We start from the raw sequence: 65,227 nt of genomic DNA, 5'->3' as shown, positions 1-65,227 counted from the left end.
AGCAGATTCGACCATCACATAGATTTCTGTCAGATGCATAGGCATGATCAATGAGATGCAAATATTTACGAGGCCATGCAGATTTATGTTTTTATGCAGCTTGATAATAGACCATTTAAGTCCCACCCAGGTTTAAATTGATTGGTCCATTTTCAAGCTGCATATATTTACAGAAAAATGTACCTAAATCTGCATGAACTCAGAAATATTTGCTTCTCATTTAGAGGGGCTTGTTCACACTAAGGGCACTTTTGTTTTTTTTTTAAGCGCCAGCGATTTTCAAAATCGTCCTAAGGGTCTGTTCACATCTAAAATCGGAATCGCAAATGTTTTGCGATTTTGTACGTGATTTTTTTTTTTAGCAGCTTGCCTGCGCCGTGCTTTTTTTTTTAAAGCGCTTTTCTAAAGCGCTCATGCAGAGCGATTTTTTTAATTCACTCCGATGCAAATCAGGAAGTGAACTCTTTGACCCGGAAAATAAATACCATGTATTTATTCTTAAAATCGCAAATGCAATCACCACACAAATAGATTTTGTGAGCGTTTAGCACTCTTCCTATACCTTCTTCTGTTGCAAAATCGCCCCAAAAATGGTACAGGCAGTGCTTTGCGGAGCGCAAAGCGGATAAAACCGCTGATATGAATCTTCTCATAGAGATTCATTGCACAGGCATTTTGTGGGCAATTTTGAGAATCGCCTGCACTTGAAAAAAGGCCGAAAACACCCCTAGTGTGAACGAGCCCTAAAAGCGCTTGTGTAATGATTCCCTATGAGAGAGTTCACATCTGAGCGGTTCGTTTCCGATCCGCTCAGCAAAGCGCTGCCTGTACCATTTTTGGGGAGATTTGCCTCAATGGAAGGTTGTAAAGCGCTTGAAAAAGCGCTTTGTATAGCGATTTCCCCAGCACTTTTGAATAAATACATTGTATTTATTCATTACCGGGTGAAAGAATGGTGCCCATACACTATACAATAAAAATGTTAAATTTACCCGTTTATTCGATCTAAATGATCAAATCGAATGAAAAGGTGAAAAAAAAATTTTCGATCAAGAAATTCGAACAATTATCCCGTTTTTTTCTCGAGAAAAATCTGATTGGATATACTGGAAAAATCTTTATAATCAGAAAAAAATTAAAAATTGTATCATGTATGGCCACCATAATAGCTCTGGAAAACCGCTTAGAAAAGCACTTACAAAAAATAGGTAATGTGCAGGTAAGCGGCGGGAGGAGCTAAAAAATTGTGCACAAAAACGATGGCATTAGTACGATTTATGATGTGCACAAGGCCTTATTATAACACTGCATTGCTGTCTAGTGTGTCGCTGCCTTTGTTGCACTGAAACGTGTAGTGCTGAAAAGCGCACAGAAATGCATAATGTAGAACAATGGAAATCTTAAAGGGACACTTAAGTCAAACAAAAAAAAAAGTGAGTTTTACTCACCCAGGGCTTCCAATAGCCCCCTGCAGCTGTCCGGTGCCCTCGCTGTCTCCCTCCGATCCTCCTGGCCCCGCCAGCAGCCACTTCCTGTTTCGGTGACAGGAGCTGACAGGCTGGGGACGCGAGTGATTCTTCGCATTCCCAGACACATTAGCACCCTCTATGCTGCTATATTGTATATGATATATGCTATAGCAGCATAGATGGCGCTATTGTGGCCAGGAACACGAAGAATCACTCGCGTCCCCAGCCTGTCAGCTCCTGTCACCGAAACAGGAAGTGGCTGCCAGCAGGGCCCGGAGGATCGGAGGGAGATGGCGAGGGCACCGGACAGCTGCAGTGGGCTATTGGAAGCCCCAGGTGAGTTAAACTCATTTTTTTTTGTTTGACTTAAGTGTCCATTTAAGGTGCCCACTGACAGTACAATTTCCCAGTCCATCCATCTGAATGCTTATCATTTTGCCCTAAGTTGGCCCCTGATTATTATTATTGATTTATAAAGCACCCATATATTCCGTGGCGCTGATCAATAATACATGACTGTTTTTGGCCTCCTGCCTACTGTTTACAAACATCTCTCACCACAGCAGCTCAGAGTCAGACCTCACATGTGTGTATGAAAAAAGGGCGCCAGGAAAAAAGGGCCCGGCTGGATAACAAAATGGCACCAGTGCATAACGAAATCTCAGCAACGATACACATCGATAACAATAAATGCGGTTTCAAAACACACAGGAGTTGATAACGAAAGACTCCTATTAGACCTACCGGTAATGGAGTTTCTGATTGGCATCCGGGACAACACGAGATCCGGTCCCGCCCAGGATCTGGGGAAACATAACCCCAAGAAGATTAAAAGCCCCCGCCCTCCCTCCAACCTCAGTGCTTCTAAAGGAAACTAAGTCGAACACCAAGATGAAGGAAGTAAAAAAAAAAAATAGATCTCTCCCGTGACTATTATAAAAAAACCTCCTCGTGAACTAATTCAGAAAGGAAAGGTGCCAGATAGGAAAGGGAAGGGTTATAGCCGTTGTCCCGGATGCCAATCAGAAACTCCATTACCGGTAGGTCTAATAGGAGTCTTTCTCTAATTGGCATCCGGGACAACACGAGAGATAAACAAGTAAGTCTTTAATAAGGTTAAAGACTCACCTTTAGGGAGGGACCACTGTCTGTAGCACCTTTCTGCCAAACGATTGATCTTGTTGGGATAGTACATCCACCCTGTAATGTCTGATGAAGGTTGATGCACTCGACCATGTTGCAGCTCGGCATATTTGCTGTATGGTGGCTCCTGCCCTTTCTGCCCAGGATGTGGATAATGATCGGGTAGAATGTGCCTTAATATTATCTGGTACCTGACAGTCACTTTTCTCATATGTTAATGAAATAACCTGTTTAACCCACCTGGCTATGGTTTGCCTTGATGCCTGAAGACCCTTATTCTTCCCCGAAAATAGAACTAGAAGGCTGGTGGATTTTCGAAATTCCCTTGCTCTCTTTAAATAAACCAACAGGGATCTCCTGACGTCTAAACAATGAAATCTCTCCTCCCTCTCCCCCGAAGGATTAGAACAGAAGGAAGGTAGGATAATTTCTTGAGACCTATGAAACTCGGATGCCACTTTAGGTAGATAAGCCGGATCTAATCTAAGTCTGACACTATCTGGACATATGATTAGGAAGGGGTCTTTAACTGATAAGGCTTGCAAATCACTCAACCGCCTCGCAGATGTGACTGCGATCAGAAAAGCTAATTTGAGCGTCAGAAATTTAATGTCAATCCCTTCTATTGGCTCAAAGGGGGACTTCGTGAGGCCACAAGAGAGAGATCCCACTGTGGAAAAATCTTTTGCCTGACTGGTGTAGACCTTTTTAAAGCTTTAAAGAAACTTTTTACTAAATCCTCCTGAGCTAAGTGTCTGTCTAGAAGGATAGATAAAGCTGAACATTGCACCTTTAAAGTGCTGGGTGCTAGCTTCATATCAAACCCACTCTGTAAGAATTCTAATACCGAGCTAGTTAGGCCCTGATTCCTGGAGTGAGAAATACACCAGGCTATATACACTTTCCAAACTTTCCGATAGATCTTCTGAGTTACTGGTTTCCTACATTTAAGAAGAGTCTCAATAACACTGTCAGAAAGACCTTTATTCCTTAATATGACCCTTTCAGGATCCATGCGGCCAGTCTGAATAAGTGGGGTTTGGGATGGACCAGCGGCCCCTGAATCAGTAAGTCCGGCCGAACCGGTAGCAGAAATGGTGGACTTGTCGCCATTCTCAGCAAAGCCGCATACCATGGCCTCTTTGGCCAAAGCGGAGCTATGAGAATCAGATTCCCTGATTCTCTTTGAAGTTTCACTAGAACCTGTGGAAGAAGGGTTATTGGGGGGAACGCGTAACTCAACTTGAATCCCTATGGCAGACTTAGGGCGTCTAGCCCCAGGGAGCCCTGACACCTGTGTAGGGAAAAGAAGTGCTTCACCTTTGCATTTGTTGGTGAAGCAAACAGGTCCACCTCCGGGATTCCAAATTTCTCTGTTATTAAACTGAAAACCTCCGGATGTAGTTCCCATTCCGCCTGACTGATCTGCCGGCGGCTCAAAAAGTCTGCTTCCACATTGAGGGTCCCTTTTATGTGAATCGCCGTTATTGATAGAATACGCGGTTCTATCCAACCGAAAATTTCCGACGAGAGAAGCATTAGATCCTTGGATCTTGTGCCCCCCTGTTTCGACAGATATGCTACTGTGGTGATATTGTCCGAAAAAATTTGTACGTGTCTTCCTTCTATCAGGGACTGAAAAAATAGGAGCGCTCTTTGAACCGCCAGCAGCTCTCTGAAATTTGACGATTTCCTTCTTATTGAATCGGTCCAATCCCCCTGCGCATGCTGACCCTCTGTTGTTGCGCCCCAGGCACTTGCGTCCGTAAAAACCTTTATCGGATCGCATTGTCTCCAAATTCTCCCACTGCTTAGACTGTGTGGATTTAGCCACCAGGCCAAACTGTCTTTGATCTGATCTGGTATGCTGATCACGAGATCCAAAGATCCCTGCGATTTGTCCCAGTGGAGTAGGAGAAGGGATTGAAGATCCCTGCCATGGGATTGGGCCCAGGTGACTGCCGGAATTGAAGAGGAAAATAGACCTAGTACCCTCATTATTTGGCGAATCGAGCAAGTCTCTTGAAAAAGTAATCTGTTTACTTCGGAATGAATCTTTGTAATTTTTTCCGAGGGTAAATAGATTTTTCTGTCTAGGGAATTTATCCTGTATCCCAAAAATGTGATTTCCTGGGCAGGAGTTAGATTCGACTTCTCGTAGTTCATTAACCAACCTACCCTTGTCAAGGTGTTGATCACAATGTCCCTGTGCTGCAACACCAAATCCATTGTCTCTGCAAAAATCAAGAGGTCGTCCAGATACGGAATAATCGATATTCCCTGGATCCTCAGAGCTTTCATAACCTCGGCCAGAACTTTTGTAAAGATCCGCGGAGCGGATGCTATCCCAAAAGGTAGGGCCTGAAATTGGAAATGATGAATTTGAGACTGGATCCTGATTGCAAACCTCAAAAATCTTTGATGGTTGTGAAAAATCGGTATGTGCAGGTAGGCGTCGCGGAGATCTATTGAAACAAAATATTCCTTGCCCTGCAATAGGGCTTTTACCGAAAAAATACTTTCCATCCTGAACCTCTTGTAAATTAGAAATGGATTGAGGGATTTGAGGTTCAGGATAAAGCGGAATTCCCCGTTTGCTTTCTTCACCAGAAATACATGGGAATAATACCCCTGGAATACCTCTTCCGGGGGCACCGGCAAAATTACTCTTTTGGCTAAAAGTTTTTGGATCTCCACTTGTAGGCCCCTGGCACTTTCTGGGTCTTTTGGAAGGGGATTCACGAACCTTCTGGGAGGAGGCTGAACTGAAAATTGAAGCCGGTAACCGCGCTTTATAATTAATAACACAAAGGGGTCGGGATTTAACTTCTCCCATTCTGAAAGAAAAAATCTCAGCCTTCCTCCCACCGGTAAGTCATTAGTGGGCTTGGAGGGTTCAGTCCTACCGAGTGTGAACCCTCCCCTACCTCTTCCTTTAGGAAACGACCATTTTCTCTGCACGTTCTTTTTCTTAGATTGTTCGGGAGATTGTTTAATAGGGACAAAGGGTCTTTTGCCTCTAGAACTTCTCTTTTTGTTGGGGAACTGTTTGCCTTTCTCAGCAGAGCGAGATAAAACATCGTCAAGGCCTGAGCCAAACAAAAGATTACCTTCAAACGGAATTGAGCATAACCTATTCCTTGATGTTTGATCTCCCTCCCAGGTTTTCAGCCACACTGCTCTACGCGCTGAATTTACAAGGGCTGTAGTACGCGCAGAGATGCGAATAAGTTCTGTAACTGCATCCGCTAAAAAGGCGACTGCCCTCAGTACAACTGGCAGAGAGGCAGAATAGTCTTTGAGTGGAACCCCCTTAGAGATTTGTTCGAATAAATTATCCATCCAAATTCTAAGGTTACGTGCGATACATGTGGCTGAAACACCTGGGACGAATCCGAAGGCTGCTGATTCCCAAGCTTTTTTAAGGAGAGCATCAACCTTTTTGTCCATTACATCCTTTAGAACACCAGTGTCTTCAAAGGATAAATCTGAGTCTTTAGAGTATTTTGACAAAGATGCATCCAATTTAGGGCATTTTGTCCACTTATCAATCTCTGATTGGTCAAAGGGATACTTCCTTTTTGCTGACTTAGGTATGAATAGAGGTCTTTCAGGATTTTGCCATTGAGAAGTAATAATATCCTGAAGGGTTTTATGAAAAGGAAAAACTCTCCCCTTGGATTGACCTAAACCCGAATAGACCTGATCCTGAGGAGTTAATTCAGGTATGGGTTCCTTAATTTGTTCCGTAGTATACACTGCTTTGAGCAACTCAGAAGATTCATCTGGAGTAAAAAGGAATCTTGGTGTGTTAACTTTTTCCTCTCTATCCGAACCCTCTGAATGGGGCTGTTCACCCTCATCCTGAGAGACGGCAACCCCCTCCTCCTCCTCTTCTTCTTCCCCCTCCTCCTCTCCAATTCCAAAGATATCAGATAGGGCGGAAGATTGGCATAAAAGGCCTGAAGAAGGGCCTGGGAGGTGCTCAGAAGCTTGTGGGATAAAAGACTCTTTAAATTTATCCAAAGTTTCCTGCATGTTCTTATTAACAGCCTCCATTACCCCCTTCAATATATCAGATGAATGTGAGGCTACAATAGCATCGGTACACCCCTGACATAAATTCCTTGGGGCCTCCAAAGCTATCTTGCTATTACACAAGCCACATCGTTTATAATTTTTAACTTGACCAGCTGTCTTAGGATCAATCTTTGTCTAAAAAACAGAAGAAAAGACAACAGACTCCATAAACCATCGGTACACAGCATAGAAAAACCACAAAGTCCATCCTCCACTGGAGGGCTTACCAGACTTGTACCCGATGGCTGCGCTTGCCCAGAGGATTTGGAAGGTGTGCCTACAGCCTCTGCCTCCCGCTGCTGTGGCTGCTCACCCTTCGGCTGTGACATCCTCTCTCTCCCCCGCAATACCACTGTATAGTGCGGGAGGTTTGGTTAGCGCAATGGAGACGCCAGGAGCACGCTCTTTTCCTTCCTGGCTCTCCTAGGTCCGCCCCACTTCCGGCCGCCCTCCACTGACGTCACTTCCGGGCGCCGGCCAGAGCGCGGATGCCTCTTGCAGAGCCGGCGTCTGACGGGGGGACAAGCGTAATGCCGGCCAGAAACACCAGACACCTAGGCCGCATACACCGACACCGGAGGACAGTAGCCCGCGTCACCTCCTGCTCCGCAAAAGCCACGCTACCTCCTGAAGGACTCACTCACCGAATGGTGAGTGCAAAAATAACAAAACTCGGGAGCTTTCTTCTTAGGTGTTTCCGACGCGGAAACACAGATTAACTGAGGTTGGAGGGCGGGGGCTTTTAATCTTCTTGGGGTTATGTTTCCCCAGATCCTGGGCGGGACCGGATCTCGTGTTGTCCCGGATGCCAATTAGAGAAAATATATTAAAGTCAAAAAGCGTAACGCAATTCAACAATACAGAACCCCCTCCTGGTGGTGCCTAAAACTAACCACTCCCCTGGTTGGGACCATCCCCCCCCCCCAGTGCACTCCCCTGGTTGGGACCATTACCCCCCCCAGTAGGGCCTAACCCCAACCAGCCCCCTGCTGAAACACCATTTTACACATATAAACAATATATTTGATAATGTAAAATACATACAAACAAAATAATATAGCAGAAACAGGTCAGCTGCTTGGAGAATTCACCTGCTGATGGAAACAAGGATTCTGACAAGTTTATTTAAGCAATCAATGGCTATAGTTTTCCTTCTTCCGGTCTTGTCAGATCCCATATACCTCAATGCTAGAAGGCCTTAGGGCCCTTTTACATGAGCAGTTGATAGGCAGTGAAAAGCCTCTCAATTTCTTACAACTGCTTGCTGCTGCCTGGTAACTGCCCACTGTTGCCTGGCAACTGCTTGCTGAGCACACGGTTTAACTGCTTGTGAAAATGGGCCCTTACTAAGGCTCACTCCGGTTGAAAACTAATTTTGCTGTTGGGAAACCAGTGGGTGCTACCATTGGGAACCTTGAGTGCGGACCGCCTCCTTTTGTCTACTATACAGGTCTTGCTAACCTGTTTGAGCACTAACCAAAAGTTGCATGGGGAGAAGTGGTATTTTTTGCTCACTTTCATTGTAATCCTCATGTCTGAGGCTAGGAGCACAATAGGCAGTGCAAAAAAAAAAAAGGAAGCATTTTCTGCATAGTGCGGTTTTACATTTTTCAGTGCATTGGTGTACGAATTTGTGAATGCAATTCTGATGAGTTTTTGGTGTGTTAGCATTTTAATATTTTCCTTTTTGAACAGAGTAAAAGTTTTTTTTTTTATTTATTTAACAAAAAAAACACACATAAAACCACAGTCCACTGCATCTCTATCGAAATACATTATGTGCATTTTAGAGAAATACCCAGCAAGTTGTGCATTTTGAAAATGCACAAATACAGGGTTTGGGTTTTTTCATGCGGCCCATAGACTTACATTACAGCCAAAAACTTGTGGTTTCTGCAATGGTAGAGATTCTGCCTAGTGTGCCAATAGCCTGAAGGTGCAAACTAGTGGGCTGTTACCTTCCTCCTTGTTTCTTTATGTCCCTGAACAACAACAAGCATGAGCAGTCAGAATGGGTGACAAGAATGACTCTCCCATCAAGCAAGGAATAAAGCTAAGGTTGGGGGTGGGGGGGGGGGGGATCAAAATCTAAATCATCTGATAAGAGTAAATTACACTTAAACAATGTTGGTGACAGCAGATTCTGTATGTATTTCCTGGCAGCTGCTTTTTAATCTGATACAGGTTTTGACAAAAAAATTTTTTTTTTCAAACTTAGAAATTGTGAAATTGTATATTAAGCCTGGGTCGCACTAGCGGCACTCTTCTAAAAGCTTTTGATTTTTAAAGCTCTTACTAATGTAATGCTAAAGGTCAGGGTTCCCCAAACTTTTTCGAACAAGGGCTGGGGCAAAATACTTCAGACTGCTGGGGCCGGAGTATGCATAAAACGATGTAGAAAAACATTACATTGAACCTAGGCATTGCAGACAGCACCTACTAACAAGTGCAGCCTCATGTCTCAGCATGTTCAGGTAGCATGTCCCCCAAACTCAGCAAGTGCAGTTATTATGCCACCAACACAGCAAGTGCAGATATTGTGACCCTAGCAAGTCATATGTGAGCCCTAATGTTCTCACCCCTCCCCCCAAAACTACTCCCTGGCTCCAGTAATTGCATGAACTGCAAATTATCCACCCCTACAGATGGGCACACACATTCATGCGGTTCCCAAATAAGTTTTTGTGCGCCAGACACAGTGAAGCATACCTAGGATTGGAAGCCAGCAGATGACTGCTTTCTGGCTTTCATGTGGAAGGGTAGTGCCTGCACTGCTATTCTATATGCAGTCACCAATATTTAACCACTTGAGGACCTAGGGCTTTCTACCCCTTAAGGACCGGCCACTTTTTTTCCATTCAGACCACTGCAGCTTTCACGGTTTATTGCTCGCTCATACAACCTACCACCTAAATGAATTTTGGCTCCTTTTCTTGTCACTAATAAAGCTTTCTTTTAGTGCTATTTGATTGCTCCTGCGATTTTTACTTTTTATTATATTCAGCAAAAAAGACATGAATTTTGGCAAAAAAATGATTTTTTTAACTTTCTGTGCTGACAGTTTTCAAATAAAGTAAAATTTCTGTATACATGCAGCGCGAAAAATGTGGACAAACATGTTTTTGATAAAAAAAAACCCCATTCAGTGTATATTTATTGGTTTGGGTAAAAGTTATAGCGTTTACAAACTATGGTGCAAAAAGTGAATTTTCCCATTTTCAAGCATCTCTGACTTTTCTGACCCTCTGTCATGTTTCATGAGGGGCTAGAATTCCAGGATAGTATAAATACCCCCCAAATGACCCCATTTTGGAAAGAAGACATCCCAAAGTATTCACTGAGAGGCATAGTGAGTTCATAGAAGATATTATTTTTTATCACAAGTAAGCGGAAAATGACACTTTGTGAAAAAAAAAAAAAAAAAAAAGTTTCCATTTCTTCTAACTTGCGACAAAAAAAAATGAAATCTGCCACGGACTCACCATGCTCCTCTCTGAATACCTTGAAGTGTCTACTTTCCAAAATGGGGTCATTTGTGGGGTGTGTTTACTGTCCTGACATTTTGGGGGGTGCTAAATTGTAAGCACCCCTGTAAAGCCTGAAGGTGCTCATTGGACTTTGGACCCCTTAGCGCAGTTAGGGTGCAAAAAAGTGCCACACATGTGGTATTGCCGTACTCAGGAGAAGTAGTATAATGTGTTTTGGGGTGTATTTTTACACATACCCATGCTGGGTGGGAGAAATATCTCTGTAAATGACAATTTGTTAATTTTTTTTACACACAATTGTCCATTTACAGAGATCTTTCTCCCACTCAGCATGGGTATGTGTAAAAATACACCACAAAACACATTATACTACTTCTCCTGAGTACGGCGATACCACATGTGTGGCACTTTTTTGCACCCTAACTGCGCTAAAGGGCCCAAAGTCCAATGAGTACCTTTAGAATTTCACAGGTCATTTTGAGAAATTTCGTTTCAAGACTACTCCTCACGGTTTAGGGCCCCTAAAATGCCAGGGCAGTATAGGAACCCCACAAATGACCCCATTTTAGAAAGAAGACACCCCAAGGTATTCCGTTAGGAGTATAGTGAGTTCATAGAAGATTTTATTTTTTTGTCAAAAGTTAGCGGAAATTGATTTTAATTGTGTTTTTTCACAAAGTGTCATTTTCCGCTAACTTTTGACAAAAAATAAAATCTTCTATGAACTCACCATACTCCTAACGGAATACCTTGGGGTGTCTTCTTTCTAAAATGGGGTCATTTGTGGGGTTCCTATACTGCCCTGGCATTTTAGGGGCCCTAAACCGTGAGGAGTAGTCTTGAAACGAAATTTCTCAAAATGACCTGTGAAATTCTAAAGGTACTCATTGGACTTTGGGCCCTTTAGCGCAGTTAGGGTGCAAAAAAGTGCCACACATGTGGTATCGCCGTACTCAGGAGAAGTAGTACAATGTGTTTTGGGGTGTATTTTTACACATACCCATGCTGGGTGGGAGAAATACCTCTGTAAATGGACAATTGTGTGTAAAAAAATCAAAAGATTGTCATTTACAGAGGTATTTCTCCCACCCAGCATGGGTATGTGTAAAAATACACCCCAAAACACATTATACTACTTCTCCCGAGTACGGCGATACCACATGTGTGGCACTTTTTTGCACCCTAACTGCACTAAGGGGCCCAAAGTGCAATGAGTACCTTTAGGATTTCACAGGTCATTTTTGTTTCAAGACTACTCCTCACGGTTTAGGGCCCCTAAAATGCCAGGGCAGTATAGGAACCCCACTAATGACCCCATTTTAGAAAGAAGACACCCCAAGGTATTCCGTTAGGAGTATGGTGAGTTCATAGAAGTTTTTATTTTTTTGTCACAAGTTAGCGGAAATTGATTTTAATAGTTTTTTTTCACAAAGTGTCATTTTCCGCTAACTTGTGACAAAAAATAAAATCTTCTATGAACTCACCATACTCCGTACGGAATACCTTTGGGTGTCTTCTTTCTAGAATGGGGTCATTTGTGGGGTTCCTATACTGCCCTGGCATTTTAGGGGCCCTAAACCGTGAGGAGTAGTCTTGAAACCAAATGTCGCAAAATGACCTGTGAAATCCTAAAGGTACTCATTGGACTTTGGGCCCCTTAGCGTACTTAGGGTGTAAAAAAGTGTCACACATGTGGTACCGCCGTACTCAGGAGAAGTAGTATAATGCGTTTTGGGGTGTATTTTTACACATACCCATGCTAAGTGGGAGAAATATCTCTGTAAATGACAATTGTTTGATTTTTTTACACACAATTGTCCATTTACATAGAAATTTCTCCCATCCAGCATGGGTATGTGTAAAAATACACCCCAAAACACATTATACTACTTTTCCTGAGTACAGCGGTACCACATGTGTGACAATTTTTTGCAGCCTAGGTGCGCTAAGGGGCCCAACGTCCTATTCACAGGTCATTTTGAAGCATTTGTTTTCTAGACTACTCCTCGCGGTTTAGGGCCCCTAAAATGCCAGGGCAGTATAGGAACCCCACAAGTGACCCCATTTTAGAAAGAAGACACCCCAAGGTATTCCGTTAGGTGTATGGCGAGTTCATAGAAGATTTTATTTTTTGTCACAAGTTAGTGAAAAATGACACTTTGTGAAAAAAAAAACAATAAAAATTAATTTCCGCTAACTTTTGACAAAAAATAAAATCTTCTATGAACTCGTCATACACCTAACAGAATACCTTGGGGTGTCTTTTTTTCTAAAATAGGGTCACTTGTGGGGTTCCTATACCGCCCTGGCATTTTACAGGCCCAAAACCGTGAGTAGTCTGGAAACCAAATGTCTCAAAATGACTGTTCAGGGGTATAAGCATCTGCAAATTTTGATGACAGGTGGTCTATGAGGGGGCGAATTTTGTGGAACCGGTCATAAGCAGGGTGGCCTTTTAGATGACAGGTTGTATTGGGCCTGATCTGATGGATAGGAGTGCTAGGGGGGTGACAGGAGGTGATTGATGGGTGTCTCAGGGGGTGGTTAGAGGGGAAAATAGATGCAATCAATGCACTGGGGAGGTGATCGGAAGGGGGTCTGAGGGGGATCTGAGGGATTTGGCGAGTGATCAGGAGCCCACACGGGGCAAATTGGGGCCTGATCTGATGGGTAGGTGTGCTAGGGGGTGACAGGAGGTGATTGATGGGTGTCTCAAGGTGTGATTAGAGGGGGGAATAGATGCAAGCAATGCACTGGCGAGGTGATCAGGGCTGGGGTCTGAGGGCATTCTGAGGGTGTGGGCGGGTGATTGAGTGCCCTAGGGGCAGATAGGGGTCTAATCTGATAGGTAGCAGTGACAGGGGGTGATTGATGGGTAATTAGTGGGTGTTTAGGGTAGAGAATAGATGGAAACACTGCGCTTGGGTGGTGATCTGATGTCGGATCTGCGGGCGATCTATTGGTGTGGGTGGGTGATCAGTTTGCCCGCAAGGGGCAGGTTAGGGGCTGATTGATGGGTGGCAGTGACAGCGGGTGATTGATGGGTGGAAGTGACAGGGGGTGATTGATGGGTGGCAGTGACAGGGGGTGATTGATGGGTGATTGATAGGTGATTGACAGGTAATCAGTGGGTTATTACAGGGGAGAACAGATGTAAATATTGCACTGGCGAATTGATAAGGGGGGGTCTGAGGGCAATCTGAGCGTGTAGGCGGGCGATTGGGTGCCCGCAAGGGGCAGATTAGGGTCTGATCTGATGGGTAACAGTGACAGGTGGTGATAGGGGGTGATTGATGGGTAATTAGTGGGTGTTTAGAGGAGAGAATAGATGTAAACGCTGCGCTTGGGTGGTGATCTGATGTCGGATCTGCAGGCGATCTATTGGTGTGGGTGGGTGATCAGATTGCCCGCAAGGGGCAGGTTAGGGGCTGATTGTTGGGTGGCAGTGACGGGGTGATTGATGGGTGGCAGGTGATTGACAGGTGGTCAGTGGGTTATTACAGGGAAGGACAGATGTAATTAATGCACTGGCGAATTGATAAGGGGGGGGTCTGAGGGCAATCTGAGCGTGTGGGCGGGTGATTGGGTGCCCGCAAGGGGCAGATTAGGGTCTGATCTGATAGGTAACAGTGACAGGTGGTGATAGGGGGTGATTGATGGGTGATTGATGGGTAATTAGTGGGTGTTTAGAGAAGATAACAGATGTAAACAATACATTTGGGAGGTAATCTGACGGCGGGTTTGCGGGCGATCTAATGGTGTGGGTGGGTGATCAGATTGCCCGCAAGGGGCAGGTTAGGGGCTGATTGATGGGTGGCAGTGACAGGGGGTGATTGATGGGTGATAGGTGATTGGCAGGTGATTGACAGGTGATCAGTGGGTTATTACAGGGAAGAACAGATGTAATTAATGCACTGGTGAATTGATAAGGGGGGGTCAGAGGGCAATCTGAGCGTGTGGGCGGGTGATTGGGTGCCTGCAAGGGGCAGATTAGGGTCTGATCTGATAGGTAAAAGTGACAGGTGGTGATAGGGGGTGATTGATGGGTGATTGATGGGTAATTAGTGTGTGTTTAGAGGAGAGAATAGATGTAAACAATGGATTTGGGAGGTGATCTGATGTCGGATCTGCGGGCGATCTATTGGTGTGGGGGGGTGATCAGATTGCCCGCAAGGGGCAGGTTAGGGGCTGGCTGATGGGTGGCAGTGACAGGGGGTGATTGACGGGTGATTGACGGGTGATTGACGGGTGATTGACAGGTGATTGACAGGTGATCAGGGGGATAGATGCATACAGTAAACAGGGGGGGTGGTCTGGGGGGGGGGTCTGGGGAGAATCTGAGGGGTGGGGGGTGATCAGGAGGGGGCAGGGAGCAGGGTGGGGGATAAAAAAAAAAATAGCGTTGACAGATAGTGACAGGGAGTGATTGATGGGTGATTAGGGGGGTGATTGGGTGCAAACAGGGGTCTGGGGGGTGGGCAGGGGGGGGTCTGATGGGTGCTGTGGGCGATCTGGGGCAGGGGGGGGGGAAAAATCAGTGTGCTTGGTGCAGACTAGGGTGGCTGCAGCCTGCCCTGGTGGTCCCTCGGACACTGGGACCACCAGGGCAGGAGGCAGCCTGTATAATACACTTTGTAAACATTACAAAGTGTATTATACACTTTGTATGCGGCGATCGCGGGGTTAACATCCCGCCGGCGCTTCCGTATGGCCGGCGGGATGTTGCGGCGGGTGAGCGGCGCCAGGCGGAGGCGGAGGATCGCGTCACTGATGACGCGATCGCTCCGCCCATGCCCCTACAAGGACCGCCGCCAATTGTCAATACGGCGGTCCTTGCGGGGTGCACTTCCCGGCCGCCAATTGTACATACGGCGGTCGGGAAGTGGTTAAAGATGCAGAAGGCAACATATATACTGTATGAAATACATTTTGTGTGTTGAGGCCAGTAAAAAAAAAAAAAGCCTCAGGGGGGCCGCAATCAGCCCGCGGGCCTTAGTTTGAGGACCACTGAATATAGGTGAATAAAAAAGAAAAAAAAAAAGTCACATCCGTCAAGTTAGATCACACACACATTACATTACATTAGCAAGGGCTTGTCAAATCACAAGTGCTCAGAAAAGTGCTGCTAGTGGGAGTTCAGGCATGACATAGCAAAAGCCTTGGGGAAAGTTCATGACTGTTAAAAAAAAACAAGCTATCGATTTTATAAAGGTCCTTCTTGTCTTACATGCCATTACCTCCCTGCTGAAATGTGAAAATGGTGCTGGAAGTCCCAGCTTGCTGTGAATAAACTTCAACAATTACTATTTGTGTTTTCCAAAGCCACTTCATATTTCCCATTGCTAGTCTATGTTTTAGTGAATGTAATATTGGTGACCCCACTGTTGACAGGAACAAATAAAAATTCCAATGGTAATATAAAACAGAGTAATTCTATCTACCGTATCTACCTATCTACCGTATCCATCTACCTACCTACCTTAATATTTATTAAAGGAAAGATGCAAGCTGTAAAAAAAAAAAAATCTACTTACCTGGAGCTTCCTCCAGCTCCTGGCAGCCGTCATGTGCCCCCACCGCAGCTCTGCATCCAGCCGGTGGCCCGGGGTACCCTTCAGTACAGATGCCGACCTCGCCAGGTCCCTGGGCCATCGGCTGCATGTGGAGCTGCGGCGAGGGCACATGATGGCTTCCAGGTAAGTAGATTTTTTTTTTTTTTTTTTTAGACAGCTCGGATCTTTTCAAGTTATAACTCCTATAAAGGTTTTTATTGCCCATGTTACAAATGGAGACATTCATTCGTTTCATGTTCTAAATAACAGCAGTCAGTGGGATGGGAATGAGGAAAATCTGGTCAGACTAGGCGCAGACATAAATTAACCACTTAATGACCGACTAATGCAGATAGGCGGCGGCTGGTCGTAAGTGGATTTCCATGGAAACGGCAGTTTGTTCGAGTGGCCGCTCCATTTCAGTTCACGGAGGGTGTCACCGTGAACAGCCTGCGAGCCTCCGATCGCGGCTCGCAGGCTAAATGTAAACACGCGGGGAAGAAATCCCCGGTGTTTACAGCGTATGGCACTGCTGTCGCAGCAGCGCCGTAAAAGGTGATCCGCGATTCCCGGCCTCTGAATGGCCGGGGATCGCCGGCATCTGATAGGCTGAAGCCTATCAGTGGCGGTACAGGACGGATCGCTGTCCTGTACCGCTCATGGGAAGGGAGGGCGGAATAGCACTGCAGAGGGGGGCTTTGAGGAGGCCCCCCCGCAAGGCACAACAGATCGGCGGCGATCAGACCCCCCCCCCCAGCAAGACATCCCCTAGTGATGGCACTGATATCCATTCGTGACCATTCCCAAATCTAAAATAAAGCTTTGGGTGGAGTTCCACTTTAAATAAGCTTCTGTACAATATTGCATCCTGAAAAAATGCCATAATAGATCAAACCAATTCCACATATATTTGCATTATACAAATAAAAAATATATACTTGTACATACAATTTAAATCCCCTGCCTTGTGTAACTTTTCATTAGTCAACTACCTCCCCCTCTAGTCATGTAAGTGGTTCATCCCAGGCCAGTGAACTCCCCATTTGAGTGCAGTTGAGCAGCAGTTTGCTTATACTCCTCCCACATCTTGAATAAGAGGGTTAGTAAGCAGCAGCTTAGGGTGCGTACACAAAGTCAATTTTGACTGGCCAATAATAAGCCAATTATAGCACTCCCATGTAGCATCATAGTATTCAAAATCTGATGGCCCTCATGATACATCACAGTGGTAACATCTAACGTGTGTGCGCCCTAATGGTGCCTACTAATGATGAATTCTTACCAAATCAATGTGATAGAAGTGAGCAAAAACACAAGTGATTTTACGTAGTCTCTCATATTACACAGAAATGGTTAAAAAAAAAATGGTATCTGGGCGCCTTAAGCCACACCCCCACCCAGAAGGCAGCACAGACTACTACTGTACAGTATTGGTCTCATTAGTGAAACCAAACCAGTGTAATAAAAACATACTACCTGATCTGGAGGACATGACAGATTAGGTAGCGCCCGCACTGGTGCTCCCCGACCCCTCTGAAGCCTGTAATGGGCTTACTTTCACTTTCAGGGGTCACAACACTGCATGCAGAGCTTTGTGCTCTTGTCCGAGAAGCACAGAGCTCAGACAAGTGAAGAACGAGTGGGGGCATAGCAGGGAAGGGCCAGAGAGAGGAGGGTGTTCCTGATCCAGAGTGCCTCTCCTGCAAAGGACGCCCCTCCCCTCGAGAATGCTGACAAGCTGCATGACTGCAATCTTGGGGGGTTGCAGCGCAGAGCAGGCGGTCTGAAAGCAGCACGGAGGGGAGACAGGCATGGCACAGAGCAGGGAACATATCCTTGTGTCTCATAGTCATTTCTGTTTCACTTGTATGAGCAGAGATAGTGACAGACTCAGTGATGCATGTGAATACGATCGCACAGCTCCTCATTCACTGATACAGCAACCAATGCAATAGCCTGATCTGACCCAGGTGAATTTTTTTTAGTGCAACCTTAGTAAAATACAACAAACTCCATATTCTTCAGTTACTGATTTATACAGTATAGGGTGGAGTATATTAAAAAAAAAAAAAAAATATAAAAAGTAAGACGTAGAATATGATCTACAGTAGAATTTCCGCTGTAGTTTTGTACAGCTCTTCCCAGCGCACATTTATGACATCACTGAGATCCTTGAACATCACAAGATAAACATCTTAGATGAAGGTGAGTCCGTTTTTAGTCCCAACAGCTCAACTGTCCTCTGGAAGAAAGGAGGGGGCGGGGCTTCCAGGAGTGCAGGGTACTTCCCTGGTGGGTCATGTGGCATCAGCAGCCGCTGCAGGTGAAGGTGGAGAGGCATCAGATGCACCAGCTGACTTGAAAAATTCATCTTCTGAAGAATCTTTTTATCCACCACCTGGGGGCAGCAAAGAGATGCATTTGTCAGTCACAAAGCCCATCTAAAGTCATGAATAAAATAAATTGATGATTTGCATAAACAGAGTTTTAAAATCCCTATAATATAAAGCTGTTAAATATTGTAGCAGACCTTGCTAAATGTAATTTTTCCTCCTTAAATCAGAAGGTAATTTAGCTGTAAACACCTTGCATCACTCCCAAATATGCAAATGATCTCTGTGCCCCTGAAAGCGAGGCTGCACATCCAGATCCGCTGGTGTATAGTGGGCCTGTAGCTAATACATTAGAGCCAAACCAATACAACATACAAACAGCTTGCTTTGGTCCTCAGCTGTGCAGGGTATATGGCTCTATGGGATAGGGCTTGGACCAGTACTAATGAATACCAAGACAGCTCATAGTGACCCAGAACCACCTGAAAGGTATAAAGGGCTGAGGCCAAAAAAAGTCCTCTATTGTAAAATTAAAAGTAATGCTAAATGTAATGTATTATTTAATTAAAGTCACCATAGCACACAGGGCTCCAGCACTTCTCTCCCCCCCCCCCCTCCTTCGGCTCACCTGCGCTGGGCCCCCGGGAAAGGTATCCCTGAGCCTGGGTACGCAGGGCTCCGGATCATGGTGCGCAGTTTCGGGTGCCTAAATAGCTGGGCCGCTTAGGCAGCCATCTGATGTGTGACCAGACCTAAGATCATACCGCCGCTGCTGTGGCCCGAGGGGATGGGACACCACTTGGCTGGGTCGTCGATTCTGGGGGGGGGGGGCAGCACAGAACAAGAACAGTGTCTGCCCGGCTCCTGCATACACGCAGCTGAACCACTTGGCTGCTACATGGCTACACTGCCAAGGAAACCAGGACGCCTATTGAAAAAGCTAGAGGGGCAGCTTCCCCGCTGCGGAATGCCAGACACCGATGCTGCCACAGCTGCCTGCACACACAGCAGCCTCCAAAGACCAGGCCACCTCGCTCTGCTAGCACACATTCTAGGAGCCTTCTGCCGGTAGCCATCATCTGCCTCTGCCAGGCCGCCTGGGACCCAGCCGTGTTCACTCAGACCATCCAACAGCTCTTTGTTTGCACCAGTCAGTGCAGCTCTCCCATCAGGGACAGGATTACTGTAGCCACTAGCCGTAGTCTTTCAGGTCGCAGCTGCCCTAGCACCCTGCCTCAGTTGGCCGTTGCCACCACCACAAGCAGAGTTCAACTGCAGCTCTTCGCTCGTCAGTGTTGCACCACAACACTCGAGGTGGGACCACGTTAACCACCAGCAGCAACATTGCAGGCCGCCACATGGATCGCAGCCTGAAGCTCCTGGGACCCTGCCGGTGTTAATGACCTGGTCAGGACTCTGGCCAGGACTGCCGCTGCACAAATAGGACTCACCTTTTCTCTGTCTCTCTCTCTCTGCCCCCCCCCCCCCCCCCCAGGACAGACTGCAGGGCATCTGATTCAGTTATCACTGCAAAGCGCTTGCGTGCCATAACGGCAGTGGATTGGCCCCTGGTCTGCTCCTTGGCCATCTTTGTACGGATCTCTCTTCTATGCCTAAGCATGTATAATTTTCTGTTTATTGCCTGCTTAATGCAGCATATTGCTTGTACTGTACCACCACGACCCTGCAGTGTCACAACTAATTCCGGGTACAACCACTATTGTACATGGCAAAATAAATTATTCTAATTCAACTTTAAAGTGAACCAGAGACAAAGCATCCTTGTGTATTTTACCATATATATCAGTAAGAACATTAGAGAAAACACTTACCATGCTCTCTGTTTCATCCGCAATGCTAAAAGTGTCTATTTTTAGCTGTTAAGAATCCCGGACTAAGCATTCAGTCTGGCTTTGCAGGGAATAATTATAGCTGAGTCATTATAGCAGAGCCACAAGGGGGCAGGCTTGGGCTTGAAAAGACACCAGAGAAGACAGACTCAGCTATAATCTTTCCGTAGCAAAGCTAGACTGAGTGCTCAGTAGGGGATTCTTATCAGAGGTGATAACAGTCAGATTAAACAGAAAAAAATGAAACAAAGAGCAGATTAGGCGTTTACTGTCATGTTCCCACTGATTTATAAGGTAAAATACAAGAGGGAGATTCATCTCTGGTTCTCTTTAACCACTTCAGGACCCAGCCTTTACCCCCCCTTAAAGACCAGCGCTGATTTAGAAGATCTGTGCTGGGTGGGCTCTACAGCCCCCAGCACAGATCAAACAACAGGCAGAGCGACCAGATCGCCCCCCTTTTTTCCCCACTAGGGGGATGATGTGCTGGGGGGGTCTGATCGCTCCTGCATGCGTGTGGGTGGCGGGGGCACCTCAAAGCCCCCCTCCACCGCAGGATTCCCCCTCTTCCTCCCTGCCCCGGAGGCTGCACAGGAACGGATCTGTCCTGTGCAGCCTCTAACAGGCTCCTGCCTGTCATGTGACAGCGATCCCCGGCCGCTGATTGGCCGGGGATCGCTGATCTAGTACAACACTGCTACTGTTAGCAGCATTGTAAAAATGTAAACATAGCGGATTATTTCCGCTTGTGTTTACATTTAGCCTGCAAGCCGCGATCGGCGGCCCGCAGGCTATTCACGGAGCCCCCTGCCGTGAATTGACAGGAAGCAGCCGCTCGCGCGAGCGGCTGTTTCCTGATTAATTAGCCTGCAGATGTGCGTCGCTGGTTTGCGCGGTCGTCAAGTGGTTAAATGAGCAACTTTGATTAATACGTTCTGGTTTAAGAATTCAAAATTACATTAAGCATTGCTTTTTTAATAGAGGTCTTTTTGGTCTCTTTAACCCTCCTGGCGGTACGAAACATTCCGCCAGGAGGCAGCACAGCAGTTTTTTTTTTAATCATGTAGCGAGCCCAGGGCTCGCTACATGATAGCCGCTGCTCAGCGGCATCCCCCCCGCTTCGATCGCCTTCGGCGATCTCCGATCAGAAAATCCCGTTCGAAGAACGGGATTTCCTGGAGGGCTTCCCCTTCACCATGGCGACGGGGCGGGATGACGTCACCGACGTCGTGATGTCACTGGGAGTCCCGATCCACCCCTCGGCGCTGCCTGGCACTGATTGGCCAGGCAGCGCACGGGGTCTGGGGGGGGGAAGGGGGGCGCCGCAACAGATAGCGGCGATCGGGAGCGGGGCGGCGGCGATCGGTGTGCTGGCGCAGCTAGCAAAGTGCTAGCTGCGTCCAGCAAAAAAAAAAAAAATGTAAATCGGCCCAGCAGGGCCTGAGCGGCACCCTCCGGCGGCTTACCCCGTGTCACACACGGGGTTACCACCAAGGAGGTTAAAGGACAACTGAAGTGAAAGGGATATGGAGGCTGCCATATTTATTTCCTTTTAAGCAATACCAGTTGCCTGGCTCTCCAGCTGATCCTCTGTCTCTAATACTTTAGCCATAAACCCTGAACAAGCATGCAGCAGATTGGGCGTTTCTGACATTATTCTCAGAACTGACTGGATTAACTGCATGCTTGTTTCTGGTGTGATTCAGACATTACTGCAGCCAAATAGTTCAGCAAGGCTGCCAGGCAACCAGTATCGTTTAAAAGGAAATAATTAAGTCAGCCTCTATATTCTTCTCTCTTCAGTTGTCCTTGAAGCCCTTTAACCACTTAAGGACTGCAGTCATAAAACCCCTTAAGGACCAGACACTTTTTTTCCATTCAGACCACTGCAGCTTTAACGGTTTATTGTTCAATCATACAACATCCCACCTAAATGAATTTTACATCCTTTTCTTGTTCCTAATACAGCTTTCTTTTGGTGCCATTTGATTGCTGCTGTGATTTTTAGTTTTCATTATATTCATCAAAAAAGACATGCATTTTGGCAAACAAATTATTTAAAAAAATGTCAGCACAGAAAGTTAAAAAAAAAAAAAAATCAGGTAAAATTTCTATATACATTTTTTGTCCAAATTTATTGTGCTACATGTCTTTGATAAAAAAAAAAAAAATCCAATAAGTGTATATTTATTGGTTTGGGTAAAAGTTATAGCGTTTACAAACTTATGGTGCAAAAAGTGAATTTTCCCATTTTGAAGCATCTCTGACTTTTCTGACCACCTGTCAGGTTTCATGAGGTGCTAAAATTCCAGGATAGTATAAATACCCCCAAATGACCCCATTTTGGAAAGAAGACATCCCAAAGTATTCACTAAGAGGCACGGTGAGTTCATAGAAGATTTTATTTTTTTGTCACAAGTTAGCGGAAAATGACACTGTGACAAAAAAAATAAAAAAAAAAAGTTTCAATTTCTGCTAACTTGTGACAAACAAAAAAAGAAATCTGCCACGGACTCACCATGCCCCTCTCTGAATACTTTGGGATGTCTACTTTCCAAAATGGGGTCATTTGTGGGGTGTGTTTACTGTCCTGGCATTTTGGGGGGTGCTAAATTGTAAGCACCCCTGTAAAGCCTAAAGGTGCTCATTGGACTTTGGGCCCCTTAGCGCACCTAGGCTGCAAAAAAGTGTCACACGTGGTATCTCTGTACTCAGGAGAAGCAGTATAATGTGTTTTGGGGTGTATTTTTACACATACCCTTGTTGGGTAGGAGAAATATCTCTGTAAATGGACAATTGTGTGTAAAAAAATAAAAAAAATTGTCATTTACAGATATTTCTCCCACCCAGCATGGGTATGTGTAAAAATACACCCCAAAACACATTATACTACTTCTCCTGAGTACGGCGATACCACATGTGTGACACTCTTTTGCAGCCTAGGTGCGCTAAGGGGCCCAACGTCCCATTCACAGGTCATTTTGAGGCATTTGGTTTCTAGACTAATCCTCACAGTTTAGGGCCCCTAAAATGCCAGGGCAGTATAGGAACCCTACAAGTGACCCCATTTTAGAAAGAAGAAACCCCAAGGTATTCCGTTAAGCGTATGGTGAGTTCATAGAAGATTTTATTTTTTGTCACAAGTTAGTGGAAAATGACACTTTGTGAAAAAAAAAAAAAAAACTATGAAAATCAATTTCTGCCATCTTTTGACAAAAAATAAAATCTTCTATGAACTCATCATACACCTAACGGAATACCTTGGGGAGTCTTCTTTCTAAAATGGGGTCACTTGTGGGGTTCCTATACTGCCCTGGCATTTTAGGGGCCCAAAACCGTGAGGACTAGTCTAGAAACCAAAAGCCTCAAAATGACTGTTCAGGGGTATAAGCATCTGCAAATTTTGATGACAGGTGGTCTATGAGGGGGCCGAATTTTGTGGAACCAGTCATAAGCAGGGTGGCCTCTTAGATGACAGGTTGTATTGGCACTGAAGTGCAGGAAGCGAAGGATGTTCTCAAATCGTGACCTGGACATGGCAGCAGAGAACATGGGCATGTGATGTATTGGGTGCGTAGACCAATAAGACTGCAATACATTCTTTTTGACTAGACCCATGTTAAGGAGAAGGCCCCAAAAAATGTTACGTTCGGAAATGGAGTGGCTTCCACCGAAAGGGCTGGGCATAGTAGCTTCTTGGATTGGCGGTTGCGTATTGTGTGGCATAACGGTTGGTCTCAGCCACAATTAAGTCGTACCAGCAGTGATCAGAAAAAAAAATTCTTTCGCTGCGGTGGGGCGGGTAAGGGTTTGGCTGGGTGATCAGAAGCCCGCTGGGGGACAGATTAGGGCCTGGTCGGATGGATAGGAGTGCTAGGGGGTGACAGGTGGTGACAGGAGGTGATTGATAGGTGTCTCAGTGGGTGATTAGATAGGAGAATAGATGCAATCAATGCACTGGGGAGGTGATCGGAAGGGGGTCTGAGGGGGATCTGAGGGTTTGGCCGAGTGATCAGGAGCCCACACGGGGCGAATTAGGGCCTGATTTGATGGGTAGGTGTGCTAGGGGGTGACGGAAGGTGATTGATGGGTGTCTCAGGGTGTGACTAGAGGGGGGAATAGATGCAAGCAATGCACTGGGGAGGTGATCGGGGGTATCTGAGGGCGATCTGAGGGTGTGGGCCAGTCATTGGGTGCCCACAAGGGGCAGATGAGGGTCTGATCTGATAGGTAGCAGTGACAGGTGGTGACAAGGGGTGATTGATGGGTGATCAGTGGGTGATTAGAGGGGAGAACAGATGTAAATAATGCACTGGGGAGTTGATCAGAGGGGGTCTGTGGTGCTATCTGAGGGTGTGGGCGGGTGATTGGGTGCCCGCAAGGGGCATATTAGGGTCTGATCTGATGGGTAGCAGTGACAGGGGGTGACTGGGTTATTGATAGATGATCAGTAGGTGATTACAGAGGAGAATATATGCAAGCAATGCACTGGTGAGTTGATCAGAGGGGTTCTGGGGGGCTATTTGAGGGTTTGGCGGGTGATTGGTTGCCCGCAAGGGGCAGATTAGGGACTGATCTGATGGGTAGCGGTGACAGGTGGTGACTGGGCGTTTGATGGGTGATCACTGGGTGATTAGAGGGGAGAGCAGATGTAAACAATGCACTTTCGGAGGTGATCTGAGGGTGGGTCTGCGGGCAATCTGAGGGTGTGGGCAGGTGATCAGGTACACACAAGGGGCAGGTTAGGGTCTGAGCTGATGGGTGGCAGTGACAGGGGGTGATTGACAGGTGATCAGTTGGTGATTACAGGGGAGAATAGATGTATACAGTACACGGGGGGGGGGGGGGGGGGGTCTGGGGAGGATCTGAGGGTGTGGGGGGGGGGTGATCAGGAGCTCCCAGGGGGCAGTTTAGGACCTAATCTAAAAATTAGCGTTAGTGACGGAGTGATTGATGGGTGATTAGGTGCAAACAAGGGTCTGGGCAGGGGGGGTGTCTGAGGGGTGCTGTGGGCGATCAGGGGGCAGATCAGTGTGCTTGGGTGCAGACAGGGAGGGCTGCAGCCTGCCCTGGTGATTCCTCGATCACAGGGACCACCAGGGCAGGAGGCAGCCTGTATAATACGCTTTGTATACATTACAAAGCGTATTATACGCTTCCATTGCGGCGATCGAGGGGTTAACAACCCCCGGCGCTTCCAAACGGCTGGCGGGTTGACGCCGCGGGTGGGCGGAGCCTATTGCCGGCGGATGCGCGTGCATCACAGCGCGCGATCCCAGGCCAGTTGGAGTCCTGGGACCCTACGCCGATCGACGTTACGTGGTCTTAGGCGTGCCACTTTGCCGCCGCCCATAGGTAATGGGCGGTCGGCAAGTGGTTAAAATGCCCAGGTGGTTTAGGGCCACCATGAGCTGTCTGGGTATTCCTTAAAGTGAACCCGAGGTGAAAATAAACTGATGAGAAACAATTGTATTTATCCTCCTACTCCTAAAAATTACTTTTTTTTTTTTTTTTTAATAGATATTCCGTGGTTTTATTTTTATTAAATCATTTACAAACTAGATTGAAAGTTTTGTTGCCTCTGCTCAGTGCCAGCCTAATAAGTGTCCCGGAGTTAGGAAAAGGTCAATAGTTCATGTATTTTATCTCCGTCTGCTCTCAGAAATTGCATTTTGCCAGGTAAACTTTTATGGCTGTAATTTGCTTATCAGTGATGTTTACTATATTACCAACAAGGTACCAACAAGACAGAAGCTGTCACTTGCATGCCTAGAAATTTAATTCTTTCAAGCATCAAAACAAAACAATTAAAACAGCCTGGTTATTACCGTATATAAGCTGAGTTTTTGGGCCCAAAAGTGGGGGTCTCGGCTTATACACAAGTCACTTCCAAAGGGCAACCCCCCTAGTGCACCACCACCTGCATTGGCATTGTGTGTGTTTGTTTTGCACTGTACATACACATTTGTTTATCATGCCGCCTCGGGTACACTTTAACGTAGACCTTGCAATCCTTAGCTAGCCACAGAGGATCAGAAGGACAGCCAGGTAATGTGCTTTGGTTAAAAGGAAATATGTCAGCCTCCATATCCTCTCACTTCAGGTGTACTTTATTTGCGATTAGCAAAATCATATTCTTTACAACCACTTTGCAAATTAGTATATGCTCTCACGTAGCATTATATATCAGTACAGTGAGTGAGTGTGCGAGTGTCTGTGTGATGTGAACCATCTCGCTGTCTATTAGGAACACTGTGGAATTGCTTTCTGTTTTAAATACTTAGAGAAACAAATGTAAGGAAGCAGAAATCTTTGCCATCACTCCTTAAGTGTAGGCCTGAATTGAAGGGATAGCTTTTCTTTCCCCAACAACTGTAGTTTTCTTTTGAATGCATACAGCTGGTTGTTTACCTGTGTTTTCGGAACAGCGATCTCCAATGGGACGTAGATGTCCTTTCCTAAAATCTTGGCCACCCGGGAGCTGTACTTGTGATCACCGAGCACCGGACAGAACTTCAATGTGCAGTGCACTAGCAGCTGGTCCCGGAAGACTGAAAAAAATCAGAGAAGAGTGTAAAGATCTACAGTATATTCTCAATCTGCATCTGAACCCCCAACACTATGGATTTGATTTTTTTAAGGGTCTATAGTGGGTAAAGAACATAGAAAGACATAAGTGATCCTACACACCTAATCTGTGTACTAATAGGCGGTGCAGAGGTCACACCACACAAGTAGTCTGCTTACAGGTTAGCGGCTGTGAAAAGTACGCACATTTATTTATTTATTTATTTATTTGTTGTATTTATAAAGCGCCAACATATTACGCAGCGCTGGACATTAATTTAGGTTACAGACAATATTTAGGGGTGACAAACAGCAATATGACAATACAGGAATACAAGAAAACCAGATCACACAGCACAGTATGAGTACAAGGTAATGCTTAGTCAGTCACTGGATGGGAGCATGGAGTTAGGCAAGTTAGGTTCACTCAAATGCATAGCATGGGTGCACAGTAATAGAGGTGCATGATCAGGTAGGACACAAAAGGAGTGAGGACCCTGCCCAAAGGCTTACAATCTAGAGGGAGAGGTAGGGACACGAGAGGTAGGGGACCAGAGTTCGGCTGGGTTTAGAGCAATTGTGAGGGGTGGTAGGCAAGAGTGAAAAGGTGAGTTTTGAGGGCCTTCTTGAAGGTGTTGAAGGAGGGGGCTGCCCTAATGGGTGGAGGTAGGGAGTTCCATAGTGTCGGAGCGGCTCTTGAGAAGTCTTGGAGGCGTGCATGGGACTGGGTGATGCGGGGGACGGTCAGGCGAAGTTCATTGGAGGAGCGGAGTGAGCGGCTTGGTGTGTATCTCTGAGTAAGATCAGAAATGTAGGTTGGACAGGTTTTGTGGATGGATTTGTAGGTCAGACACAATATCTTGAATCTGATTCTGGACTGGATAGGAAGCCAGTGGAGGGATTCACGGAGGGGAGTCGCCCTGGTGGAGCGATGTGAGGAGTGGATAATTCTGGCAGCCGCATTCATGATGGACTGCAGTGGGGCTATTCGGGTCTTAGGGAGTCCAGACAGAAGGGCATTGCAGTAGTCGAGGCGGGAAATTATGAGGGCATGGATGAGGAGTTTGGTGGTGGCAGGGGTCAGGAAAGGGCGAATCTTACAGATGTTACGAAGGTGGAAGTTGCAGGACTTTGTGAGGTTTTGGATGTGGGGAGTGAAGGAGAGTGCGGAGTCCAGGGTGACACCCAGACAGCGGGCTTGAGAGGTAGGGTGAATAGTAGTGTGGTTAACAGTGACCTGCACATCTGGGAGGTCCAGGGATGACCGGGGTGGGAAGATCATAAATTCCGTTTTGTCTAGATTTAGTTTTAGGAACCTAGCGGACATCCAGGAGGAGATGGCAGATAGGCAGGAGGAGACCTTGTCCATGGTAGTGGTGGATATGTCAGGGGTGTGGAGATAGATTTGGGTGTCATCTGCATACAGATGATAGTTAAAACCCATGGAGGAGATAACCTTGCCAATGGAGGATGTGTATAGGGAGAACAGTAGGGGGCCAAGGACCGAGCCTTGGGGGACTCCCACTGAGAGGTGGTTGGGGGTGGACGAGGACTCATTGAAGGAGGTCGTGAAGGAGCGGTTGGAGAGGTAGGATGAAAGCCAGGTCAGGGCGAGATCGTGAATGCCCATGGATTGGAGGGACTGGAGGAGTAGGGGATGATCTACTGTATCACATATAGCAACACAATGATTTGAAGAGAACTCCAAGAAGAGTCATTGGTCTGGGAACTGAATAAGTATATCAATTGTAATTTATGTCGCTTTAAATTAAAAAAAATAAAAGAAGAATTTTAGGCAGGAGCCACACTTACCAAAACAATGTGTTTTCATCAAAATGCGAAAACGCAGTCAGCTGCTGTCAGCCAAAAATAAGTATACACTTCAGATTTATCCATGGAAAAATGCTGCCATTTTCCACTGACTGAAATGCGACCCCAGCCTTAAAGATATCAGCTTCTGTCTAGTCCTCTCTCTCCAGCAATAGGTATTGTACGGGTGTTATACTTAAAGTGACCTGAACTCTTGCACAAGACAGAAGGAAAACAGAGAGAAATGCAACCTGTATGTATTTAGAGAGTTTAGCCTGTCAAATGCTCCCTCATCTGTGATTAACCACTTCAGCCTACAGGGTTGAGATTTTTTTACATGTGAGCAACTTTCACCTCCCATTCATTTGCCAATAACTTTATCACTACTCATCACAATGAATTGATCTATATCTTGTTTTTTCTGCCACCAATTAGGCTTTCTGTGGGTGATACATTTTGCTGAGAATTAATTTATTCTAAATTCATTTTAACAGGATTATTAAGAAAGAAATGGGAAAAAAATCATTTCTCAGCTTTTGGCCATTATAGTATGAAATTAATACATGCTACCATAATTAAAACCTATGTACTTTTTTTTACCAATTTCTCCCGCTTAATACACCATTTAAATTGTGTCCCTATCACAATGTATAGCGCCGATATTTAATTTGGAAATAAAGGTGCATTTTTTCAATTTGCGTCCATCACTATTTAGAAGCCCATAATTTAATAAATCATATTGATCTACTCCTTTGACATGAATATTTAAAAAGTTCAGACCCTTAGGTAATTATTTATGTTTTGTTTTTTATTATTGTAATTTTTTATTTTATTTTTATTAAAACTTGCATGTGGGTATTTTTTGGTGTGGGGGGTAAACAGGGGATTTTAAATGTGGAAAAATGTATTTTCATAAAATGTGGTTTGGGGTTATTTTTACTATTTGGCCACAAGATGGCCACAGTCAAAAAGTCTTGGGAGCGATCGATCTCGCTCCCAGGAAGAAGAAAGAAGACCAGAGCTCAGAAAAGCCGCAGCGTCTGAAGAGACGCTGTCGGCTTTTCTCCGGGGGATCCGATCAATGAAAGGGATCTATAATCCCTTTCATTGATGGCTGGGCTAAATTTTCGTCCAGTTAGGGTGAAGTGGTTAAATTACATACATAATTTGATCTCTCAGCTGTGTCAGCTCAGGAATCCCCTCTGCCACGGCAGAGCTGCTGATTTGTAAACAGAGGATGTTAACAATGGGCTTGATTCACTAAAGGGTGCTAAAACAGTTAGCACGCGAAGTAGTGCGCATAAAGCTTTACGTGCGCAAACTATTGCGCGCACATTGGCGCGAAGAGGCAGTTTGCACGTGATAAGCAGCTTTTCACTTGCGTGCTAACACTTAGCACGCTTTTGTGAATCAAGCCCAATATGTCTGCTACCATGAAAGCAGGAAGTAAAAACACTGCGGATACAGTGGGTTGCAAAAGTATTCGGCCCCTTTGAAGTTTTCCACATTTTGTCACATTACTGCCATAAACATGCATCAATTTTATTGGAATTCCACGTGAAAGACCAATACAAAGTGGTTTACATGTGAGAAGTAGATCGAAAATCATACATCATTCCAAAATTTTTTTACAAATAAATAACTGCAAAGTGGGGTGTGCGTAATTATTCAGCCCCCTGAGACAATACTTTGTAGAACCACCTTTTGCTGCAATTACAGCTGCCAGTCTTTTAGGGTATGTCTCTACCAGCTTTGCACATCTAGAGACTGAAATCCTTGCCCATTCTTCTTTGCAAAACAGCTCCAGCTCAGTCAGATTAGATGGACAGCGTTTGTGAACAGCAGTTTTCAGATCTTGCCACAGATGTTTGATTGGATTTAGGTCTGGATTTTGACTGGGCCAGTCTAACACATAGATATGTTTTGTTTTAAACCATTCCATTGTTGCCCTGGCTTTATGTTTAGGGTCATTGTCCAGCTGGAAGGTGAACCTCCGCCCCAGTCTCAAGTCTTTTGCAGTCTCCAAGAGGTTTTCTTCCAAGTTTGCTCTGTATTTGGCTCCATCCATCTTCCCATCAACTCTGACCAGCTTCCCTGTCCCTGCTGAAGAGATGCACCCCCCGAGCATGATGCTGCCACCACCATATTTGACAGTGGGGATGGTGTGTTCAGAGTGATGTGCAGTGTTAGTTTTCTGCCACACATAGCGTTTTGCATTTTGGCCAAAAAGTTCCATTTTGGTCTCATCTGACCAGAGCACCTTCTTCCACATGGTTGCTGTGTCCCCCACATGGCTTGTGGCAAACTGCAAACGGGACTTCTTATGCTTTCTGTTAACAATGCCTTTCTTCTTGCCACTCTTCCATAAAGGCCACCGTTGTACAGTGCAAGACTAATAGTTGTCCTATGGACAGAGTCTCCCACCTGAGCTGTAGATCTCTGCAGCTCGTCCAGAGTCACCATGGGCCTCTTGACTGCATTTCTGATCAGCTCTCTCCTTGTTCGGCCTGTGAGTTTAGGTGGATGGCCTTGTCTTGGTAGGTTTACAGTTGTGCCATACTCCTTCCATTTCTGAATGATCGCTTGAACAGTGCTCCTTGGGATGTTCAAGGCTTTGGAAATCTTTTTGTAGCCTAAGCCTGCTTTAAATTTCTCAATAACTTGATCCCTGACCTTTCTTGGACCTGTCTTGTGTGTTCTTTGGACTTCACGGTGTTGTTGCTCCCATTATTCTCTTAGACAACCTCTGAGGCCCTCACAGAGCAGCTGTATTTGTACTGACATTAGATTACACAGAGGTGCACTCTATTTAGTCATTAGCACTCATCAGGCAATGTCTATAGGCAACTGACTGCACTCAGATCAAAGGGGGCAGAATGATTATGCACACACCACTTTGCAGTTATTTATTTGTAAAAAAAATGTTTGGAATCATGTATGATTTTCATTCCACTTCTCATGTGTACACCACTTTGTGTTGGTCTTTCATGTGGAATTCCAATAAAATTGATTCATGTTTGTGGCAGTAATATGACAAAATGTGGAAAACTTCAAGGGGGCCGAATACTTTTGCAACCCACTGTATATTGTAGGATTTGTATCAGCTGAGTTCAGGTCCCCCCCCCCATTCAGTAGCTGACGATTTTGATTAGCTTAATGTCAAGCTGCATACATATGCATAAAGTTAATATACAATTTGCATCAGCCTGAAATTATTAGCATCTCATTAATTACCTCTACCAGAGGATGAGGTAATTATTCTATAAATCAATCCAGGATAAAATGTATACATATATAAAAAAAAAAAATTCTTGCCAAGAACGCATAGAAGTCTGTCTAGTTACACAACCCCAGTTACTAAGCTTTCAGCTATGGTCTTATGTGACCAGGGCTGTGGAGTTGGTACAAAAATCATCCGACTCCTCAGTTTATGAAACCACCGACTCCGACTCCAGGTACCCAAAATTGCTCCGACTCCGAAGTCCTGGATATCACCCAAATGAGCATGAGAAATGTTTGTCACCTATTAGGCAATTTCCAAAATCCACCTGAACTTAAAGACACCAACACTGCTTGATTAGCAATTAATCATTTCCCCTTCTGCCACTGTAGGTAGCACTGGTAGCTGAAGAGATAAATATATTTAAAGAGAGCCTGTCATGACAACTGTTGAGACATCTATTGCTAGAGGCTGCCGCCAGCTGACTATCGAAAGCAATAATGGTTTTCTGCTATAAGTGCTGCAGAGGCGAGTTCAGCCCTCTCAAAGCAATGCCAGCAGTTGTGACTGGAAGAAAAACTCATGGGAGTAGGTGCCCCCAAAAAATAAAACAGACTAGAAACAGTTTAAAAGGCAAGAAACTGCTTACTTTAATAATTTTGCGGATAGCAGCCCGCTTCGTAAGGTCAAAAGTGTCAAAGGCAAGCAAAAGATCAGCTTGCAGTGCCTGTAATTGTGCTACAATACACACCATACCTGTGGTAGGCTGCAGCTGTAGCAGAGAGCAGCCATGCCTAGATGCCAGGACCTCATAGAAAGTGCCAGTCTTCTTCACTTCCCTCCTCTCCAGACTTCCTTTGGATGGATCCCACACAGGAATGGTCTGAGCGCCAAGAAGACTACTGTTATTTCACATGTTCAAATAAAAACACTAAACAATTCCTATCACTACTGTCTCTGTGGAACACCCATTTTTTGGAGAGGCAGGCTGTAACCGACCAATATGACATTTGGGATGCCCAAGGAAACAGGAGTGCTTGGAGAAAACCCATAAAATCATAGAAAGAATGCAATTCAAACCAGAAACTCTAGTGCTGGAGAGCCAGATGCTCATGGCTATCACTGCACTGTCTGACCTATAAAGTGACATTACACAAACAGTACAGGGACTTGTATCGGCTGGGCTGCATCAGCAGAGAGATATGCCAAGTTCTGCAACTTGCCACGCCCATAGCAGCCACTGAACATCAGTACTTGTAGCTCCTACATGTCTCCGGGGGGTATACATGGCTGAAGCTTAAGGCTGCTTTCACACAACAAATTGGCAAAACCAGGCCTCCCTGTTAGTACACTGTGTTCCCTGTCTGCCATCCGTCCAAACAGAAAGTGACGCGCGCTTGCGGTCACTTCCTGTTTCGGGTATGCGGAAGTGTATTGTAAACACACGCTTTCACACATGTGCGCCATGTCGTCGCAACGCCAATGTGTTTTTAAAGAACCCTGTGTCGCCATAGACTAACATGACTTCCGGGCCAACGCAGATCACCGCAGGAGCCGCGCGGTAACGTTGGTATAAGGTTTAACGTAGGTTAACTCGGGCACTTCCAGCGCCGCGTATTTCAACATAGGAAGTATGAACTTCCCCAAAAACTTTAATTAGGCTGCGGTAGCTGTGCAGCAATTTGCCGCAACACACCACGCCAGTGGGAAAGGGCCCTAAGCCTAAAGTCATCCATCATGGAAGGTGCTATTCTTACCAGGATCTGACCTGCAATTTCCTTCTCCTTCACAGCCACACTCACTTCTCCTTCTGCTGGACTCGGCACGCCCAAAGTGACCGCACTGTAAAATGAGAGGATGTTAAATAACCTGTCTTCAATAACAGGATATGATCTGTGAATTACACAATTAATGCTCACAAAGTTACTGGAACACAAATCTCTCAACTGACAACGGAAGTGAGAAGTATATGGATGCTGCCATATTAATTTCCTTTTAAATAATACCAGTTGCCTGGCAGCCCTACAGATCTTCTATGCATGAGTAGTGTCTGAATCATACACTTAAATAAAAGCATGCAGCGAATGCAGTCAAACTTAAAGGGGTTCTCCAGGTGGGGGGGGAATGTTTTGAAAATAAAATCTGACACTTACCTGAGGCTTCTATCAGCCCCCCCCCCCCCTTTTCATCATCTATTTAATATAACGTTTCAGCACTTTGCAAATGAAAACGTGCCAAAAAGTGAAAAAGTACTAACAAAATTATTTTTAGTATTTTCTTGCTTTTTGGTGGTTTAACCATTTAAGCCTTTATGAGATAGAGGCTACGTCCAGAAGGCCATGTGCTCTCCCGCGGCCGATTTCGCGTGTGCACGCGCCCTCCTGGCCGCGCATCGTTAGCCCAGAAATCAATGAATGGTGTACACATTACACTTAAAAAAAAAAAAAAGTAAATATTTACCTAAGGGTCTAAACTTTTTAAATATCAACGTAAAGATAAAATTTCTATTTTTTTTATAATTATAAGCTGGTAAATAGTGATGGATGCAAAACGGAAAAAAAATGCACTTTTATTTCCGAATAAAATATTGTCGCCATACATTGCGATAGGGACATAATTTAAATGGTGTAATACCTGGGACTATTAGGCAAATACAATACATGGGTTTTAATTATGTAGGCATGTATTATTTTAAAACTAATGGCCGAAAACGTATTCTTCCTGTTAAAATGCATTTACAGTAAAGTAGCTCTTAGCAAAATGTACCACCCAAAGAAAGCCTAATTGGTGGCTGAAAAAACAAAGATATAGATCAGTTCATTGTGATAAATAGTGATAAAATTATAGGCTAATGAATGGGATGTAAACATTGCTTGGATGCATAAAGTGAAAACAACTGAAGGCTGAAGTGGTTAAAATGCATTTTATTGATAAGATATTAAAAGAACACCTAGTAGAAAGCTTCGGTGAAAAAGTGAATTGCATATGGGCCCTGCTGTTTCATTTTCAGTTTTGACTACAGATGGATTTTAAGCCTCACCTGACTGTTTGAAATTAATAAATGGTTTCCATGAGATTATAAAGTATTTATATAAATGCAGACATCGTCCGCAGTGCTTTACAGAGTACATAGTTATGTCACCAACTGTCCCTCAGAGGAACTCGCCATTTTAATCCCTACTATACAGGTGAAACTCGAAAAATAAGAACATTGTACAAAAGTCCATTTATTTCAGTAATTCAACTTAAAGGTGAAACCAAAATAAAATAGGAACCCTTTGCAGGTAAATTCGCTGATTAGAGTCTGGCACTTTGAGCTGAGAATATTGAACATTTTCACAATACTGTCTTAGATTTTGGGTTATTTATAAGCTGTAAGCCATAATCATCAAAATTATAACAAATAAAAGGCTTGAAATATCTATTTCATATATTATTTTCACCTTTTAAGTTGAATTACTGAAATAAATGGACTTTTGCTCGATATTATAATTTTTCGAGTATCACCTGTAGCTTAAGGCTCATACACACATCAGACTATAGTCTTTGGAAAATGAAAGATCACAGACCAATCTTACCACCCTTCATGTAGTATGAGAGCCATACTCTACACAGTCTTTTCTATGGAGCTGAACTCCACATCAGAAAAAAATCTTTGCAAGATGCTGCACACACAGATGCTGTACAGACACAAAAGATCAGTATCTGCAAAAGATCTGTTCCTGCCAAAAATCCATTCCTACAAATTGCAATGATAGTCTATGAGATCTGCAGATCATCATACACACATGATTTAACTGATATTCATCTGCAGATCAAGCAATCATCTGCAGATCTGAAAATCCATCCTGGTGGATCTGATCTGCAGATGAATGTCAGTTAAATCATGTGTGTATGATGATCTGCAGATCTCATAGACTATCATTGCAATTTGCAGGAATGGATTTTTGGCAGGAACAGATCTTTTGCAGATACTCATCTTTTGTGTCTGTACAGCATCTTTGTGTGCAGCATCTTGCAAAGATTTCTATCTGATGGGGAGCTCAGCTCCATAGAATAGACTGTGTAGGTATGGCTCTCATACTACATGGAAGGGGGTAAAATTGGTCTGTGATCTTTCATTTTCAAAAGACTATAGTCTGATGTGTGTATGTGGCCTAAGGGTCAATTCGTGGTAGAGCCAATTAACTTATCTGTAGGTTTTTGAAATGTGAGAGAAACCCTGAGTGCCCAGAGGAAGCCCAAACAGACACAGGGAGACCATAGGCACTCCATACAGATACTGTCCTGGCCCAGATGTGACCCAGGAATCCAGCACTGGAAGGTGAGAGTGCCATCCACTGTGCTGTGAACAGGTACACAAGAGGAAAATAAATACAAAGTGGCCACCTTACCAGAATGTCATAAATGATCTGTGTGCTTTCCGACAATTCATATAAAAATCTTCAAAGTGCTTTGTAGTCACATGACAGGAGGAGAGGAGGACAAGTCCAGAACTTTCCCTACAACAGATGAGAAGTCACAACAAAGTCTAGAATCAGCATAGGCACGGAGTAACAGCTTACACTGTACATACTGTAGGTGACACAAGAATACGTCATTATTGATCAGGAATCCTTTTTTAAACATACTTTAAAAGGAACTTTAATTGAAAAGAAAGAATGTTATTTTTTTTAATTACAGTACATAGGGCTTCTTTCACTACACATACTGTACCCACTGTGTGCACTTGCTTAATCTCGCTTACATAGCTAGGATTGTGCGCCTGCGCAGTTCGTAAAGCTTTAGCGATTACCGCTAGCGTTTTGCGGGAGTGATTTTTCCACAATTAACGCGCAAAAAAAAAAAAAAATCACTGGACACTTGCGTTTTGGGAGTGATTGCGATTAGCGGTTCTATACATGCTAATCACGATCGCTCAGTAATTACCGCCAAAACGCTGCATGTAAAGCGTTCGCGGTTAAAGCAAAAAGTGAGAACACTGCCATAGGATTACATGGGCTAGCGGGTTTTAAAAACCGCTGGTGGTTTGCGGTGAGCGGGAATTGCGCGATTCCCGCTCAAGTGTGAACAAGCCCTTAGACAGTTTTTTGGTGCAACATTTGTACGTGGAATGTTTTCTGTTTCACAATTCTTGTACAGTTCTAATATAACTTCTAGCAGAGTACTGAGAGAAACAATCTGGAAGTTTACTTCCAATATCAAGTGTCAGATGCACATCTGCTGGAAGCTGTCCTTTACTCTGTACACCCAACTACTTGTGTGCATTATGATGTGCTGAACATGTCTAAGGGCTCGTTTCCACTGTTGCGGTGCAGAATCGCCTGGATTCCGCCGCTGATGAAATCGCATGCGGATGAGATTCCCCATGCGTTAGGTGAGGGTATATGCGATTTTAACCATGTCACTGCCTGTGTGAATTTTCATCGGTACCTATGCGAATTTGCAGCAAAAACCGCATGGGGAAAACGCATGCGATTTCCCTATTAAATACATTGCATGCGATTCGCACGCATTCCACTCTCAGGCAAATTCGTTGGCTCTTTTGTGCGTTTTTTCACCGCTCAAAAAAACGCACATCACCAACGCAACAGTAGAAACAGGCCCATTCCCTTGCATACCATGTGCGAATCCGCATGCGTTGGATGCATGCGGATTCGCGATAGTGGAAACGAGCCCTAATACTCCTCAGTTCCTGTGTAATGTGTGCAACGTGAGCATTTCCCACCATGCTGAATAAGTACGTGTTTGGACACAATGTACATAGAACTTTGAAAGTGGAAGCAAACTATAATCAACAGATTAAAACAAGTAAAGGGCGGTACACAAGCTAGGAAGAAACTCTGCCGAGATGCTCATTCTGTGTGGCAACTGAGAATCTAGTGATCTACCATGCCGAATTTCTAAAGCTGAGTACCCACAACTCCATTTTCCAGACAACTGGCAATGGGTTGAGTGATCGCTTCCGTGATATCTTGACTTACAGGTACAGGTTCCGGCAACTCCAACGACTTCGCACAAAGTACCGCAATTGCTCAACTTCTTGTACGCACCCATCGTGTAACGTTTTTTTCAATGTCGCACATACCCGTTGGCCGGAAGATGGATTGTGTGACACTCGTTGTTAGGGAGACATCGCTGGATCCATCTGCCTCATCGCTTCGGTGAGTATGTAGCTTTACCCCCTTTGCGGTGTGATTCTTTTACGGATTTGAGGTTCTAAAAGCCGTGCAATTTTTTTACACCCTTTCAGACCCTAAATCCCCATCTACACGATACGATTTTTTATACAATTAGATTACGATTCTATTTACGATCTGATTAAATCCGATATGTCCGATCGGGATTCAATTAGATTCAATTCGATTTGCCATTGTTTTTGCAATGGCAAATCAAATTGAATTGAATCAGGATTGGACATGTTGGATTTAATTGAATCGTAAATAGAATCGTAATCGAATCGCACAAAGAATCGTATCGTGCAGATTGGGCTTAAAACCTTGAAAAAAAAAATCACGCTGCCAGGGAGATCTGCAGCAGCCCAGCAATAACTCACCTCCCTTGCTCCAGCGCTGCAGTTATGCCTCCATCCTTCGGGTGGCGCTACGACTCTAAAGTTAAGTTGTCGGCTGGCGTCATGACGCCAGCCGGCAATCTCACCAGCAGAAAGCAGAGCCCCGGAGGAGAGGAAGAAGAATGGCGGCCGACGGGATCCCCCCAGAAGGTATGTAAAACCACCCACTATACTCTGCACAGACTTCACGGCGGCTACTCCGAGCAGAGGTCGGGATCACCGCTATTCGCTGCGGTTTTCCGTGCCGACCCTAGCTCGGGATTACCGTCAAGGAGGTAGTAGTAAAAATGTTTCTGTACCGTGTAGGTTAACAAGGAGGTTAACACGAATAAAGGAGCACACTGTATTCGCACTTCACCTGCCAGCTGGAAGTCACTAGCTCCTGAGCCACCCCAGCATCCCTCTCCATTGACCGGTACCTCATTTCTCAGCTATAGCAGAGAAGCGTGTCTGTACAGCACTTGTGCACAGCAAGATTGCTCTAGCAGTGATCATTAAGAGTGACGCACATTGAGCATGTGTACGATCCTTAAAGTGTATTTGAGATGAATAGAAGGAAAGGATTTTTACTTCAGTTACCTCTAGCCCTTCAGCTCCCTCGCCACCCTCCCGGTACCCTCGTTTGTACTGCTGTCAGCACCATAATGTCTGATTCGGATGAGTCACAGGCAACTGTGCATTTATGATCCCAGCTGCGCGCACTCCCATACTTCGCTCCCATATGCCGGCACATGTATGTGTGGTTCGTTAAGACTAACTGCGCTTGCACAGAATGCTCCTGGCCACAGGGGCCTCACATGCGCAGTGGGTCATAACCCAGCTAGAACGCAGACTGCACATCGGTATAACCAGGGGGAGGGGGGGGTTGGGGAGGTAGAGGGGGAAAGGGCTGGGGGTCTGGAAAGATGTTGAGGGAGCTGAGGGAATACAGGAGACTGGAGGAAGCCCCAAGTAAGTAAAATAGTTTCCTCCTTTTATCTCAGGTTTACTTCAACTCATATGTATGATTTAATTTGTGAGATTAGTACTTTCATAAAACCATCACTATTAGTAACATCTCTGAGCACATACTTTGGTGCCGCTCTCACGACATGCAGTTCAGATTTAACCTGCAGCAGATCCTGTAGATCTGGCAGCACAGAGACCAGAGACACCTCCTCCTCAGGGCTTCCTGCAGATACAGGAAACCAAGATTAGTAATGAAATACAGTTATACCGCTATAGCAAGACCTAGGATAACAGTTCATTAATGGGAAGATACAGGGAGAGAAGCACACAGTAAACTCGAGAAATCTGAATTTTGTGCAAAAGTCCATTAATTTAACTTAAAAGGTGAAACTAATATATAGAATAGGAACCCTTTGCAGGCGTTTTGAATTATTTAGCCGATTAGAGTCCGACACTATGAGCCTACAATATTGAATATTTTCACAATATTCGAAGGGTCTGAGATGTAGATTTGGCGGTTCTCAGAAGCTGTAAGCCATACTCATCAAAATAACAAATAATGGATTGCCATATCTCACTTTGCATGTAATGAGTATATTTCATCTATTAGTTTCACCTTTTAAGTTGAATTACTGAAATAAATGAACTTTTGCACCATATTCTAATTTTTTGAGTTGTACCTGTACTCCATAGCATATTTCTATACTACAGCATAATCGTTACAGTAAACTTTGACATAGTAAAAATTTGTGTATAATAAACTAAATGTCCCAACCAAGCCCCAATATAAGTATATGGGAGCAACGCTTGGTATAGTAAGGCTAGTTATACACCAGGACGTTGCGTTTAGGGGACGTTATAGGGCACATAACGTGCCCCTAACGCAACGCCTGGTGCTCTCTGGTGTGGACGTCGGAGTGAGTCGCGTTGTGCAGCTCACTCTGGCGTCCGTGATGCGTACTCTTGGACGCATGCGGCATCACGTGGTCCCGCCCGGCCAATCGCCGCACAGAGCGGCTGCTCCAGGAAGTAAACACTGCACGTCACTGAGTGCAGTGAATATTAATTAGCCATGTGCCCGGCCACTCTCCCCTCCTCCCCAACATGACTGAGCATGTGCAAACAGTCTAACGTGGCTTAGCCGCGGAGAACGCACAGCATGCAGCACTTTGCTGCGTTACAATGTAACGCAACGTGGGCAGTGTGAACAGCCCACTTGTGTTACATTGCTGTGCGTTGGGGGAGCGTTACAGGCTGCACTAACGTGCGCCTGTAACGTCTCTGTGTGCAAGAAGCCTAAACCCAGATATAATAGAACTTCTGTTATAGTAAACCTGTCTTTTTGGCCCCTGCGATATTCTCTATTGGGCTATAGCAGAAAGTGGGCGGGGCATGCATCAGTCAGCTGGAGACCCATGAGCTGTGGTCGGTAGGCAGGATGGCAGAAAATTGTAGCCTGCTGGCTATCTGCACGCTATTTTGGGTCTGTGTGGATTACCATGTAAGATCCAAGCTCCCTGTGTAAGCTTCTGCCTGATTACTGAGAGAATTGCCTGCATCTGTGACTTGCTTGTGCATGGCTGCAGCCCAACACCATCATCCAGGCTGCACATAAATGTGGACAGAGGAGCACACTATCAGTATTCAGTAGTGTACCTGAACTAAATGGTGAGACCTATGCTTCCTGTGCAAGCTGTTGCGTGACTATTGCATGCAAATCCCTGCATACTGAGTACTGTGCATTTTGATCTAGCTTAGACACACTGTCTGTGCTCGCTTGCTGAAGCATGGAAAAGAAAAAAAAAAAAACCCAAAAAAAACAGCCAATTATTGATTGAATTAATATCCAGTACTTTAGTATACTTTATGTGTTTGAGCTAAAAAAATGAAGGAAAAAAAAAAAAAAAAAGTAGGAACTGCAAGATGCAAGATACAAGAATACAACGGAAGCTCGCATTCAGTGGGATCCCTTTATAGTAAACTCCAAGGGACCGGGAAACATAGTTTTACTATATCAGACGTTAAAGAGAACCCGAGATGGTTCTGGGGGCGGGGGGACAGATGGGACACAGAGGCATGTTCTCTGCCTCATGACATGCCTCTGTGTCCCCAGACCGCCGCTCTCTGCCCCCCCCCCCCCACCCCCATGCTATGGCCCCCTGGAGATTAGCGACAATATTTGTCACTAATTGGGAGGTAAACACAGGGGTGAAAAATACCCTGTTCAAAACACCCGCCAGGGTTTCCTGAGCTGCCATTGGGTAGCTCTCCCTGGCCACACCTCCTGCCTCTCCCCCGCCTCCCTGCACTCTGAGAGACACACAGTCTCTCAGTGCAGAGTTGTGACCTATAGGTCACTAAAGAGAAAGTGGGCCATTACAGCCCACGGGAGCGGCGTTTTTTGAGGCTACCTAATTCGCGGAGCTGAGCGGATCAGGTAGCAGCAAAAAACGCTGCTCCCGTGGGCTGTAATGGCCCACTTTCTCTTTAGTGACCTATAGGTCACAACTCTGCACTGAGAGCATAAGTCAATCGCACATGCTGCAAGATGTTGGGCCGACTTGCTCGATCGGGTACGCAGCGGTAACGGCGTGCAATTTCAGGACGATCGACAAACCCCCGATGCTGTCCCCCCCAACGCAAGTTATAATTACATGTCCGCAGCCTCCGCTTGTCCTCCGCTAACTCCGTGCGGGCTTTAATCTCCATACACACGCGCCACACATGGTTGCCTAGTAAGGGCACGCATGTCAGATGTCACATGTGGCCACGTTACTAGGCAACCACACGGCGCACATAAATGAAGAACACAGTGCGCCTTGAACCAGTGGGGGACAAGCGGAGGCCGTCATGTAGCACTTGCACTAGGTGGAGGGTTGCATTTAACATAACGTCACAAGGCCGATTCCTGATCAGTTTCAGCATGAAATTGATCGGGAATTGGCCTGCGGTGTATGGGCAGCCAACAGATCTCAAATGGTGAAAGAGACAAGAGCGCTCCTTTGGTGTATTACTTTTCTTTACTTTAAAATACCACGCATACAAATTACACTTACAGTGTGTTAAAAACAAAAGCGCATCTCAGGCCTGCCAGCCGTCCTCTCCTACCCTGTGTTTGGCCAAAACGACAGGTGCGGTGTCTCCCGACGCGGAGCTGGATTCGGTGGGCGGGGCGACGAAGGCGTGGTTAGCGCCGAAATGCGTAGTGACGTCAGACGGCTCCAGCGTGACCAGGCCCCGCCCACCGAATCCAGCTCCGCGTCGGGAGACACCGCACCTGTCGTTTTGGCCAAACACAGGGTAGGAGAGGACGGCTGGCAGGCCTGAGATGCGCTTTTGTTTTTAACACACTGTAAGTGTAATTTGTATGCGTGGTATTTTAAAGTAAAGAAAAGTAATACACCAAAGGAGCGCTCTTGTCTCTTTCACCATTTTACTCAGGTCACTGGCACCACCCAGCAACCAGGAGCAGCACCTTGAAAACCATCACAGCCCATACTGAGTGAGAGGGTAGCGCAGGAGATTCTCTTCCTTCTAAGCCAACAGATCTCTCCTATCAAACTAGATTAGAGAGAGATACGTCTCTTGGTCGAATCTGCCCATCATCGCTAGATGTATGGCTACCTTAAAGCACACGCAGAGGTGTTAATCTCACCTGAAAGGATTTTTCACGATAGTTTCAGGGGACTCTTTAGCCTAAATCAATGTAGCTCTCTGCTAAGCAGCTTACCCTGTCCTACAGATAGGAGGGGCGCAAGTAGTTGCAGTAGAGAGATTAAAATAATGCTTGGCTGATTGCATCTACTCCTCAGTTTCTGCTCCATTTTTAACAATTCAGCAGGAACAGGAAGTAGAAATAAGAGAAATTGTTCATTTTTATAGCAAGAAAAAAAGAGCAAATAATAAAGACTTGATAATTGTGATGTGCTCTACTGCTTAATGTAAAATATCATTATGAACTATACAGCAGTTCCTCTTTTAAAAAAAAAATACACTAACTGGAGTTTAATGTTGAAATGTTATGCTGAAATATATGCAACTGTGTCATTTTTTTTTAAAGAGCACTGAAATGCTAATGGATACCTAAAATGGTCAATCCTTGTGGTTTGCTGATGGCAACAAGTGGACCTGGAAAAGACACACATCGAAATTAGTAAATACAAAATAAAATGTATACGCAACACAGTGCACTCCATAGCAAAATAAATGACAGCTATATGCTAATTTATAAATTGTCAAAGCATTTGTCCTAGACAATCTTGGCCACACTGCAAATCATTGTTTCAAGTGATATATCGCCTAATAACTACAGAAATCCAGCATAAACATGACACATTTTTATAAATTGTAATACAGACCTATTGATTTAGGAGACTGTGGCTGCTTGTTTTTTTGCAGCTTGCTTAAAGGGATCATGAGGTGAGAGTGATATGGAGGCAGCCATATTTATTTCCTTCTAAACTATACACCAGTTGCCTGGCAGACCTGCTGTTCTCTTTGGCTGCAATGTCTAAATCGTACACCGAAGACAAGCATGTGGCTATTCCAGTCAGACTTGAGTTACAGCACCTGACCTGCATGTTTGTTCAGGGTATATGGCTAAAAGTATTAATGTAGTCATATATTTTTGGACTTGGCAGCCAATCGACCATCAGATTCGATAATTATCAAATCGGATGAAAATCAGTGCCGCCCAGTGCATAACCAGTCGGCGATGCAACCAACCGTCAGGCCCAAATTGGTTGCATGTATCGATTGGACATGCTGCAAGACGTCGGGCCATTGTGGTCAAATAGGTGCACAGCAGTAAGGGCGATACCAGGACGAGTGACATAAGCAATGAAACCTCTGGTACTATTCACCCAGTGTATAAATGTAACACCTCCAGTGTGTGCATTTATTCATTACCTGTTCTGTGTAACCCGTCGATGTTTGGAATCACCTGCTCTTTCACGAGCAGTATACAGACCAAGGGTGTGGCGAGCGTGACATCACACACGCGTCTCTATGCTATATGCCGGTGGCGTGTATAGAGAAAAGGAAGAGCAGAGGATTCTGAAGACAGGCGGCGGGTGGTGGGCGACACAGGACAGGTAATGTATAAATGTACACACAGGAAGTACATTTATACACTGGGGGGAAGCAGTGAGGCGACAGAGTCGGACGATTCCCAAGAGATTTCAGCATGCAATTGATCGGGAATTGGCCCGCAGTGTATGGGTAGCCGACACATCTCTCTCTAATCAGAGTCGATCAGAGAGAGATTTTTCTCTTGGTTGAATATACCCATTATCACCTGATGTATGGCCCAAGAGCTCGTGGTGACCCAAAACAACTAGGAAAGTATAGGGGACTAGAAGTATAAGGGACCGAAAAGCCGCAAAGGATAAGCAGGACAGTTCGGCAATGTGCATCGTTTAAAAGGAAATAAATAGGTCAGCCTCCATATGTCTATCACCTCGGGTTCCCTCAGGATTCCTGCAGTTATAGATAAGCAATAGTGAATGGTAATCATGGGTCATCACACAGATTTACTGTTACCTTCTCTGTAGATGACATTCTGAGCCAGATGTTTACACAAATCTTCCCTGCTCAGTTTGCTGACATTGGTCACCCCAGGGTTACTCAGGATGCTGCCTCTGTCCTCTCTGCTGCCAGACATACGCACTATCCTAGCTTTATCTTGTGCTGACAGATGCTCCAGGTACCTGCCACAGAAAAACAAATTACTAGCTGATCGGCTGTAAAGCTGATCTTGTGCCTTTAAAGTGAAACTCTGCTCAAAGTGGAAATTTCACAGTAAAAAGGTTTTCTAGTAGCCCGTACATACAAAGCGAAACTCTGCTCAAAGAAATAGCCGGTTTCAATTAATCAAATAAGGAAACATTTTATTTTATTCTAGACACACTTCTGAGTATTTCTTCACATAATTACCTTATTTAAAGCAAACCTGAGACAAAAGGGAGGAAAGTATTTTTTTCTTGCCTTCCTCCAGCCCCCTGTAGCCCTTCTGCTCCCTCGATGTCCTTCCGTTCACCTCCGTTGTGCAGCCCACAATTCAGTTCTGGCCATGTGGACCTTCTCGATCACACTCCCGTAGCCACATGCACTCTGCATCAGAGCAGGTACAGTCTTAACGAACTGCACATGCATGGAATGTACCTGGCCACTGGGGTGCGAACAGAGGTGCATGTGGCCCGGACCAGGGCTGTGGAGTCGGGACAAAGATCAGCCGACTCCGACTTCTCAGTTAATGAAACTACCGACTCCAACTCTGACTCCGGGTACCCAAAATGGCTCAGACGAATACTTACCAGGGTTGTGGATTTGGTACAAAAATCATCCGACTCCGACTCCTCAGTTTAGGAAACCACAAACTCCGACTCCAACTCCAGGCACCCAAAATTGCTCCGACTCCACAGCCCTGGCCAGGACCGCACATATGTAGGAGCCCGCAACGGAGCCAAATCGCTGACTTTACGGGACTGTCAGCCACACAACTGAGAGGACTTGAAGGTCAGCGATTGAGCTGATGGACTACAGAGGACTTGAAGTCCCAGGTGAGTAAAAATCCTTTTCTCCCCTTCATCTCAGGTACACTTTATGCATTTATCATATCTTTTCACAAGGTTTTGGGTGCTGGAGAAAATAATGTGATTCCACAGTTCACAAGCGCAGTGCAGAAATCCAGGGACATTGCAATAGACCAGCATTTCTCACTCTGGGTGCCATGCCGTTTATCCCTGTCTGTACCGTTTTACCCCACTCTCACTGCAGAGCTTTTGGAGTTGTGATACTTTTCCCTGACTCAGCTGTACTGCTCTGATTGGTCTGCGGGTGACCTCTAGTGAGTGGATGCAGTAAAGCCTGCCTAGACCTGTCATACCCTTCCTAGACCTGTCATACCTGAGGGGAAGGCTCCAATTAGTCCAGTGTTGACTGAACTCCCATCGGTGCCAACTACAAGAATCAGTGAGCAGGTAAGGAAGGTGAAGGAGGGGGGTGATTGAATAGCATGCTGACTGCAGCAGGCATATTGAAACCCCCATGCCACTCCCTCCCCCCCCCCTCCATGATATGACCTATTACCTAAGGAGAGGGAAGGCTCTGGGTCCTACAGAGCCTTCCCGTTTCTCCCAGGGCTGTGGAGTCGGAGTCGAGGAGTCGGGGCAATTTTGGGCACCCGGAGTCGGAGTCGTTGATTTCATAAACTGAGGAGTCGGAGTCAGGTGATTTTTGTACAAATTCCACAGCCCTCTTAAGTATTAGACTAAGGAGTCGGAGTCTAGGTCATTTTGGGTAGCCGGAGTCTCATAAACTAAGGAGTCGGAAGATTTTTGTACCGACTCCACAGCCCTGGTTTCTCCTATGGTCCCCGCGTTGCAGTGCTGGATCCCCAGTTAGCAGTCTCTGGTCAATGGGTCAGAGACTACTCAATTCCGCCGCTGCGGGAGGCTTCAGCAATCTTTGGGAGCCCAAATGCTCCCAAAGACGGGCCACTCTGTACTGCGCGAGAATGCAGTCGGAGATGGGGGAGCCAGCGGTGGAATGCAGGGGCTGTGGAAGGAACAGGAAGGCTCTATGAGACCCAGAACCTTCCCTCTCCTTCAGATAAGTATCTATTCTTTATTTTAATAACACTTCAGACTCCCTTTAATGCGGTCTGTGTCCTTAACAATCCCAATGTATGCTGGCACAATCTGCACTGCATGGGCATCGATTTTTAATAGATTTCAAGGTAAAATGTATCAAAAATCTATTTGTAGTGCGTATCAATAATAGAGCTCTCTCTGATCAGATTTCAGTCCGAGAGGGATCTATCTGCTGGTAAAATCTTGTGACCATCTGACAGTGAATGGCCACCTTAAGGCCCATACACACGTCGGATTTCCACGAACGACGGGTCGTTTGAACGTCCCGTCGTTCGCCCGCTAAATCGGGCGTGTGTACAGACTATCGCTCGCTTGATAAGAGTGATTTTGAACGACCCGCCCGGTGGATAGTCTTATCACTAGCTGCTCTCAGCTAATCCCTGTCTCTTTATGTTTGTAGTACTGACATCCTCTGCAGCACTTTACAGAGTATATATTCATGTCACAGACTGTCCTCAAAGGAGCTCACAATCTAATCCCTACCAAGGTCATACTAGCATTCCAGCATGTGATTTGGTCAAGGGGTGCCTTGAAAAAAAAATGCATAATCACTCAGGGTGCCTTCACCCGAAAAAGTTTGCGAACCACTTCCATGGACACACATCTTCCACACCCCGGAGTCTGGACTCAGACGCCGCTGACTGGAGTATACGATTCCCCCACGGCAAGAATTCACACTAGACAAACAAAAACAATATATGCACGCAGCTCTAGATCAGTGAAGTTGAACTCACCAGGGCACCGAGTGCTTCCCCCGGGAACTGCACAGCTGCAGGCTGGGAATGTAACAGCTCAGCCTCGACACACACAGCCCACCTCCGCTGGAAATAACACGCTTCCATGTTACAGCCATAATCTCCTGTACCCCTCACATCTACACTTCACATGCTGCCTTCCTGACAGCTGACATCTTGTGTCCTACTGCGCATGTGCGGGAGGCAGCAAAGCATGCAGGGACATGTCTCTAGAAAATGGTTCTGGCGTGGGCTTATAATGTAGTTGTATTGTTATTTTAATTTTAATAGAAGGCTTTCGAACATACAAAGGAAGTTACTAGCGCTCTGCAGAAAGATAAACGAGCTGGTAAAAGCATGAGGCCAGATTATTATAACAACCCCCCCCCCATCCAGGTGAAATATGTTAAATGTAGATTGTATGGTACAGTAAAGGCAGCCATACATCGGGCACCTTGGCAGCAGATTAACCATCGGATTTGATAATTATTATTGAAACAGATGAAATCTGGTGGCGCCAATCGACATTGAAAACAATTTCAGACCGATATTGGTCGCGTGTATCAGTCGGACAGCCTGCAAAATGTAGGGCCGACTTTCTCAATCGGGTGCAAGGTGCTAATGGCGTGCGATATCGAGATGAACCCCCGTCGCCATTGGCTCCATCTTCATACACGTGCCCCGCGTAACCTAGGCACATGTTTGACATCACACACGTCCATCATGTGGGGCACGTATTGAAGACGGAGCCTGCGGCAGACAGGTAATGTATAGGGGGAGGGGGGAGGTAACATTTTACATTAGGAGGGCAGCGGCACAAGGACGAGTCCCGAGAGATCTCATGCTGAAATTGATCGGGAATCAGCCTGTGGTGTATGGACAACCGAAATTACCACCTGAGCACTGGCATAACCGCAATTAACATTGCAGTCAGCTTCTCCTGAGCACTGGCTAGGCACTTACTAGCACTTGGTATCAGTGGTGAAATTGTTGGCTCCCCCATGGATTCATATCTGAGCTGTTTTCTGCCCCCATCCACCCCCCAGTATTACCACCATGTGTCAAGCTGCATTTTAATTGATAAATCCACAGTGCTAAAAGTAACCCTGTGAGTTAAAGAGGAACTGTCTCGAAATTCTTAAAATTTAAAACACATACAAATAAGAAGTACATTTTTCCCAGAGTAAAATGAGCCATAAATTACTTTTCTCCTATGTTGCTGTTACTTACAGTAAGTAGTAGAAATCTGACATTACCGACAGATTTTGGACTAGCCCATCTTCTCATAGGGGGGTTGTCAGGGTTGTTTTTATTTTAAAAGCATTTAGTGAATGGCAGTTGCTCCGTCCAACTGTCAAAACAGTGTGCAGGGAGGCTGGCCAGCATCTTTGTGTCTTTTTTTAAATCATGTAGCGAGCCCAGGGCTCGCTACATGATAGCCGCTGAGCAGCGGCAGCTCCGCAGCCACTCCGATCGAACGAGATTTCCTGCTGGGTTTCCCCGGTCGCCATGGCGACGTCGTGACATCATAGGGAATCCCGGGCCACCCCTTAGCGCTGCCTGGCCCTGACAGGCTGCGCAAGGGGTCTGGAGCGGGGGGGGGGGGGGGGGGGGGGGGGCGGCGCGACATTGCAGATATCGGCGGATCGACGGCGAGCGGATGTTACAAGCAGCTAGCAAAGTGCTAAAATTATGCAAATCGGCCCAGCGGGGCCTGAGAAATCCTCCTGCGCAGGTTACCCCGGGATAACCGGCAAGGAGGTTAATCATTTTCAGGGAATGTCTTTATAAAGAATAAAGGCCATGCTGAAAATCAAATCCCCCATGAAGAGATAGACTAGCCCACGACCTGTCAGATTTCTACTACCTACTGTAAGTGACAGCAACATAGGAGAAAAGTAATTTATGGCTCATTTTACTCTGGGAGAAATGTACTTCTTATTTGTATGAGTTTTAAATTTTAAGATTTTAGCGACCGTTCCTCTTTAAAGAGGAACTCCAGTGAAAATAATGTAATAAAAAAGTGCTTCATTTTTACAATAATTATGTATAAATGATTTAGTCAGTGTTTGCCCATTGTAAAATTATTTTAAATCCCTGATTTACATTCTGACATTTATTACATGGTGACATTTTTACTGTTGGCAGATGATGTAGCTGCTGCATGCTTTTTTGGCAGTTGGAAACAGCTGTAAACAGCTATTTCCCACAATGCAACAAGGTTCACAGACAGGAAACTGCCAGAAGTACCATGGTACTCAGAGCTTCTTGTGGGAGGGGTTTCACCAAAATATCAGTCATACAGCGCCCCCTGATGGTCTGTTTGTGAAAAGCAATAGATTTCTCATGTAAAAGGGGGTATCAGCTACTGATTGGGATAAAGTTCAATTCTTGGTCGGAGTTTCTCTTTAATAAAACAAAAAGTGGAGAGGGAAGATGCTGGATCCTCCGGAACTCCCACCGTCTCCCTCCACCTCACCATTCTAGTGCTGAGACCCCCGAAACATGGCCACACTGCATCTGCATAGTAGCACGGACCCGCTCGGGTTTCGGCAGAAAAATCTGAGCCTGATCGGGTCCATGCTACTGCACATGTGCAAGCCGTTGACAAGGGCTTGTCGACGGTTTGCAGAGGAGACAGCGCAGGACAGTCAGCTGGATAGAATACTGGTTAAAGTGAACCCAACTTGAGAGTAATATAAAGGCTGCCATATTTATTTCCTTTTAAACAATGCCAGTTGCCTGGCCGGCCTGCTGATCTATTTGGCTGCAGAAGTGTCTGAGTAACACCTGAAACAAGCATGCAGCTAATCTTGTCAGAACTGACAATATTGTCAGAAACATCAGATCTGCTACATGCTTGTTCAGGGTCTATGGCTGAAAGCATATGAGGCACAGGATCAACATGACAGTCAGACAACTGGTATTTCTTGAAAGTAAATAAATATGGCAACCTCCCATATCACTCTCACCTCGGATTTACTTTAAAGGGAAGGTCCAAGCAAAAAAAAAAAATGAGTTTAACTTACCTGGGGCTTCTACCAGCCCCATGTAGCCATCCTGTGCCCTCATAGTCACTCACTGCTGCTCCAGTCCCCCGCTGGCAGCTTTCTGACCTCGGAGGTCAGGGCCGCATTGCGTACATTTTTACGCATTCCCGCTAGTGCAGGAGCATTAACATATACATTTTTACGCGTTAGTGGTGCAACGCATACATTTTTGTTCCTGCACTAGCTGGAATGCGTAAAAATGTATGCAATGCGGCCCTGACCTCCGAGGTCAGAAAGCTGCCAGCGAGGGACTGGAGCAGCAGTGAGTGACTACGAGGGCACAGGATGGCTACATGGGGCTGGTAGAAGCCCCAGGTAAGTTAAACTCATTTTTTTTTTTTTGCTTGGACCTTCCCTTTAAGGATATTGCTTTTGATGTAGGGTTTGAGCCTTGACCAGGGTTCAAATCCCAGCTCAAACCAGTATGTTTAATAGTAAGGAGTCTTTGGGCAATGCTCCCTAATGATTCTGGTCACCCTTGGAGCATGCCCTAAGTGGCTGCAGTCCTGAAGCACTTTGAGGCCTAGGACCCACTGGCAGTGCTTTTTTAAGTGCTTGTAAAAGCTCCTGGTAATGTAATGCTATGGGGTTTTTTTTATCACATTCCTCAAGTGGGATCCCACACATTGCATTACAATAGCAAGAGCTTTTCAAATCTGCTATTGGGTCCCAGGCTCGAGTCTGTCAGGAGAAAAACGCAATATAAATGTTGTGTCTTGTTTTGGAACGGGCTAGTGGGGGAGGACAGGGGAAGCCACTATTAAGGTGAGTACTTATATGGGACAATTTTTTATCCTACAGGTACACTTTAAAATCAATCTAAGGTCAGCTGTGCAGTCTGCCAAACATAGATACTGGGTGTAGTTTATATCTCCAGTGTCATATGCATGGAAACATCCTGTGCTGTCTGCCACACATATGGCCTCAATTCGCTAAGGGCTCTTTCACATCAGAGCTTGCGTTGGAGAACGCTCAAAGCATACGTTTTGTTGTATGCCTTTTACTGCGTTTTGATATGCGTTGCACTGCAGTGAGTGTGCGTTTTTAATCCGTTTTCAATGCGTTACTGCACATAGAAAAACGCAGGTAATTTTTTTTTCTTTTAGTTGTCAACTTTCTACATTGTTCCTCTGTTGCATTCTGGGACTGATTGCCTGCGTTAACGGATTAAAAACGCGCATAGTGTGCGTTTTACATTGACTAACATTGTAACGCATAAAGCTAGCGTTGGCCGAAAAACTGCGCCTGGGTGCAGTGTAACGCAACGCACAAAAACGCAGCGTTATATGTGAAAGCTAAAATGAAAGTCTATGGACTTTCATTTCACCTTGGGTAACGCAAACTTTACCCTTTGCGTTGAAACGCAGAAAATCTGCCCTAATGTGAAAGAGCCCTAAGCAGTTTAGACTAGTCTACTGATTGGTTTGGTGTAAATCAGTTGCATCAAAATGGAATTCACTATTGCTTTAGACCAAATGTCTAAAGCATTACACCAAACCATCAGTAGACTAAAAACCATCAGTAGACTAAAAACCATCAGTAAACTAGTCTAAACATTATCCATAGATAATGGGTGTAGCGCATTAGTCTTCACACATTCACTCATTAGTTTTAGATGCATTTAAATATGATCACCAGAAGGTCAAACTGTGCATTTCAGTTAAGCTCACTTTTCACTGTGGTGTAATAGGGGGCGGGTAGGTTGGCTATGAGCCCGTTTGACGTCCATTTGAACAAGATCTGTGTATCCTGTAGATTCCTCAATAGGGATGGTCGGAAATGCTGATTCTGCAGAGGTTCCGATTTCTGCTAATGCTGATTACCAATTCTGCAGATTTCCAATTTTCCACATTCTCTAATTGGCCAAATTCTTCCAAGTTGACTCAGAAGTATTCAACCAATCAGAGAATGCAGAATGTTACCGCGGTAATTGGAATACCACAGACATTTTAGGCCAATCACAAGCCACAGAAATACTCGGTAGTATCACAGTCTTACATAGTCATTTTGGTTGAAAAAAGACATACGTCCATCGAGTCTAGTGATTAGTCTAAAATGACTGCAGCAATCTGATTTTCGTGGAAGAATTCTGCATTCTCTGATTGGTCCAATGCTTCTGAGTTCTGCAATTGGGCTACAATGACCCAGTTGCAGCAAAGTAGATTTTCACGAAAATCTGTTTTCCAATCGGAAATATGGACATTTCAATTCCGCTGAACCTGAATGAGCATCGCTACTTCTCAATATCAATCTACTCATGCAAACACGTCAGGCATGAAGGAGTAAAGTATATAACTGTAAATTTGCAGCTCGTCCATCCCTGTTAGTGGAGCTCATCTTTGCTGGTTATGCTATAAGGTGCCCCAGGTGCGGCTCCTGCAGCCATATTTAATGTTCCCCCAGGGGGCAGTTCTGTCCTGGAGATAAGCAGAGCGGCATCTCCAGAGAATGTAATCACAGAGTCCATATAGAGCAATTCATGTCACAACACAGTAACACTTGCACACAGCAAGATTCCCAATGTGTCGCATCACATCTCACTCAAGCTTGGGCTCTCTCCTGCCCTCTTCTACTTCACGGACAACTGCAAATCCCGCCATGCTGAAATTATTACAATAAGTCCTTTACACAAATTTCTGCTTTTTGTAATATATTGCTATTTCAGTTTACACTCAATTGAGAATTTCCAGAAGAGGTGTGTCCAACATGATTAGACACACAGGTAAAAGCTGACGTGTATCAGAGCAAAACATAGCTCCTTAATCATAGCTTATGATAGCAATGATTAAGGAGCCATGTTTTGCTCCAATACGTGGAAGTAAAAAAACGCAATCGCTCGGCAAAACCGATTAGAAAAGCATTTTAAACAAAAAGCGCAGGTAATCGTCGGGAATCGGAAAAAAAACCTCTACAAATTCGAAGAGAGCTCTGTATTCTGAAGCTTATTATCTCAACTGTCGGTCACTGTATTTTGTTTTTTTCTGCAGAGGACAGTACAAAAGTTCACTAGCCTGCTCTGTGCAATAATTTAGAATGCTGAGTGTAATGTGTAAACTGCAAATATTAGAGAATGATGTTATAAAAATAAAAAATATCTGAAAATAAAAATATGAGACTATTTTCTTTGCTACTAATGTTCTATTAATTATCCAAACTACACAACCAATTCATTATATCATAATTTGTTTTTTGCTTAAGTGTAGCTTTAAACACTGGCTACTTCTCTATTTGGCCACGGCCCTTCCCCACTCTGCTTATCACTCCAAACATCCCCATGGTGGGCTGAGACTATTCACTGGGTAACGGAGCAGTGCTTTACCAGCGCTGCTAGATTTGGGCGCAGCTGGCGCCTCCATAGACTACAATAGGAATCATTCCTATTGCAGTGCTCAGTGAGTAATGTCGGCTCCGTCAGAAGACAGAGCCGAAGTTGCTTAAAAAACACAATAATTCAGCCTCCAGCAATCGCTGGAAGCCGAATTATTTCATTCCCCCACTATCCATGGCGGCCTGGAGGGGGAATAGTAATTAAAACGGCCCGGACTTGTGCAGAAGCAGGATCAGCCGTAAAACAGCTTGTGACGGACGAGCCGTCAGACCAGAAAACGCAACTGCAATCGGTTTCCTGCTTCGATTGTCGTTGCGCTGCCAAATTAGAATCTTATGTCTGTGGATACCAGGCAGTCCAGCCTGGGGGGGTCTCTGCTGTCTTCATAGGAGTTAGTTAGCAGAGTCTTTTCATGGAAGCTGGCCCTGTGACTTGCTAATTTAGCCAGAGGTGTAAACCTCAGTTTGACCAAGCTAATCTCACATATGATGTTAATTAACAAACCAAAAGGCCCTTTCATACAGGGAGAGCCCAGAGTGCTAGTCACAGCTTGAAGCCAGACAGCCTGGCTGCAGCAATAAGCAGGAAGAAATGAATGTTGTATGTGGTTTTTTTTGCATATTTAAGGAATACCGTTTAGGTGAGAAATGTGAAAGTTACATCATTCTGCTGGTCCGGATCTTGTGAGTATTCCACTGTTTTTTAGCCGGGCATGCAAACATGCCCAAGTTTGGTATCATATGAACTGGCATAGTCTGAGAAATATGAATATGTGATGGTCATGTGTGTTTGGAAAGCGTAAGCCGAGAAATGACAAATGTCATATTTGGTGGGCATGGGGCACCCAGCCAGGGAGCTCACCGCCCTGTACAACCCCTGGGCTGTACTTGAGGCTCCACCCAAAGATGTGCCTTGTTCAAAAGTGTTTGTGAGGGACTCCTCCCTCATTCCTCCAATTTCCACCATCCTGATAGCTGCTGCCACTTTTGAGGAACGAGTGGTAGCCATTTTGTTTTGGACTTTGAACTCTGCTGAAATTGAAACCAAGAACTTTACAAGTTTTACCACAAAAGGACATCTCTCCATGAACTCTAAGTATCTGTTTTTCTCCCCTTTATTTTCATACTGTGTTATCTCATGTCTCAATAATTGTTGATTTTAATAATTTTCTGTATATATTAATTATTTATATTGCTTTCAATAAACCGACGCTACCGTCAGTTGTTGTTCCAGCTACCCTATTATTCAGCATACACAGAAACTGAACCCAGACTTCTGAAGAGACGCTACTGTTGTTGCTAGCTAGACAGAATAGAGTGTGTTTAACCGTTTTTATTTGCAGGATCAGTCAGTCAGTCAGTCAGTAGGGTCCACTGGCCCATACCAGTGGTGGTGGCATATACCCTGAAATAGTGTGTAAGTTGTAATTACCGTAACTCACAGGCTCCCTTCTAGTCGGGCTGCCGCCCAAATTCGGTTTCTGCCCACTGATGGCGACCACAGCTTGCATGATTGAGGTGCTGAAACCGATTGGAAGGCAATTTGCGTTCCGACCACTAGGGCTCCTGTGACACAGCTGTATCCTGCGCCCAAGTCTACCGGCGCCGATTTCAAATGTACTCACTAGGTAACCAAGCATCTCTCTGCTTGGTGCTTTCATAGTACACCATAATAAGAAAGAGGCACTCAATTGGCTCAGTAAACTTGTGTTTATCAATATTTCAGCAGTAACATAGGGGTTGTGTAAAGGCGCGTACACACGCCGTACTTTTTCAAACAACGGGTCCGTCAGACCCCCCCACGGGGCGACCGTTCTGCCGACAGTTGCACGTGAGTACAAGCTGTCGGAAGACTGTTTTTGACTAATCCGACGAGCCTGTATGCGCCTTTATTGATGAATATTTGATAAACGCAAGTTTACTGAGCCGCTGGAGCTCCTCATACTTATTTATTGCTTTACGTCTGGGTGGATTGGTGACCCACAGGAGGTTTGAGCACCGGCTGCCTAGGCTGAACAAGGCCTAAGGAAGGTGAGGTCCACAGCACTCCCATACGCTGCTCTCCTAGTACAGTCTGCTACTCTTCGAAGTGGAATGTCAGACTAAACTAGAAGAGCACCAAAGAGATGGCTAACTGGTTACCCATTAAGGACAACTGAAGTGAGAGGTATATGGAGGCTGCCATCTTTATTATCGTTTAGGCTTCTTGCACACGGGGACGTTGCAGGCGCACGTTAGTGCAGCCTGTAACGCTCCCCCAACGCACAGCAATGTAACACAAGTGGGCTGTTCACACTGCCCACGTTGCGTTACATTGTAACGCAGCAAAGTGCTGCATGCTGTGCGTTCTCCGCGGCTAAGCCGCGTGAGACTGCTTGCACATGCTCAGTCATGTTGGGGAGGGGGGGAGAGCGGCCGGGCACATGGCTAATTAATATTCACTGCACTGATATATATAATATTCACACTGACGTGCAGTGTTTACTTCCTGGAGCGGCCGCTCTGTGCGGCAATTGGCCGGGCGGGACCACGTGATGCCGCATGCATCCAAGAGTACGCATCACGGCATCAAAGACGCCAGAGTGAGCTGCACAACGCGGCTCACTCCGACGTCCACACCAGAAAGCACCAGGCGTTGCGTTAGGGGCACGTTATGTGCCCTATAACGTCCCCTAAACGCAACGTCCTGGTGTGTGACTAGCCTTAAGCAATACCAGGTTCCTGGCTCTCCTTCTGATCCTCTGCCTCTAATACTTTTAGCCAGAGACCCTGAACAAGCATGCAGCAGAACAGGTGTTTCTGACATTGTCAGATCTGACAAGATTAGCTGCATGCTTTTTTTCTGGTGTTATTCAGACACTACTGCAGCCAAATAGACCAGCATGGCTGAAAAGCAAATGGTATTGTTTAAAAGGAAATCAATTTGGCAACTTATATTCTTCTCAACAGGGATGCTCTCCGGATGAATTCCAAATGGATTTCATTCGGAATTCATCCTGATAATTAGATCACCTGAGTGGGTGGGTAAGGAAGGGTTAAACTTACCCAGCAGCCGTCTTCTTCAATCCATCCCACACTGCGTTCCAGGCCACGTCAAGTCACGACCATGCTTCCTCCAACCTGGAAGGATAGTCACGTGACCGCGGCTTGGAACGCAGCGTGGGATGCGCTGTGGGACGGATTAAAGAAGACGACTGCTGGGTAAGTTTAACCCTCCCTCACCCACCTACTCAGGTGCTCTAATTATCAGGATGAATTCCAAAAGAAATACATTCGGATATCATCCAGCGAGAATCCCTGCTTCTCACTTCAGTTGTCCTTTGAAGGAGGTTGCCATATTTATTTTTTATTAAGCAATACCAGTTGCCTGGCTCTCCTGCTGATCCTCTGCCTCTAATACTTGTAGCCATAGACCCTGAACAAGCATTCAGCAGATCAGGTGTTTCTGAAATGTTTGTGAAATCTGACAAAATTAGCTGCATGCTTGTTTTGTGTGTAATTTGGACACTACTGCAGCCAAATAGATCCGCTGGGCTGCCAGGCAACTGGTATTGCTCAAAAGGAAATAAATATGACAGCCTCCATATACTTCTCACTTCAGTTGCCCTTTAAATGCTCTAGGCTCCTGAAGTTGAAGTGTTTAGTAGGTACAAATTAGGGTAGGACAGTAGAAAAAGTAAGGTAGTTTCTGGTACACATGAACTTGCTGCAGACGAACAAGGCAAGGTGCTGGTCGTTCTTATCTGGCTTCAGAAATCACCAAATCAATAATGCTGTGTAAATGCATTGCTGATGATTTTGAAAATATTTGCCAAATGTCTTTATCATTATAATTACACTTTAAAGGACACTATCATGAAAAATTGTAAAGTTAAAAATACAAATGAACAAAATGTACATTCCCCTGGAGTAAAATGCACTATGAATTACCCTTTTCCTTTGTTGCTGTTGATTTTGGACTAGTTTATCTCCTCTTGGGAGATTATCACTATTATTTGTATTATTTACAAAATCACTCCCTAGAAAGGAATGGTGTAGAAAATATATGGTGCATTTTATTGTGATAGAAATGTACATTTTGTATGTATGTATCTTAAATTTTACATTTTTTTATCAATACTTGCCCTTTAAGGTTAAAATATAAGACATGCTGAAGGTCTAACAGAGCGTTATACCTCTAGATCAGTGATGGTTAACCTTGGCACTCCAGCTGTGACAAAACTACAAATCCCATCATGCCTCTGCCTCCCCGAGTTATGCTTAGAGCTGTCAGAGTATTGCAATGCCTCATGGGATTTGTAGTTCCACTACAGCTGGAGTGCCAAGGTTAGCCATCACTGCTCTAGATATTAAGTTTATCATTTCACTATGGCTGGGGGAGAAAACAGAAAGAAAGGTGTTGAGTCAACAATAGCAGATTTCATATTCCAGAAAGAGCAGCAAATTGCTCCTCCTACATTTTCTATAGCGTAGAACAAATAAATCCAGTTATAACCGAGACCTCTAGTGTTGACCATAGCAGGTGGGCGGAGCTCGGACCTCAGAGCCGGACACTGATGAAGTTCACGCTCTCAAAAAGTAACTTCTTCACATTTTATTGTCGTGTTGTGTCCGTAGCCAGCTGAGATTTGCCACGAGACACGTACAGAAATATTGATCAAAGTGGACACAGAAAGTAAGACCCCAGCTGCAGTCTTACATAGGATCACAAGATTTCCCCACACACGTTACAATACAGTTGACCAGTTTGATCGCACATTACCCGCTTGCTCACACTTCATGGAATGAGCAGGCCAAAGTAAAAAAGATGAAGATTTGTTCCGGACATCGCAAAACCGAATGACTGGATGGTCAATCAGGAGACTTTTCATTGATACAATCAGGTCATCCTTTGCAAGGTCTAGACCAGAGGTGCCCCATCTGCAGCTTCAAAATTGTCAGACGCACTACATTCTATGGAATAATCCATACTTTCCCCTACAGAAGAACTATAGTCAAAATAACATAATGAAAAAACAGCTTTTTTTTTTTAACAATGATCATTTATAAACTATTTAGCTAGTGCTTGCTCATTGTAAAACCTTTCCTCTCCCTGATTTACCGACTGAAAGTTATGAAAAGGGCAACATCTTTACTACTGGCAGGGGATCTCTACGGCAAGTTTGTTTAGCGAGAGTTCTAAAGCCAGTGGAAAAGAAATCTGGTTTCCCAGAATTCTCTGGAGAGGCGCATTCCACATGATAAACATGAGCCTCAGTGGGAGGGCTACATACCAACTCACAGCAATATCTGGCTATAAGCAGTGTTTCTAATGCTGAAACCAGCATATATAACATAAAAGTGGGTATCCTGAATATTTACTGAATGGTACTATATGTCCTTATGGTTCCTCTTCAATGTAAACCTGACATCAGACTCTAGTGAGGAGACTTGCTGACAGTATAACCAATTCTTACATGGTGAACAATTATTTAATCAGTGCATCCTGATGCATCTAACAGATCATTTGATATATTCAAACAATCAGATTGCAGTGTATGGCAGGCATAAAGGCCAACACCAACCAATCGTTTACTACAGTTGTGGATAGACTAGGGCAGAGTTAGAACCTCTTTCTGCCTAGATCCCGGTTAGGGAGAATTTTCTACACTACTGCCCCAGTGATGGGGCTCAGCAAGATACTGAAAGCAACATTTTAGAATATGGATACTACTACTTCTGCCAGATTAGTATTGCTTTCCCTTTCTTTCTGGCTCTTTCACACTTAACCTCTTGCCGACCGCTCCACGCCGATTGGCATGAATGGCTTCCTATGGAGCTTGCATGATAGCGTATGCGCATCTCCGCTCTGATGAAGGCGCTCCGACTTCAGTTTCCCCCCGGCGATCACCGCTCTGAGATTGTTAGACGGCGAAACTGTCATCTAATAACTATGTACAGCGCTGTGACCTAAGGCAGCACTGTACAGGGGACAGCCGTTTGACACGGCTGTCCCCCTGGGGGACACAGAAGCGATCTGCTGTGATAGGCTGACTGGGAGAGGGAGGGAAAAATTATTTTTTAAAAAAAGTATTTATTTAAAAAAAAAAAAAATGAATAAACACAAAGGGAGCGATCAGACCCCACCAACAGAAAACTCTGTTGGTGGGGAGAAGGGGGGGGGGGGATCAGTTGTGTGCTAACATGTGCGGCCCTGCAGCAAGGCCTTAAAGCTGCAGTGGCCCATCTAGTAAAAAATGGCCTGGTCACTGGAGGGGTTTAACACCGCGGTCCTTAAGTGGTTAAAGTGAACTGAGCACCATTTTAGCATACAGAGCATCTCAATAGCACATTACAAATTAATACTAACAATGTGGCTCATTACTGAAAAAAATCCATTCTACCTTTTCTTTTTACATTTAAATGTTTGTTAGAGGCTTTTCCTGCTCTACTTCCACAGCCTGCAGTCCTCAGAAAAAGCAGGCAGATAAGGACTGCTGTTATTAGCAGTAGCAACGAGCAAACAAAAGCTTTCATCAACATGGGGGTGGGGACTGGAGATAACACGATGTACTTCAAACAGTTTAGAGAGTCACACTTGATTACATTCACACCTTCCCCTGGATAAATAAAGGCAGAGGGAAGGGGAGGGTGGAAAATGGCAGCTCCTACAGCTATTAGAAACCAGGACAAACTGCAGAAGAAAAAAAAGCTGATTGGATCCCTTTAAGGCTCACATTGGAGGCGTTACTATCACAGAGGCACAGGAAGCAAGTGGGGAGGGGTCCTTGGATGGCGGACACATAAAGTAGTAATAACAAGACAGATATTCTGATTGCTCCTTCCACCCTATCTAAAACAAAGGGAGAAACATTATCTGGAGTTGGGTTATTTTTATGGTATTATTCTTTCCCTGTAGCCTGATAGCCGGCCAACACTTGGGGCACCAACAATGTAAGGGTGGAGCACCTCTGGTGTAGACAAATGAATGCTCGAGTGACTCAGAGCTTTGTTCCTCATTGGCAATGAGCGGTTTTGTTCCAGGCAGTCACATTACATCATAAAGGCAAAATAAAAGCAACATCTTGCAATAATGTTTTGCCACTTCAGCCATGCTGTCGCTTATTTTCTTACTGGAACCTTTAAGGGGTCATGTTTTCTGTAGAAAGGGTATGCCACGGGTATGCCACTGTTTCCCACTGACATGTTCCTGATTGGCAGGCAGTCTCCAGTAATGGATAGAAGAAGAACATTCCCTTTGGACAGACTCGCATTAGGCTGCAATGCACAGCAGTCACTTGTGGATTTATTTGTACAACAATGAAAGGGTGATATTGGGTGTTAGAGTGTCTCCTGGAGCACAAGGTCCTCAAACATAAGGTAGCACTTCAGTGATTGTGGCAAGTTGAAAGTCCTCACGGTTTTCAGTCTTTGAGGTCCAAGGCTGGAGCGAATCTGAAGACGACTCAAGTGTTTCAGGGAACGGGGCTGATGAGAGCAGGACTCAATCCACGCAATGAAGCCCACTTGGGAGGCAAGGCGCTTGGGCGGCTGTCCGGTTTTCTAAAATACAAAAGCAAATGGTTACTTTGTTCACTGTCCCTACACTACTGGCCCCTGGGTTTCTGATGGTCTACACATTGATTGAGCATCACAGGACCACAGACAAATGGAATGCCATGTCGGTTTTGAGTATGGACACCCTCAAAGTCTGAATGGCTTTTTAACCACTTGAGGACCGCAGTGTCAACCCCCCCTAGTGACCAGGCCATTTTTAGTTAAATAGGCCACTACAGCTTTAAGGCCAAGCTGCAGGGCCGTACAACTCAGCACACAAGTTATTTCCCCCCCCCCCCCTTTTCTCCCCACCAACAGAGCTCTCTGTTGGTGGGGTCTGATGCCCCCCCCCCCCCCATTTTTGTTTGTTTTTAAAAAAAAATATTTATTTATATTATTTTTAATAAAATCCTGCTTTTTTTTTTTTTTTGGTATTAAATTTATTACCCTGCCTCCCTCCCTCCCCCCGCCTGCCAATCAGCACAATCGGCTGTGATAGGCTTCAGCGGATCGCTTCCCAGTGTCCCAGGGGGACAGCCGTATCACACGGCTGTACCCAGTACAGCGCTGCTGCAGATCGATGTACAAAGCAATTAGACGGCGGTTTCACCGTCTAAGTCTCCCGAGCGACAATCGCCGCTTGGAGAATGAAGGCAGGGCGGGGTTCCGCCCCCGAGCAGGAGATGCGCGTGCGATCTCCTGCTAGCCCCATAGACAGCTGTTCACGCCAATGGGCGTGAAGCGGTCCTGGGGCAGCCCCACCGCTCACGCCAATTGGCGTGGAGCAGTCGGCAAGAGGTTAAAGCATACAAGAGCTGAAAATATTAGGAGAAACGGGTGGAGCAGGCATGTACGTGGAGCTGTTCTGATGGCCACCGCTTCCCCGAGTTCTCTTCCGTCCCCCTCCTTTGGCAGCGAAATGCCTTCCAGGCAGCCTCATCCAGGCCGCCGGAGTCGGGCGACAGTGCACAGGCTGCATGCGTCCTACAATGCGCGACCATGACTGGGAGTGTTCTGCCCATTACATATTGATTACGTCATACGCATAGCGCTCCCGGGCGCATGCTGTAGGATGTGCACAGCCGGGCCAGCGACTGCGCACTGATACCCAACCCAACTTCGATTTCAGCCTCTATAGAATCGATCGATCAGAAATCAATTTTATCAAATTCCCAGATCGATCGAGCTGCGGCCGATTTCGATCGATTTGATCTATCTGACAAGATGGAAAATCTAGGTCATTGCTGCTGGCAGCAGATCGATGGCCCATAGAGTTGCATTGGATCTAATGGTCCAATAATGCATTTATATCGATTTCCAAAAGATTTCCTTCTGAAATCTGTTCCTAGTGTGTGGCACACATCAGATAGATTCCTGTCAGATTCGACTTGACAGGCATCTGAAAGAAATCTGGGAAAGCGGAGGAGCGCTCCATAGTGTAAAAACAGATTTATTGAGATAAAATGCGCATAAAACAATTGCACTTAATGGAAAGCAGATGCATACAAGCATATCAGATGAGGGCGAAACCCTTTTCCTGGGACCCTGGGGCGCCGCCTTCTACGCCCTCCGTGGCCTGCGGAGGTCGTGGTCCGAATGGAAGGGACGGGGGGTGAATAGCCCAGGGAACTTTTGCGTGCTGGCATCGTCACAACGCGTTTCGGCGAATCCTCGCCTTCATCAAAGAAAGAAATCTATCTGTCGGTCGAATCTGCTGCAAATCTATAAGTGGATCATTGATGAACCCAGTGTACCACATATTGAGCAAGTACCCCACCAATGATCTGGTGGCTACAATCTGGTGAGCCGCTCTTATACTAAAGGTGGTGGGATCACGAGTGGACACGCTAATTTCACCCGCACGCCGTAAGTGTGTTGCTAGATATTAAGAGTGATAATAGAAGCAGTATCACACTATACTTGATTTATTTCTAGGTTATGGAAGCACGCAGTGGATTTTATTGAATTATTCATCTACCAAGAGGATTTTTACACAGCGCACTGACATATGGTTTTTTGAAAGGACACTATTTGGGACATTACGCACCTGGTTGTGCATTTGATGTTGTTTTGTCAGTTTTACAACTGGTAAGGTATTGGGTGGCGCAGCAATTGTATCCCATTTGTATAAGTGTATGGCCACCTTTAGTGTCAGTTGTAAATAGTTATTATCTAAAGGTGGCCATACTCTCATTAGATAGATTTTCTGATCTATCTGATGTGTTTAGTAACATTTTTTTACTAGGAACAGATTTCCAATAGATTTCAGTATGAAATCTATTGAAAATCGATCTGATGGCATTTTTTTGCCATCAGATTTCCATTAGGTCCAATGCAAATTGATAAGCAATCTCATCAGATCGACCTAGATTTTCCAGCATGTCAGATCGATTGAAATCGTCCGCAAATCGATCGGGCAATCAATTTGCGATCAATCGGAGTGTATGGGCCCCTTTAGTTTAGATATTCCTTAACCAGTTTTGTAATCTCCTCTCTACTCTTTTATGAAGTTACATTGCCTGGAGAAATTCCCCTCCTTGCCTGGAGAGGGTACAGTGTAGAGAAGCAGCACATTGATGAGTCATTAGTCTTCTTTCCATTATTTGTAAATCAGGCCCCGACTGTCAGATTAACAGCACTGCACAATGACGTAGAGCCTGACTGGCCAACAACACTGCCACTCGATTTCCTAAACATATTACTGTAGGAGATTACTTAAGGCCGAGATGAAAAAAATAGAAAGAGGAGCTTTTAAGGTCGATTTAAAATGCATTTAATGTTTCATCCACAAATATACAACAAGTTGGAGGCAGAAATCAATCCCCGTCCATGTACCTACCTTATTCTTGTATGTGATGTCAGCACCCGCCTGCACAAGAAGCCGGATGCACTCCAGCTGTCCACTGCATGCTGCCAAATACATCGGGGTCACCCCCCAGTTATCTTGTAGGTTGACATCAGCTCCATGCTGTATGAGACAGAAACAAGCTGGTTACATCTTCCTTCTGAATCCTGTGACAGTAAGCAGCTCCTCCACATCCAAGAAATATTAAGCTTTTTTTTCTGCAGTGAGTGTTTCATTAACATGGTTAGAACTGCAAGATGTAATACCGGTATTTCTGTTTTAATTCTGCATAGACACTATCATCTGACACTTCCTCTCACCAGCCCATGGATTTCCTGCTCAGGCCCAGCATCAGCAACACACAGAGGCGAGTGTACTGCAGAGTACGGTAGTTGGCAAAATCTTGACAAAGTGTAACTTTTTACTGCAAGAACTGTATTTTCTCTATGGAAGTTTTGGTGTAGTTTAAGACTCAATGAGCCATATGCAATTCACTTTTTCACCTGAGTTTTCTCCTAGGTGATATTTTTAAATTTTTCAATAAAATGCCTTTTAAGCCACCAGCAAGCAAAAAAATGCTTAAAATAATTTTGATAGTACTTTTGCACTTACTTCTCAGTACTTTTTTAGTTGAAAAGTGCTGGAAAATTATTTAAAACCGAAGATGAAAAAGTATCTCCTAGGAGAAAAGGTAGGAGAAAAATGGAATTGCATATGGGCCACTGTGCCTGATCCAATTTATGTTTTCTCCTAAACTTTCTCCTAGGAGATAATATTCATCTTTTGTTTAAAATAACTTTTCAGTGCTCTGCTATTGAAAAAGTACCAAAAGGTAGGTGATAAGTACTGTCAAAATTATTCTGAATTTTTTTTACTGCCTGCTAGTGGCTTACAAGGCATTTTATTGATAAGATGTGAAATATCATCTAGTAGAAAACTTAGGAGAAAAAGCAAATTGGATTGAGCCCATTAATGACCGTTATTCAATTCACTTTTCCCCTATGTTTAGGAGGTAATTTTTCATCTTCTGTTTAACTACTTCGTCCTTTG

The 65,227-nt window shown here is 45.1% G+C and overlaps 2 protein-coding genes across 2 annotated transcripts in view; both read right to left on the bottom strand.

Moving 5' to 3' along the window:
- Positions 1 to 16,579: 16,579 nt before the first annotated feature.
- Positions 16,580 to 47,599, bottom strand: RPUSD3 (RNA pseudouridine synthase D3). The gene is made up of 9 exons (XM_068251887.1): positions 47,420 to 47,599; positions 44,575 to 44,741; positions 43,117 to 43,161; positions 39,157 to 39,256; positions 35,906 to 36,013; positions 33,269 to 33,353; positions 32,268 to 32,394; positions 26,327 to 26,466; positions 16,580 to 18,130 (listed from the first exon to the last, which is right to left on the bottom strand). Exons 1-9 carry the CDS (start codon positions 47,536 to 47,538, stop codon positions 17,912 to 17,914), a joined length of 1,110 nt encoding a protein of 369 aa, XP_068107988.1. The 5' UTR covers positions 47,539 to 47,599; the 3' UTR covers positions 16,580 to 17,911.
- A 10,771-nt stretch (positions 47,600 to 58,370) lies between these two features.
- LOC137531885 (ankyrin repeat domain-containing protein 10-like) overlaps positions 58,371 to 65,227 on the bottom strand; it is a 25,350-nt gene continuing 18,493 nt past the window's right edge. Inside the window, exons 4-5 of the mRNA XM_068251886.1 lie at positions 64,172 to 64,300; positions 58,371 to 61,338 (exon numbers count right to left, since the gene is read on the bottom strand). Of these exons, the coding sequence (XP_068107987.1) occupies positions 61,117 to 61,338; positions 64,172 to 64,300 (351 nt within the window). The 3' untranslated portion in view covers positions 58,371 to 61,116. The remainder of the gene's footprint in view (positions 61,339 to 64,171; positions 64,301 to 65,227) is intronic.

Source organism: Hyperolius riggenbachi, chromosome 9 (genome assembly GCF_040937935.1).
Source record: "Hyperolius riggenbachi isolate aHypRig1 chromosome 9, aHypRig1.pri, whole genome shotgun sequence".
Taxonomy (NCBI): domain Eukaryota; kingdom Metazoa; phylum Chordata; class Amphibia; order Anura; family Hyperoliidae; genus Hyperolius; species Hyperolius riggenbachi.
This window is presented reverse-complemented; position numbering and strand designations above follow the sequence as displayed.

Bases quoted from the DNA above. Each gene is read 5' to 3' on its own strand.
- RPUSD3 (XM_068251887.1), bottom strand. From the start codon at position 47,538: ATGGCTGTAACATGGAAGCGTGTTATTTCCAGCGGAGGTGGGCTGTGT. The intron at 36,014-39,156 runs GTATGTGCTCAG...CATCTGTTGTAG, and splicing joins GTCGTGAGAGCGGCACCAAA to GGAAAGTTCTGGACTTGTCC. The intron at 32,395-33,268 runs GTAAGAATAGCA...CTTGGCGCTCAG, and splicing joins AAATTGCAGGTCAGATCCTG to ACCATTCCTGTGTGGGATCC.